General features: G+C 42.4%; 4 long non-coding RNA genes, 1 other non-coding gene and 1 pseudogene across 6 annotated transcripts in view; 2 read left to right on the top strand and 4 right to left on the bottom strand.

Annotated features, from left to right (window-relative positions):
• LOC147262228 (uncharacterized) overlaps nucleotides 1-1,974 on the top strand; it is a 4,118-nt gene extending 2,144 nt beyond the window's left edge. Inside the window, exon 3 of the long non-coding RNA XR_015112522.1 lies at nucleotides 448-1,974. This is a non-coding gene — a long non-coding RNA (uncharacterized LOC147262228). The remainder of the gene's footprint in view (nucleotides 1-447) is intronic.
• A 21,572-nt stretch (nucleotides 1,975-23,546) lies between these two features.
• LOC147262227 (uncharacterized) lies at nucleotides 23,547-25,535 on the bottom strand. The gene is made up of 3 exons (XR_015112521.1): nucleotides 25,399-25,535; nucleotides 24,968-25,060; nucleotides 23,547-23,676 (listed from the first exon to the last, which is right to left on the bottom strand). It is a non-coding gene; the product is annotated as an uncharacterized LOC147262227 (long non-coding RNA).
• A 5,351-nt stretch (nucleotides 25,536-30,886) lies between these two features.
• On the bottom strand, nucleotides 30,887-42,379 carry LOC147262225 (uncharacterized). 2 transcript variants are annotated; one of them, XR_015112350.1, is made up of 5 exons: nucleotides 41,804-42,379; nucleotides 32,657-32,820; nucleotides 32,328-32,353; nucleotides 31,809-31,970; nucleotides 30,887-31,647 (listed from the first exon to the last, which is right to left on the bottom strand). It is a non-coding gene; the product is annotated as an uncharacterized LOC147262225 (long non-coding RNA). The 2 variants fall into 2 exon arrangements; XR_015112349.1 differs by having other exon boundaries at nucleotides 30,887-31,970.
• On the bottom strand, nucleotides 33,894-33,966 carry trnar-acg (transfer RNA arginine (anticodon ACG)). The gene has a single exon. It is a non-coding gene; the product is annotated as a tRNA-Arg (tRNA).
• Nucleotides 42,380-42,526: 147 nt separating the features above from the next.
• LOC147262224 (uncharacterized) lies at nucleotides 42,527-44,541 on the top strand (annotated as a pseudogene).
• A 17,832-nt stretch (nucleotides 44,542-62,373) lies between these two features.
• Nucleotides 62,374-65,248, bottom strand: LOC147262223 (uncharacterized). The gene is made up of 3 exons (XR_015112520.1): nucleotides 64,989-65,248; nucleotides 63,177-63,268; nucleotides 62,374-62,413 (listed from the first exon to the last, which is right to left on the bottom strand). It is a non-coding gene; the product is annotated as an uncharacterized LOC147262223 (long non-coding RNA).
• Between the last annotated feature and the right edge of the window lie 6,841 nt (nucleotides 65,249-72,089).

Raw genomic sequence — 72,089 nt, 5'->3', positions numbered from 1 at the left:
TTTATTTTTTGGACAAGTCAAGTAAATTTTATTTGTATCGCACCGAATCACATCAAAAGTTATTTCATGACACTTTACAAGTAGAGCAGGTCAAGTACCACACTCCTTCGATGAATTTACACCCAACAGTTCTCCATGAGCAAGCATATCCTGCAACAGAAACCTTCCTTTTAACAGGCAGGAACATTGAGTAGATCCAGCAGATAATGGAGAAAGGCAAATAAACAGAAGGAAAGAGAGGGACAGGGATAAAGAGGGAAGGAAACAGAAAGACTGATGGACAAACGGGGACTTAAGCAGGTGGTGCTTCAGGTGGCTGCGCAAGCCTCTTCAAGTCTGCAGCCTCCTCCAGCAGCACCTGGGATCTGGGATGTGGGGAGCCTAGAGGCTGTGGAGAAGAAGATGAGTTTGTAAAATATGGATATGATTTATGTACAACACATACAGGAGGACAGAGGAAAGAGAGGAGGAGAGAGAAGACAGGTGCACCGTGGGAGAACCCCGGCAGTCTAAGCCTATGGCAGCATATCAAGGGCTCCCATTCTACTTTTGGAAACTCTAGGAACCATAAGTAACCCTGCATCCCCTGCATCCTGGGAGTGAAGGGTTCCACTTGGATAATAAGGGACAATGAGCTCTGTCAAATATGAAGGTGCCTGATTGTTGAGGGCTTTGTATGTTAGAAGGAGAATTTTAAATTATATTCTGAATTTGACAGGGATAGAGAAGAGACATGGTCTCCTCTATCAGTTCTAGTCAACATGCAGGCAGCAGCGCTTTTGACAAGCTGGACTTTTTGGTGCAGCCTGACAGGAGGGAATTGCAGTAATCCAGCCTGGAGGTGACAAAAGCATGGACCAGTTTTTCTGCATCTTTTTGAGACAGGATATGTCTGATCTTAGAAATGTCACATGGATGAAAGAAAGCAGTCCTAGAGATTTGCTTAATGTAGGAGTTAAAGGACAGATACAGCACAAACATGAGCCAAGAAGAAGTAAGGGGGCATTGAAGCACCACCCATGATTGAAAACATAACATTCAGTAGTAAATGTTCCATCATTAAGAAATGAAAACAAGAAATTTATCTTTTTTTGTGTTTTTGCCCCAAATAAAAAAAAAACCAACCTCCTAATGATAACATTAAATAAACATTTTAAAGTAATCATATAAGAACATTTTCAGAGCCAAAAGTTGTGATGGTGGTCAAATAAAGCAGTTTCACCTGAAGCTGTAATAATAATAGTAATCTTATAAAGAGCCTGTTCATCATTTTGCCTTGTGCTTCTCCATTTTAATGAGAGTCATATTCCCTCCTCTCTGACATTTATTTGACAATCCATGCTCTGTCTCCTCTTAAATCCATAGAGCACACCCTACTCTGTTGCCCTCACATACTGAGTGATATTAACAGATGTGACTACTCAACTGAGTATGTTTGTGATGTTTCCTTTGATGTTCTGTTTGTGACCATTTTATTCTGGTAAGGACACAATGCAATCAACAATGTATAATGCTACACTCTCAAAAAGGAAAAGTGGCATGTTCCTTGGATTACAGACCTTTACTATTGTTTTAAATAATTGATCTATATTTTTTTTCTTTTTTTTGCTGTGAGGGAAAAACTTGAGTAAATAAGAAATAGCAAGTTAAACATGGCTTGTGAAGCCAGTGAAGCAACTGAAAGCTATAGATTTCAGAATCTGCTCACCTCCTGCTTTGAGACAGAAGACATGATCAGTCTTCTTTGACACAATCTGCTTCCACTTCCACTGCATTACGTTTTTCCCAAGCCATAACACAGTCTCAATCAAGGGGTACCCCATCACCCCTCACCCCCAAGCAACAAGCATTTGTACCTTTTCAGGTACCTCTATTTTCGAGCATACAGCTCTATTCAGACATGTTTTTCAAGAAGCTTACTATAACTTCACCCGTCATACATTCTCAGAAAAACACCTTGGCCTTTTCTCTGCAGTAAATCAGAGAGGTCCGTTATTGCATTTTGTTGTGATTTTAGTTCATGTTTATGCTGAAATTTTTGCTTGGACTGCTCGGGGATATATTAGCATGGACAGGTCCATCATTGGCCAGTCTGACCAAACCCAGGCTGTACTTTAAGAAGGCGAAAGTGTCACACAAGAAGGGAGAGAATTCCACTGTGGGTTAATAGCTAAGACCTAAATTCCACATGCCACATCTGGAAATAGCAGGATTCTGCTTCTTACAAAAAACCTTACCATGGTGGGGCCAAGAGTGTGCATTTATGATTTGTATGTGTAGCAGTTTATAGTCATGATCAAATGGCTAAACAAAATGGGGGCTTCATGAGTCCTACTGCAAGAGTTATTTTACTCGATTGCATTAATTTGGTTTTACAGAGCAGAAATATACAGTCACTTGAACTAGGAAATGTGTCTATCCATAGTGCACCCAAACCCAGTAAGCAACAAGTAAGAATGTCCACCGTCCATGAAGTACATCAATTCCTACATGTTAAATAAATCACCTTTACTTTTCCACTAACTTTTGTCAGTGGGAGCAGTAACACAAAATTTAGGTGCATAGCACTTAAATAGGCACGCAGCCCAACATTTTCTTAAATTCTCTAAAATATATTATAGATTGAAAATTTCAAAGATCCCCTCAAAATAGTGAGCCAATGACAGAACATTGTAACACTGACTATTCACTCTAAAGTAGGCCAAAACAGAAGAAATAGGACGAAATAGCTCAAGGACGACTGAAGGAACAGGATGATAGGTTTGGAAGAAAATATCAGAAAATTATTTTCTTGACAACACGGCTACGATTAAATGCACTGAAACAAAGTTACATTTCTTTTCTATTTCAATTGTTATCAAAAACTCTGAGATTTACAACAGAATTATTCACACTAGAAGAAACCCCACAATGGAATGAACAAGGCCCAAAACAGCCCACCAAACAACAGGAAAGAAAAAAAATGCAAACAATAAACAAGTCAAGTCAGGTCTTTTGTAGTTTGTCAATGTTTACACTTCCTCCTCAATATGTTTTTGAATGTATGTCTACCCAGGTAGTGTATGTTCTTATCTGTATGGAGTGATGTGCCGTTCCAATGAAACGTAGAGCATCCGATGACGTGCCACCCCGCACGTGTGTGCCGTTTGTCCAGCATCCAAGGTCAGGGCTCTGGCTCGCCTTCTGGATCCACTCACACATACACACAAAAAAACAACCTGCATAGAGTAGGGGTAGTATCTCTTTTTGAATAAAATCGTATTCATCATGAAATTATCTATTTTCTATATCTATTCATCTTAACTGTACAGTATTAATTCTCTTTTTATCTCCTTTAACTTAAATAAGTGGACATGAAATTTTCATTAACAAGCATCACATACACATGCACACGAATTATGAAATATATACGACATTGAATCATTTCCTTGGAAAATTGACTTGAATTTCCTTCATGAGATTGACAAGAAAAACCATGAGTGTTTTTAGGTCATACTTAGCTGCATGGCACATGCTACATACTTGTTTCTCCACAAAACACAAAAATTGAAATAATTCACACCCAACCACAAGTTTTATTCATTTTCCATTTCTCACAAATCACAATGCTCGGTGGAGACACATTACATATATAGTAAATCAGCTATAAAAAAATATCGGTAGCATGCTAATCGTTTATAGCACTACTCACTGGAGTTTCCTCTCAACAAAAATCAATATCCTCGTGATCAGAATAGCCAAAGAAACATCCCTCCCGGCACAGAGTCAAAACAAAACAAAACAAAAAAACAACAACTGAACACTCGTATGCGACAAAAAATGTCAGTTCACAGCAATTAAAAACTCACCTGTGTCTCTTGTATCGTCTCTTTTTTTCCTTTCACTCGGTGGGTGTACTGTGTTCACAAAGAAGGAAGATAAAAACACCATTCTTCGCATATTGGGATGCATGCATCCCTACTGGCCAAATTAAAAACAACATCAAATTAATTTAACCCATAGATAGCTAAAGTGAATAGATGTATAATTCTGCACCACGTTTAAATAATGGGTATTAAAGCATAAAAACAGACATTAAGTTAAATGTTTTAAACTTAGTGTTTTTGTAAACATACATCAGAAATAAATTTAGAAATGTAATCACAAGCTATGTGACCTGATTGAACTCAGTTCTTAAATAAATATGATAATTTATTGTTAACAATAAACTATTAACACAATTGGAATTGCTTTTATTTCTTGACATAATATATAAATATGACAAATGATAAAGAAGTTAAACGTCACTTGATTCTATCTGCCTGTCGGTCATGTCATCACCATGCACCAGCAGCCGCGCATATTTCAGAACAACAAAACATAGCATGGGAGATGACAGAGGAGAAGTCAATAACCGGGAAATTATCAAGCCACAATTGCGGTCCAGTGTGTGGCAACACTTTGGCTTTTGCAAAGGCAGAGCTGTTCTAAATAAGTTGTTTGGTGTTCGTAGGATATGTAAAAGCAAATGTAAACCTTACCGTTAAATCAACCTGAAGAGTTGTTGGTTGCACTTTAAATTTGACTTAAAATATTGTACATTTTTATGCTGCATACCAAAAAGAGGAGTTGCAGGTAAACCTACTGTTGAAATGCTGGTTGTGCTTACTGTACTTTAATTAAAAATGTGTTAAATAATGAAAATGAGAGCAGAAGAGTTAAACCTCTTGTTAATTCAACCTGAGATGTATTTGCTCTTTGTTTATATCCATAATTAATTTATGCCTGATTCCCTTACAAGAAACAATAGGAATCTAGGAAACTTCACCTGCACTGCCAAGTATCTAGGTATTTATTTCAAGGCAAGGCAAGGCAATTTTATTTGTAGAGCCCGTTTTCACAAACAGTTTGTCTCAAAGGGCTTCACATGGCATCGTAACAACATCCTCTGCCCTTAGACCCTCACATCGACTGAGGAAAAACTCCATAGAAAACCCTTTTAACAGGGAAAAAATCTGAGAAACCTCAGGGTGAGCAACAGAGGAGGGATCCCTCACCCAGGATGGACAGACGTGCAGTAGATGTTTTTACAGACAAGAAAACAGTTTACAATACAAAATGTGGGAAACATGGAAATGTTAACAACATTTGAAGAAGGAAGCTTCTGGAAGGGGAGGCAGGGAGAGCAAGCCAGCTTGATGGGGGACTGGATGGCAGACTGGTTCATGGAAGGGGAGCGCGGGCCGGTGTAATAGTAGGGAATAAAAGGGGGTGGGGGGGTGGGGGTGGCGATGCAGGTGGCGGTTGGAGCTCTGGTGGATCTGTGGAAACACAGAGAGACTGCGAGACACCAAGGCCAAACTACAAAGTGCAACAAGTAATGGTAATGACAGTTCCAAAAATGTGCGGGGAGGAGAGGAGGAGAGAGGGGGAGAGGAGAGGAGGGAAGGGCTCCATGTAACCTGATGTGTCCCCCAGCAGTCGAAGCCTATAGCAGCATAGCTATCAATGGTTCAGAGCTACCTGAACCAGTCCTAACTGAAGGCTATTTCATGAAGGAAAGTCTTAAGCCTGGACTTAAACGTAGTTAGAGTGTCTGCCTCTCTGACCCATGGAGAGAGCTGGTTCCACAGTAGAGGAGCAGCATGGTGGTGCAGTGGATAGCACTGTTGCCTCAGAGCAAGAAGGTACTGGGTTCGAGCCCCAGCTTGGGCACGGGATCTTTCTGTGTGGAGTTTGCATGTTCTCCCTGTGTCTGTGTGGGTTCTCTCCAGATACTGGAGCTTACTCCACAGTTCTCCCATGCAAATGGGGACTAGGTTAATTGGATACTTGAAATTGACCGTAGGTGTGGCTATCTGTCTATGTATGTTGGCCCTGTGATGTTGGCAACCTGTCCATGGTGTACCTCGCCTGTAGATGCTGGGATAGGCTCCAGCCTTGAATCTTATCGGTAATTCCGAATTGAATTGTTGGTAAAACAAATCGCTACACCCCTATATACTTTAACTTGGCCGGGAACACTGCGTGTTCAATCACTTTTGATGTAGTGATATTGCCTTGAAAATAAAAGAAGCAATAGTTAAGGCTATGAATAAGGCTTCGAGAGCCTTATGGTTAACAATAGACCTAAGTCTATTATCAGTGGTCAGTCAACATCGTTTTATCTTCCGCTTGTACTCTGCATTTTTAAAGTGCTTTGGAATCAGCAGACGAATTTTTTTACTGCAGATAAACTGGCTGATCAAACTGATCTGTCTGCTTTCATTTTTTGCTGATTTGTGTATCTCTCTCACAAACACAGACATGCACATACACAATCAAGGCTGCATGGAGGTTCACTTGCTACTGCACATTATCGACAACAACCAAAAAAACACCATAGGAAATTTTCACGTTGCATTTGTGTACCTCATGTAAACATCTAGTTGTGCTGATGACAAAAATATATGCAAAATATGACTTAATATTCACAGTCTGGAGCCCTGTATTTCATATTTGTACCTCAGACCTGTAGGTCCAGAGGTATACCTGGATAGCTTTTCTCCCATTTAACTTCATGAACTTAGTATAATAAGTTCCTCCTCTAAACCATACATGTCTCCTAGATCTCATTCCAACTAAGCTGCTTAAAGGCTCTTTACCCTAAGTTAGACATGATCAATGTGTCACTGTTATCTGGTTATGGTAAATGGACTCAATTGATATAGCGCTTTACTACCTTCGTAGCATTCAAAGCACTTAACAGTATCATCTCATTCACCCCCCCCCCCCCCCCCCCACACACACACACACACACACTCACTGATGGTGAAGGCTGCCATGCAAGGCACCCAACTCTGGAACCAGAGTTTTTTGCCAACTACTGCCCAATATCAATTCTTCGTTTATTCACAATAACAACATATTAGAGGATTTCCAGTCAGGTTTCAGGGTTCATCATTGCACAGAAACAGCACAAGTTTATGTGACCAATGACATCCTACTGGCATCAGATGAGGTTGTCCCTGTGTTTTTGATACCATTGACCCTCATATCCTATTACAGATCTTGGAACATGTCTTTGGAACTGGAACTGCATTAAACTGGTTTAGGTCATATTTACTAGGTGGATCTCAGTTTGTATTTGCTAATAGTGTTGTCACGATACTGGATTCCACACTTTAATATGATATTTTGAAAAATATTGATATTCAATTCGATTTTCGATACTAAGCCACTACTCAGAATTTTGTGCAAAAATGTTTTTTTATTTAAAGCAAAATAAAGAACCCTATTCTAGAGGTAGAGAAATTTTTTATGTTATTCTTTACACATTAACGGTATGCAAATAAGTTTAATATATGTAACCTACTGTCAATTAGCTTTTGCCACCGCTCGCTAACAAGACAACACATCAAAGTAAACACCAATAGATGTGATAACTCTAGGCAACACATAGTTCAAGTTATACTGTTACCAACTTGTATACCTCTAAATCTATACAGGTCCAGGTGTCTGCCTTGGAGCTACTTTGCTATATTTGTCGTGTTTGCTCCTTTTGTCGGCACAGTTCTGTTGCATCTCTTGCATATTGGCTTGCTGCTGTCCTTTGGCTTTCCTTGTTCATCCGACTCAAATCCACAGAAACTCCAAACAGCACTTCTGCTGTTTTGTTTATTTATTACCACTGGTTGCAAAGGTCCTGCAGATGCCATCTCATGGCAGCTTACACATGTAGAGTGATGACACGAAAAAAAAAAAAAAAAAAAATACAGCCAGCGCTGTTTGTGTGAGCGAGGCAGGAGGGGACGGGCTGCTGCATGATGGCTCGCCCCCAAGGGCAGCGCGTATGTGTGTGTGTGTGGCTGGCGGCGGCACATGTGTAAACCAAGGAGGCAGGTAGAGTATCGATACTGTTGAAAAGGCATTTAGTACCATTTTTACTTTTCAAAATTGATATTTAATCGATAAATCGATATTTTTGACGACACTACTTGCTAACTATTATTCCTTTGAGACCACTACGGTCAGCTATGGTGTTCCACAAGGGTCTGTGCTTGGACCAGTCCATTTCACTCTGTATCTGCTCCCACTAGGTCACCTAATAAGGAAAAACTTGATTCATTTTCAGTTTTATGCAGACAACATGGAGCTGTTCTTATCAATGCATTCATATGAAACAACTCAGGTGACCAAGCTGGAGTCCTGTCTAAAGGAAATAAAAATAATTAATTGTAAGGTAATGTAATAATTAATGTGCTGGGTCAAAAACACCTTAGGAACACCTTTTTAATGAGATATGTACACTGGATAGCATGACCCTCGCCCCCATCACTACTGAAAGGAACTTAGGAGTTCTCTTTTATCAGGATCTGTCCTTTAGTGTGCTTGCAAAATTGTGAGGTGAAATCAAGGTGAATCAAATGTAACATCAATTAACATGACACTTGGTCTGAAATGCAGGTGAGAAAATGCCCCTAATAACTCTTTGAATTCTTACAGGACAATTCACTAAATATACACCATGTGTGCGGGTAATATCATGAATACTATAAACAATAAATATCAGTGCTGCTTGCTTTCTGGTCTCCTTTTTTCATGTTATGAATTGATTCATCTTTTTTCAAATGCCTTTATTTTTCTCTTAATTTGATATGTTGCCCTCCAGAATTATTAACTCTTCATATGTCACAGTAAAAAATGATAAAGCATTCCACAAAATTTGTAAGCAGACAAAATCAGCATTCTTTGATTTGAGGCAAATAGGGTAACCTCTGTCTGGCCACTACTCTGGACCCTTGGGAAGAGCCTCTTTACAACTGTAATCTACATGGTGATGTGGCACCATGGCTCACCAAGTCTGTCTTGGAAAGTTGTGTTTGCTACTGTCTGTGGTCTGGCTTCATACAACTCCTGATTCAGACACTGCCACCGTCACAGGGCAGGTTCTTGACGGGCTAGCTAACTTGCCAGCAGTGAGGCCTGCAGCTGAACTGCCTGAATAAAGCAGGAGTTTCACATTTCAGTGTGGAATCCAGCCCACCACTGCATGGATTTTAAGAAACACTGTGTACTGCTGAATGGTTATTTGAAGTCTCACATGTCAACCTCCTAGCATGGCTAAAGACCGAGAGCTTGATCTTCTGTGGCTGCAGCTTCTGTAAATGAGGGTAAAATATTGCAAAAAATAAAGCCATGAAGAACTTTTTCTTTGATGCTATTTAAATGTCATTACAAAAGAACTTAACATTTTTCCTTTTGCTGCCATGCAACAGAACTTAGCTCTGTAATTCCTCTCAGTATCAGCAGTGGTGACTTTAGTCATCATACTATACAAACACAGCACTTACATCTCATTGAGAAGCTGCAGGGTAAAGTTGAGAGAACGCCTGTCTTTAGTCAACAATGAACAGATGGTGAGTCGCATGTACTGTGTTTGCTGAAGTGACTGTTTTTAGTCCACTAGACAGCAGAACATATCCTTTTTAACATATATGGCTTGTTTGCCATCCTTCCCAGAGTGAGAAACAGGAAAAAAAGATACCTTTCTCCCCTCTGTATGTGTGTTAAACAGCTGAAATCCAGAAAGACTGACTTCTTGTTAGATTAGTAAAAATGATCTCAGTAGCTAGGAAGGGTTTATGTACCATTTCATCAACTAGATAGTTCATATCAGTGTCAACAAATGTTTTGCTTTGTTGATTGAAGTTAAAAGGTAACTTCCTAGTTTTTGCATGAAATCACTATGCCCAATCAAAATAATAAAACAAATTATAATGTCTCATAGAAAAGGAGCATGAGCTTGTTCTGCATTGAAATAACACTCAAGTCAAGTCAATTTTATTTTTATAGTGCCACATCACAACAAAAGTCATCTCATGACACTTTACAAGTAAAGCAGGTCTAGTGCCACACTCCTTCTATGAATTTACACCCAACAATTCTCCATGAGCAAGCACATCCTGCAACAGCGGCAATGAAACCTTCAGCAGTGATGAAAACTTCCTTTTAACAGGCAGTAATGTCGAGTAGATCCAGGCTCAATGGGAACGGCCTTCTGCTTTGACCGGTTGGGGGGAAAGTGAGCAGGAGAGCGGAGCAGAGATAAAGACAGATCATGGAGGAAGACAGATATACAAAAGGAAAAAGAGGGACAGATATAAAGAGAGAGAGAAAGGAAAGATACTGATGGGCAGGAGGGGAAATGAGCAGGTGATGCTATGGGTGGCAGCTTGAGCCTCTTCAGGTCTGTAGCCTCCTCCAGCAGCACCTGGGATCTGGGATGCGGGGAGCCCGAAGGCTCCGGAGAAGAAGACGAGTTAGTTACACATATGAGTATGATTTATATACAACGCATATTGTGGGACGGAGAGGAAAGAGAGGAGGAGAGAGAAGTCCAGTGCACCATGGGAGATCCCCAGCAGTCTAAGCCTATAGCAGCATATCTAAGGGCCAGTCTAAGCAGCCCTAACTGTAAGCCTGATAAAAAAGGAAGGTCTTAAGAGAGGGTGTCTGCATCCTGGACCGAAACTGGGAGATGGTTCCACAAGAGGGGAGCCTGATATCTGAAGGCTTTGACTCCAATTCTACTTTTAAAAAATGTAGAAACCATAAGTAACCCTGCATCCTGGGAGCGAAGGGTTCTAGCTGGGTAGAAAGGGACTATGAGTTCTGTCAAATATGAAGGTGCCTGACTGTTGAGGACTTTGTATGTTCAAAGGAGAATTTTGAGAATTTTTCCATTCTGAATTTGACAGTGAGCCAATGCAGAGAAGCCAGTACAGAAGAGACATGGTCTCCTCTCCTAGTTCTCATTCGCATTTTGGACCAGCTGGAGAGTCTTTAGGGATTTACTGGTGCAGCCTGATAGAAGGGAATTGCAGTTATCCAGCCTGGAAGTGACAAAAGCATGGACTAATTTTTCTGCATCTTTTTGAGACAGGATGTGTCTGATCTTAGCAATGTTATGTAAATGAAAGAAAGCAGTCCTACAGATTTGCTTAATGTGGGAGTTAATTGACAGATCCTGATTGAGGAGAGCTCCTAGGTTCTTTACAGTAGTGCTGGGGGCCAAGGTAATGCCATCCAGGGTACCTATCTCATTAGATAGGGTGTCTATTAAGATTTTTTGGGCCCAGCACAATAACTTCAGTTTTATCTGAGTTTAATAAAAGGAAATTATGGGTCATCCAAGTTTTTATCTCCTTTAGACAGGCCTCCAGTTTAGTCAACTGATTTGTATCATGTGGATGCATTGCAGGATACAGTTGTGTCTTGTCTGCATAATAGTGAAAATTAATCGAGTGTTTCCTAATAATGTGACCTTGAGGAAGCAGGTATAGTGTGAAGAGGACTGGTCCAAGCACAGACCGTTGTAGAACACCATAACTGACTACAGTGGTTTCAGAGGGGTTATCATTAGTTAGTACGAACTGAGATTGACCAAGTAAATATGACCTAAACCAATCTGGAAGCTCTGATCATTAACTGTGAGCCATTTTATTCGCCGCTGGAGTTTTCCTCCTTCATCATGGTAGGAGTTTACATCCCGCCCCACGCCAACGTGAGTGAAGCGCTGCAGACTCTCGCTGAACAATTAAACGGCTTTGAAACAATACACTCGGACTCGCTCTTTATTGTTATGGGGGACTTTAACAGAGCGAAACTTAACCAGGAACTTTCAAAGTACAAACAGCACATCAGCTGTCCCAAATAGGCAGCAACACCCTGGACCACTGCTACACCGCCATTAAAGGAGCATACCACTCTGTTCCCCGGGAAGCTTTGGGACACTCTGATCACTGTCTGGTACATCTCATCCCCACTTACAGGCAGAAACTAAAATCTGCAAAGCCTGTGGTGAAAACTGTGAGGAAATGGACCAGTGAGGTAAAGCAGGAGCAACAGGCCTGCTTTGACTGCACAGATTGGAGTGTTTTTGAAGCTGCCACTGAGAACCTGGATGACCTGACAGAGACTGTGACAGCCTACATCAGTTTCTGTGAGGACATGTGTGTGCCAACCAAAACATTTCAGACTTTTAATAACTGTAAGCCATGGTTCACCACCAGACTGCGTCAGCTCCGACTGGCCAAGGAGGAGGCCTATAGAAGTGGGGACAGGGTCCTGTACAGGCAGGCCAGAAATACACTGAACAAGGAGATAAGAGTGGCTAAGAGGAGCTACTCCGAAAAGCTGAAAAAACAGTTTTCAGCAAACGACCCTGCTTCAGTGTGGAGGGGCCTGCGAAACATCATGAACAACAGGAGACCCTCCCCCCCGCGTCGAGGCAAACAAAGACCTGGCAAACAACCGCAACACCTTTTACTGCAGATTTGAGAGGAACAACTTCGCACCTCTCACCCACTCCAGCCCACCTCTCATCCAGACCATCAGTACTGCAGTGACCCCCGCCACACCTCCAGCTGCTCCCCAACCTGCCCCCCTTGTCACACTCAGAGTGTGTGAAGATGAGCTGAGGCGGCTGTTCCAGAAACTGACAATCAAGAAAGCACCAGGCCCAGACAGAGTGTCACCATCCTGTCTGAAAGCCTGTGCTGATCAGCTGGCTCCAGTCTTCACCAGGATCTTCAACAGCTCCCTGGAGAAGTGTGAAGTCCCCGCCATCTTCAAACACTCCACCATCATCCCGGTCCCAAAGAACCCCTCCAGCACTGGACTGAACGACTACAGACCGGTGGCCCTGACGTCTGTGGTCATGAAGTCTGGTGTTGAGCCATCTAAGGACTGTTACAAGACCCCTGCTGGACCCCCTGCAGTTTGCCTACCGGGCAAACAGGTCGGTGGATGATGCCGTCAATCTGGGACTGCCCCACATCCTGCAGCATCTTGACAGCCCAGGGAGTTATGCAAGGATCCTGTTTGTGGACTTAAGCTCGGCATTCAACACGATCATCCCTGAACTCCATCCATCCATCCATTGTCTTCCGCTTATGCCTACACATTAAGGGTCGCGGGGGGGCTGGAGCCTATCCCAGCATCTACGGGCGAGAGGCGGGGTACACCCTGGAGAGGTCGCCAGTCCATCGCAGGGCCAACATAGAGAGACAAACAACCATTCACACTCACATTCATACCTACGGTCAATTTAGAGAATTCAATCAGCCTAGTCCCCAATGGCATGTTTTTGGATGGTGGGAAGAAGCCGGAGTACCCGGAGAGAACCCACGCAGACATGGGGAGAACATGCAAACTCCACACAGAAAGATCCCGCACCTGAGCCAGGACTCGAACCCGGAACCTTCTTGCTGTGAGGCAACAGTGCTAACCACTGCACCACCGTGCAGCCCATCCCTGAACTCCTGTCCTCCAAACTCTCCCACGTCAACGTGCCTCCGTCCATCTGTCAGCTTCCTGACAGACAGGAGTCAGCAGGTGAGGCTGGGGGATTTCACCTCAACAACCCGGAGTGTCAGCACTGGCGCCCCCCAGGGGTGTGTCCTGTCCCCCCTGCTCTTCTCCCTATATACCAACGACTGCACCTCAAAGCACCCAGCTGTTAAACTCTTGAAGTACGCAGACGACACAACGGTCAACGGCCTGATCCAGGACGGAGACGAGTCTGCATACCGGCAGGAGGTTGAGCGGCTGAACTCTTGAAGTACGCAGACGACACAATGGTCAATGCCCTGATCCAGGACGGAGACGAGTCTGCATACCGGCAGGAGGTTGAGCGGCTGGTGTTCTGGTGCAGTCAGAACAACTTGGAGCTGAACACGCTCAAGACTGTGGAGATGACAGTGGACTTCAGAAGACAGCCCTAGCCACTGCTCCCCCTCACCATCAGCAACAGCTCTGTGTCAGCCGTTGAGTCCTTCAGGTTCCTGGGAACTACAATCTCTCAGAACCTGAAGTGGGAGACAAACATCCACTGCATCCTGAAGAAGGCTCAGCAGAGGATGTACTTCCTGCGACAGCTGAAGAGACAAGGTCTGCCTCAGGAGCTGATCCAGTTCTACACCGCTGTCATCGAGTCTGTCCTGTGCACCTCCATCACCGTGTGGTTCACAGGAGCCACACAGCAAGACAAGAACAGACTGCAGCGCACAGTTAAGACTGCCGAAAGACTCACTTGGAGCCCCCCTGCCCTCCATTCAGGAACTGTACTCCTCCAGAGTCAGGAAGAGGACAAGGAACATCATCAGAGACCCTTCTCACCCTGGACACAAACTGTTCTCACTTCTCCCCTCTGGCAGGCGCTACAGAGCCCTGCGCACAAAAACCACAAGACTGAAAAACAGTTTCTTTCCCAATGCCATTACTCTCTTGAACAGTTTTTCTGTTAACCTGCTGCACTTTTGAGTGGTCACACACTCAAGTTCAACTGGATACCCACTTAAGTCTGCACTACATTGTGTACCTTGCACCAATTGTGTTTTTGCACTGACCATATTTTGTACATATCTTCTTTATATAGGTGTATATACTTTCTATTATTTATGTTTATTTTATGTTTCTTCTGCGAATTTCATCAGTGACACCAACGGCCGGAGTCAAATTCCCTGTATGTTGTGAACATATTTGGCTAATAAAACTGATTCTGATTCTGATTAAGTGCATTTCCTTTAATGCCTATGACATGTCCCAGTCTCTGTTGAAGGATATAGTGGTCAATAGTGTACTTTGTGTTGTAGTGTACAGCTAATGAAAAGGTGCACTGAGATCTTATAGGACCAGCACAAAGACCAGTCCCTCATCTGATGCTAGTAGGAGGTCATTGGTAACTTTAACCAGTGCTGTTCTGTGAATCCTGAAACCTGACTGAAATCTTCTAATAAACTATTGCTGTGGAGAAAGTCATAGAGTTATTTAGCAACTGCTTTTCCAGGATTTTGGAGAGAAAAGGAAGATTTCTCTCATAAATACCATTCATAGCAAGTTCTTTGGATGATCCACGATAATGCAGGCCTTATTTTGAATAAAGGCAAGCTATTTTTGATTTGCCATTTTCCAACTTTGGCAGCTTTACAACTCAAATACCTTCCAGGTCCAAGGTATGACGGTGATGCCATGTTTCAAAATATCATATATCTCAATTCCTAAAGCCAACTACTACTTAAAACTTGACTCTGTGGGTAATATCTGTCTACTGTTCCCCTTAATTTTTTTTTTTAACAGAGCAGCTTTTTGAAACACAGCATCACGTAGGAAATTATCAAATTCATCTAACCAGCCTGACCCCACTGCAGATTTCCATTGCTGCCATTAGCTGAAACCCATTTGAGCATTAATGTTGGAGTAGTTTTTAACTGTATAATGTAAAAAAGGGCCATACTCACACAGAGGTCATGTTGTTGCAGACACTGACGTTTATGCTGCTGTGTATTAGGAGATGAGCATGACGTCCATGTGGATGGATGACTGTACTGAGGGCCACAGTGTTTGTGTTCAGACAGCAGGCAAAAATGATTTGTTAATCAAAGCTGCTTTGTGTGGCTAATTGGGTTTCCGTATAATTACGAGCAAAGGGTTCATATTTCCAAATGGTTTGCTGTGCTTTAATAGTATGATCAAGTGCTACTCGGAAATGGTAAGAGCTCCAACCCCCTTCATATTGCCTGTGGACCTTGGAATATGGTTAATTGTTCTAACCTCCTGCAAGAAAAAATGTTACGTTTTCAAGAGCTATGAGTAGGTTTGATGCCAGTTTACATGAAAATAAGAAATGCACCTGTTCCATTGGTCAAGTTGTGTAGCTCAAGTAATGTTAGGCTTTTGGCTAGCTAGATAAAATTACCTAACTGTCAATAACTGACAGAGTACAGTAACTGACAGAGATCTGTTGAAATATTGATCTCCACAACTTTATTTCATACATGGTTGATGATGTTATGGGTTACTTTTCTGTTTTCTGTATTCTGGCAGTAGAAAAGAGACTTTCTTTGGGCAACCATGTAGCCTGTTTGTTAACTTTGTGCGAACGCTCTTTGCCTGAAAGCAGGATGTTTGCAGCAACATAAACACACCATAATTCAGGTGTTTCAGTGGCCTTCAAATAAACAGAGTTTTTATGGTTAGTTGCCTGTCTCATATGGAACATATTTAATTATAAAGTAAATTAAAGCTGCAAGCAGCATTGTTAGGGCCTATGGCCGCGTCGTTGACACCAGCCTGAATCCAACGGTGTATTGGTCAAATCTGTCGGCCTTGTAGTTTAAGAGTTAGAAGCCTGAGTCTGATGCAGAGAGTGAGAGCAGAGCTGAGAGCTGGCCCTTTAAGAACCCCTCCCCCGCTGCACTGTCTCTGATCTGTGCCAGAGTGGAGAGCAGAGGAGGATGAACAGAATTGTAGTGTCGTCCATCGTCGTCATCTTCCGCTTAGTCCTTACTAGTAAGGGTTGCGGGGGGGGGGGGGGGGGGGGGGCTGGAGCCTATCCCAGCATCTACAGGTGAGAGGTGGGGTACACCCTGGACAGGTCGCAAGTCCATCGCAGGGCCAACACGCAGAGACGAACAACCATTCACACTCACATTCTTAGAGAATCCAATCAGCCTAGTCCCCAAATTGCATGTCTTTGGAAGGTGGGAGGAAGCCGGGAGTACCCAGAGAGAACCCATGCAGGCACGGGGAGAACATGCAAACTCCACACAGAAAGATCCCGCACCCGAGCCAGGACTCGAACCCGGAACCTTCTTGCTGTGAGGCAACAGTGCTAACCACTGCACCACCGTGCAGCCCAGAATTGTAGTGTGTAAAAGTGAAATAAGTCGGCATACGTTGGTCAAAAGTGGCACATAATATCATATTTTTGTAGGGATTTTTGTCAGGAATGCAGTGGTGTGTTTGGTAAAGCTGTGGATGTATGGTGTAGACGTGAGAAGCGTTTGTTTGACAGTATGTACTCTGAGAGGACACCGTCTCCCCATAGGCTTCCGTTGAAAGCGTGAAACGTGTCTCCCCCACTTTGACGGCTTATAAAATCGAAACCGAGTGAATCATATAAAAACCTTCAAAGATTTTTGAAGAGCAGAGTGGGGTAATTAATGTGTGTAAGTTGTGGGACATTCGTGGGAGGAGTTATAGCGCTCCAAATTATCTTAAAATTATCTTTTAGTTGTGTGGCTCCCTATGCTATAGACTTTTTTGTTGTTTTTTTGTGAGATTAGTGAATGTTTAGCCAGGCCGGACAAGTGTGCCAAATTTCAGCGAATTTAATGCATGTTCAGGCGGTGAAATTAGATTATGCGCGTTATGCGCATAATTCGCATATTGCGCGCGCTCATTGACAGCAAGAACAGTCTAGTACCAGGTTTTGAGTGGGTGTGTATGTGAAAACTGGCTCTGGGCCGTCTGGCCGAGCTGCCTCATGGGTGTTGGGGGGGCTGGGACACTGTTTAGTGTGTGTTATGAGTGTTTTTAGTGCTGCTAATGTGTTGCTTTGCCCAGCAAACATCATAGGGTCTTACCTTCAGGCACAGGCCATAACTACACATTGTCCATTGTCTTCCGCTTATTCCTACATTAAGGGTCGCGGGGGAGCTGGAGCCTATCCCAGCGTCAACAGGCGAGAAGCGGAGTACACCCTGGACAGTTTGTGCAACTACACAATAAAAGTGTATTTGTGTTAAAAGGAAGGGTTTCATCGCCGCTGTTGTAGGATGTGCTTGCTCATGGAGAATCATTGGAAGTAAATTCTTTGAAGGAGTGTGGTGCTAGACCTGCTTTACTTGGAGAGTGTCACGGGATATCTTTTGTTGTGATTTGGCGCGAAACAAATAAAACTGACTTGACTATATTGGCTGGTATCGGCATTTCGCAGATATGTTGTACCGGTTTATATAATTTTTGATATGGGGCAATATGAACAAACTGCAGAACCCTCCAAGTATTGTTTTATTGTATTGTACAAGTCGGTATAAAAGTTGGTATACTAGAAGGTGCTATATAAATGCAGTCAATTTAAATGCAGTCTATTAATCAACACACACACACACATACACACACACACACACACACACACACACACACACACACACATATATACATACATATATAAACACACACATATATACAGTATATATGTGTGTGTGTATATATGTATATATATATATATATGAAATGTGGGAGCTGCAGACATTTGTTATTCATTTAAGGACATTATTTTAATCACAGTTAATGAATAAATGAGAATAACACACCTTTAGATCAAATTTTCACACATTTTTCTTGTTTCCTTAGATTTGACCTCATCGACCAGCTTTTTGACCTGAGGGAGGATACAACCTTGGCCACAGGAGGCCAGAATAACAAGACAGTTCCCTACTCAGGTCCAAGTCAACCCCCAAAATGGTCTGGTTTCCTGAGACAACTGCTGGTCTTAAAAACAAGGCAAACTCCTCCTAGCCTGGCCTGGACACAACCCACTGAAGATTTGGGGACTTTGCGGAGAGCACTGAGGGCTCGTCGTCATGCTAACTCTGGATTGCGAAGGGGTCACCACTACCCCCATCACGCCCAGCTGATGCGAGTTGGTTGTGTCCTTGGAACCTGTCAAGTACAGAACCTCAGCCACAGGCTCTATCAGCTTATTGGCCAGAGTGGAAGAGAAGACACTTCCCCCATCAACCCCAGAAGCCCCCATAGTTATGGATGAGTTAGGTGCAACACCAAATGTTCACAGCAAGTCTATCAATCCCTCTGGTTATTTATCACTTAATGTATTAGTCTTTGTTTCAGAGGTTGGTGTACTCCATAAAATGCTAATCTATGTCACAAGGACTAGTAAGGACTACAGCTCCTAAAATGACTGATATGCTCCTATACTTTCTCTACTGTGATGAGCAGACTCAAAGTGGAGTTCAAATTCAAGATGACCCCCCCCCCCCCCCAACCACCGCCACCCTGGGAACTTTGCTTTTTAAAAGACAGAATGGTCTTGTAAAGTCAAACCCAGTGGCCTCAGTTTTATATCCTAATCCTTCTAATGATAAATGAAGGCTTGTCTTCAACACCAATGCAGACTGACCTTGCCAGTAATTATTATCCCTTGGCTCATAGATCAAACACTCAAACCCTTGATGGGGATTTCAAATTGCACTCAGTGCCAGAGTCCTGTCAGTTCCAATCTGTCCACAAGGTATAATAATGATGAACCTTTTTACCTCTTTTTTAACCCAACTTTTTTACTTCTTATACCCTTTTGCAACTCCTGTGCCCTTTTGAATTGCATGTTTCATGTCAATATGATATCTCTGAACAGTCCTCAAGTTTTCAGCTGATATCCAACTGGGAATTTCTTCTTCTTCTTTGGTCCAAGAATGTCAGTCACTCTATTTGAACCCAGCCACAGTACTTGAATTGCAAAATATTTTAAGAGCATTCTGAGTGAAGGTTGAACCACATAAACAGCACTTTGTAAAGGAAAGACGAGGGTCAGCGTCCAGGGCCACGAAAGATATCTGAACAGAAAGTGAGTTCACAAAGGATCAGTTTTAGAGTTGTATTATAGTTATTGCCACAGTAGGTGGCAAACTGAAACTTGGAGCCATGGATCAGTGCTCAAGTAGTTTTCCTTCTCAGTGGGAAGTATGAAATATTTATACTATCAAGTGATTTATAAATTGTTCTTGTAATGCAGAACTTTGGGTTGACAGCAGTGTAAAAAACCTGACCTGCAGTAATCCCACAGTAGGGTTTGCCGCCAGTCAGTACACTCAACACAGATGCATAAATACAAATTGCATATCTGGCTTTACTAAAGGCATATTCATAGTTTACATGGGGTCATCCAGCTTTGCATTTATTAGATTACAGTGATTTTATAATTAGAAAGAGAAACCTTGAGGGTGAACTCATATAGGTCACATGTTGAATGCTTAAAGGGTTTAAATAAGCCCAGACAGACTAAAAAAACAAATGGTACACATTGCTGGATTTTAATGAGAGACCACAGTGACCAAAATGTTTGGTGTGTGAATGCCCAGTTTCAAATATGTATTAAAAAGTAAACAAACAAACAAAAAGCATAGTGTAATCAAAAGTACATGCTCAAACTTTTTTTTGTCTTTTTTTATGTCCACCTCTGAAATGTGGGTGGAGGGGGGGGGGGGGGGGTGAATGACAGATGGGGGATAACTGAGGTCAGGCTGTCTGCACAAAGCTTTGTAACATTTTACAAATACATGCACAGATCACTATAAGAAATATAATTATGATGTATATTACTTACATAGATATAAAAACCCATTCCAAGTCATGCCTCATTTGAATATGTATAGAGAGGTTGAAGTTTAATTTGCTATATACATATTCTATTATTTTTCTCAGTCATCTTGAGTTTTATTATTCTAGCCATCTTCTTTTTGTTTCCTGTTCTTTTACAACCATGAAAATTTGGTATTTTTCAGAAAAAATCACATATACCTGAGAATACTTGACAAATTGAATGATTAGATATGAATCCACATCATGTAATAAAAAAAAATAATAGTAAAAAATAATTGTTTTCCCTTTTTTTAATGTTTTGTCATGCTCCTGAATTGCCTCTGTGCTCATGGAGCCCTGGAGCTCACAGGGTGATAATCAATCGTTCATTAGTCTTAAATCTAATCTGTTCAAAGAAAAGCTGAGGTGAAACATGCTATTCTCTCTGCTGTAATGGGGCGAATCATTGTCTTGTGACAGATCATTAAAAGGCTTTTAAAATGCTGAAACACCCTGATGAACTTCTTTCTAGAATGTGCTCTTTCACATATTTGAGCCACCATTGGCAGCCTATCAGAATTCTTATCTCATGTGTGATCTGTTCTTTGGACCATTGTGCTCCCTATCTTTTACGCAGTATTTTTTTGTGACATTGGACATTGCATCATGTTGAGTTGTGTGTTTAACTGTGCACAACCGCTAATACCTCCCCTTTAGTGTCAAGAGAAATGCTGAGAGCTTTCATGGTTCTCGATAATAAAACATACAGGAAAGAATGCAGAACTGTAAAATGTTAGTTTTTTTTAAGAAACAGAAAATCCAGGAGGAAGGTTTGTTTTGACTGATTTTCTGTTCAAAAGTCACATGAACTCTCTTAGAGTCACGGGAAAGCACTTTAATGCGGATATGTGTGTCGATACTTTCTCACAACTTGAATTTCACTCACTGTAATGCAACTCTTCAATGATAGACAAGGTGATGATAGACAATTCAATGATATTGCATTTGAGATTGTCTGCAAATGTTTTAAGATGTAGGTGCACTCCATGTTGCCACAAAATGACTGTTAATTTCACATGTACCTGTAAAGAAATAGGCATATTCAGCCAAACTATTTCTAAAGAATTATTTAAGTTATCTTTGTATGTTACCAAAAACTATTTATCTCCTCAGACATGACCTTATTTTGGAAGATTTGACAATGTCATTCTCTGAAAAATAAAGAACTATACTGTCGCATGATGTATAGAGTGATTTGTATGTGTGTGTATATGTGTGTGTGCGTTCATGTTCTTGTACTTACTACTTACGGAGGACCAGCAAAAGTTTTTAACCAATGGAGTGAGGACATAGTCCTATATATCTTTTTTTTTTTTTTTGAAAGGTCCTCGCCTGTGTTCAAAAATGGTTTAGGTCCCCTTTCATTTCACACACTTTTGAACTCTTGCGTGAGGGGGTTATTCTGGTAGTGCATCAAAATTATTCCAACACTGGGATAATGTTTGCTCAGTAGGTAGTGTTGAAGTACGCCGACTTCACCGGGTCCGTTGATGAGAAGAGATCAACCGGAGTCGTCTGCTTGAGACAAATCAACACTTTATTTCACACAACAAAGCAGACACAGATATATCTGGAGACTCCACTACATGCACCTTGAGAGTGCAGCAGAGAGTCTGAATAAGATATTAACAGACAGTGAATATATGCTTGAAGCCACACCTTTTTTGCATATGTAATTTTACACTCATGCAAATCACACTTCTTGATTGGTACTTCAGCCTCCTGCACAGTCAGGTCGTCTTGTCCTGTTGTTTTTGTCATTCAGCCTTGACAGTTGGGTGCAACTAGCAGCTTGCACAACTTAATACAAACAATCACGTCATGTACTTATACACAATAAACTCCTGATATGGTGGTGACATATGAACAGAACATGATCAAAAGGTCACTTTCTCACAGTAGCTCTATTCATTTTTAAGTATAAATCCTTAAGTAACCAATCACTTTACAGCAGAAAAAACATATGCTTTGTTTGTGCAAATAAACAAAAATGCTTAATACTACTGTAACACCCGTCCCATGTAGCTAGTTGGATATTTCAAATGTTGTAGTACTATGGGTGGGGTCCTGGGTACATATATCTGGGTTTCAAAGTGAAATGAACTTATCAGTTTTTTTTAATGACTAGCAGAAATATGAAATGTCTATTTATATGGCGGTGCCTCCACTTAGCAGGAAAATACATTAAGTTTTTAAAGATATTAAGATTCTAACTCCCACTAAGAATTGTTTAACCTACACTACTTAACAAAGTTATGTCAACAGGTCCCACAAAACAGTGTTGTTTAAATAGGAAAAGCAAATTACTATTAATGTGAAGAACACATATTAAGTAAATGTAACTTAACTTCTTACCTTAAAGCTACATGACATTATTATATTGGATAAACACAACAATATTGTGTTGGGTTTACTGATAATCATATTAAGTTAACACTAAAATGGGGTGAGTTCAATTAACTTAACAAAAATGAACACTATTAACGTGGTAGGTTTGTGTTAATGCAACACCCTAGTTGTACTGGCTAAATCGAAAAGTTAAATAAATACAATTTAAGTTGCTTAATTTCACTTAAGCCTTTATTTTACTCTGGAAACAGTAAACAGTGGGACTATTACATATGATGTGTACAATTGTGTATGTAACATTATACACACATTCGCATTTACTGAAACTGAAAATATACTTGTGAAATAAAATAAAGAGTGTATATATATATATATATATATATATATGTATATATTTATTTATTTATTACCATGTTACTCTTTTAGTCCCACATCTTTACATCTTTTAAATTTCACATTTGTTGAACCGTCTAAGTTTTATAGATAACTTCAAAATATTTGGTTAACTACAAGCTGGTCAACCTGGAGGTTATGTTTACTGAAAATATCAAAAGTTATGCTGTGTGATATAGGCAGCGCTGCTGAGGTCAAAATGAAATGTAACTCCTCAAGCAAGCTATCAAATGCTGAACATCTTAATTTTACCTTCATAAATTCCAACTCTTTCACTTTTGCAAAAATATCAAACATGATTACAGATGAAAAAAAAACAAACAAAACAATGTCTTGAAAGAAGACAATTGAGTACAGCATCAGTCCACAGTACCAAGTCAGAACAAACCGAGATCCAATCCAAGTCCACTTCTCGTCTATAGTCTTAGTAGCAATTTACTCATGCAGTTTGTTTTTGAGGACTTGCACCTTTGTGGAGAGCTTGTTCCTATCCAATCCCATCACCACTTTTTGAAGAAACTCAAAAGTGTATAGCAGGTCCTTGGGATAGCTTAAGTTTAAACAGTAGATCACGCCAAACAGGGTTGCGCAGCCATTTGCCACATCTATCAGGTCTAGCAGCACCGTACATCCTTCAACAATGACTCCAACATCCTCCAGTGAATCTGCTGGCTCTGCTCCCTCCTGTTTCACAGCGTAGACGCCCAACACCACTTTCTCCATTTCTCTCGCTGCACTTTCATCAACATCCTCAAAATGGCAGGAAGAAAAATATTATTAATGTACTGTATATTTTCCATTAATATTTGCCAGTTTATTCAAAGAATAGGACTGGCACTTGTTTGTTGAACAATTAATCTAATTTATCCTATTAGGAAGTACTAGTTTGGGCCACAGAGCTCTGTTGCACCATGGTTTGCAGAAACAGCTTCAAAAATGAATAATTTAAAGAATATACAGTAGCAGCCACTTCAAATTTCCCACGCCTTCTGGCTGCCAGCCAAAGACCTTCCAACTTCCAGCTAACCACCATCCCCTCACCTTTCTGGGGGTGTGCCCAGATTCCACTGTAACGCGATCATCTATTCAATTACATTGTATCACCATGAGCTGGAGCTTACCTCACAGAAACACACAAACCAACAGAACCAAGAACATCGGAGCCCTGATTTTCAGTGGTGGAATGTAACTAGCTACTACAATCATCTACAACAGGGCTGAAACGTTTCCTCAAGTAATTAGAGTACTAAAATTCCTTGAGGTAATCTTTTTTGTCTTGAGGCCTTGTGTAAATCTGAACAACTGTACAGGAGGACTGTAATGAGTAAGACTCGCAGAATACTGACGGACTCTGAAAATAACTTAAAATAATGACTTAGGGCATGAAAATAATTACTTCTGTCATTTTGAAAAAAAAAAACTCACTATTTTGAAAGACAACGTCAATATGACGCCTAATTATTTTAGTCTCCAAGTTAGGCTATTTTTGAAGAGGAAATCTGGCACAGAGCCAGCCCCCGCTGTGTTACGGCAAGCTTGTGAGGGGGAACATTATGAATGTCTCACCTTAATATCATGATTTTGTAAACACCAAATCACTTCTTATAATGAATTTCGTTAGTTTTTACTGTGAAGTTTGGAAAATGTCGACAATGACGATGTGTTTTTGAATGTTTGCATCAATAGTGGTGATCTGTAGGGCAATGCGGGGGTTGAATATATGAGTATGTATAGGAGTTTCATGGTGGTTGTTTACAGAAGTGATTCCTATTATTAGCCTGCAGTGTCTTTTCTAAATTCTATCCTTGTGACCACATACTGTATATATTTAAAATGTGTCCTTTAAATGTCTGTTCTATCTTTGGAAAATCTGATGCTCAATCATCATAATTACACATAACAAGATAATTTGAGTGCCATCTAGATAGGTTTCAGGATATTAACATTACAACAGTGTCTAAAAAGTTGTATTTTCTATATCAATTAGCTATACTAAAAGCTCTGGTTGATTAACATGTCTGTATAATGTGTTATAACTCACCATGTACGTCTTCACAAGGTTGTCAGGATCTTCATTTAGGTAGACGCATAATGCTTTAAGTATGCATTCCCGTCAAACTTCCATGCTTGGATTCTGTAGGAGACAAAACAGAAACAGAAATTTTTACAAACCCTTTATTAAAATAACTTATTGTTTAATTTTTTAAACTTTTAATATTAAACTGACATAAGCAGAGAAAACTGAATGATGAAATAGAATTAACAGAATTAGAAATTATGTTAATTATGCTCATGAGTTCATTCTTTCATTATAATATACTTGATTACGATATGGCTCTAAAGCACATCTGAACTTGACTGAAAGCGAAAGACCTACGGTAACAAGAGTTAAAGAGTTACACAGTGACACCAAACTGCTTTTTTATGTTAAGAATTCAACTCCAAGTCAGGGCTTAAGTGAAAAACACATACCTGGTCCATGGTAACCATGATCAGTTCAATTCTCCCTCCTGGTGTCCCTCCCTTCTTTTTGAAAACCTTCATCAGTTGGCTAGAATAATGATCCAGTTGGGCCATAAATGTTGAAACCAGGGGGACTGTGGTAATGCGGGTGAACTCTGTGTTTACCTGCAACAAATTGACACAGAAACTCACATGAAAAAAAGGAGGAGCTTATTGTCTAATAATTGTAAAACCATTTAAAAAAAAACATGCAAATTACCTGATTCTCAGAAAACAGGCCCGGCCATCTGTTTTTAAACTCTACTAATGCAGGGCCGATCTTCAATTACTTCTCGTCTTCTATGGGCGAAGGTTTTCTCCATTTTACTGTTGATTAGCTGGTGGTTGTTCTTCTTCTTCACCTCAAATGTAAGTGCTTCCCTTTCCTTTTCAAGGCTTTCTTTGGTTTCACCTGCTGGGTAATCAGGACAGAAGTTGACTTCTGCTTTCTTTGGCTTCTTTACCTGGTTTGGACCTTGACCCGTGGCACATTGATTTCCTTTGACAGTGTTTATGCTCAACTCTGGGCAGCCAGTGTTCCTCAGTCTTGTGCGGTAGTTTACCATTTTATACTTTCGACTAATTTTCCATCCATAGAAGCCGGTCACTGATCCTTGCTCCTTTAAACAAGGATACTTGGTTATAAGGGCCTCGGCGACATCATCAAACATCAAACTGAACTTGAAGGATAAACTTTGTCGTTGACAATTTCTGATGCCAAACCATCAAGTATGTCTGACTTGAGTTTGGGACTTGGACTCAAAAGAGTACCACTGTTCTGGAAGGCTTGGTTCACCCTTTCCAACTGAATCTGTACCTCATAATTAAACTCAGGTATCTGGAAATTTTGGGGCCATGGCTGTGACCTAAGGGAAGACCCTGAAGATGTAGATTGAAAAAAAAATGTTCTGGCTATTAATGAATTAAATGGAAAAGATGAAAAATGAAAAAAAAAATCATCCCCAACATTGCAACCCTCAGAGAAGAACTTGAAAAGCAAATCAGTTTAACACAAAAATTTAAACAAACACAAAAAATTAAGTAACTGTAGGGTGGTGATGTTAAATTCGGTCAGGAGGTTTATTATTTAGGGTAAAGTAATGATAACCGACCGGTACACCACTCCTGTGCGCCTGCCCCACAGCTGTTGCTGTAAGCCCTGTGTCAGAACATGATCAACTTTTCTGGTAGTAGAGAAGTAGGCCTACGTTAAGTCTCTTTTTTTCTTTGCGAATTTCCTCGCGAGGAGGAGGAGGAGGTGGGGGGTTAGCACGAAACGCTGTCTGTCTATCTGTTTTCAGTTAGCAATGACCGTTTTCCAAACTCTTTCAAACTGTAAGACCGAGGGAAATCAAAACTGAAAACACGTATCGACGGTTGACACAAAGTACAATTTCACGGTATATTATCAAGGAAGGGCTGCACGGTGGTGCAGTGGTTAGCACTGTGGCCTCACAGCAAGAAGGTTCCGAGTTCGAGTCCCGGCTCAGGCGCGGGATCTTTCTGTGTGGAGTTTGCATGTTCTCCCCGTGCCTGCGTGGGTTCTCTCCGGGTACTCCGGCTTCCTCCCACCATCCAAAGACATGCAATTGGGGACGAGGCTGATTGGATTCTCTAAATTGACCGTAGGTATGAATGTGAGTGTGACTGGTTGTTCGTCTCTGTATGTTGGCCCTGCGATGGACTGGCGACCTGTCCAGGGTGTACCTCGCCTCTCGCCCGTAGATGCTGGGATAGGCACCAGCCCCCCCTAGTAAGGACTAAGCGGAAGACGACGATTATCAAGGAAATGTTTGTACTTACCAATATTTTCAAGAAGACGGCTTCCAGCTGCGCACATGGCGGGTGAGTGGTGTCGGTTGCTTTGCTCCGTGGTTACTGCGCATGTCTGAGAATGCGTCAAAGCGTATCTTTTCTTTTCTATCTTTTCAACTAAGTTGAACAATATGAACAACATCACGATTTCATTTCTTAGAGTGTATTACTGTTTTACTCCAAACACACCTTTATCAAATGCAAGTATGACACACACACTACACTTTAAATCCAAATTGTGAATTTAGTTAACTCAAATGTAAATAATAATATCAATCACAACAATTCATGATAGTACAGAATGTTGAATGGACCTTAATGAATTTCCCTTTAAGATTTATAGCTTTTCTCAGAAATGATTTTTCTTGTTGATTTACCAATTGTTACACCTTTTATTTTACCTAAAGGGCCCACACTCACACGCACACTGCAACAAAATCACATAACATTCCTTCTCAATAAGAAAACAAAAAAAAAACGTTGCAGGCCTGAGTCGTTGCTTGGGAGCGTGGAGATCTAAAACAAATGGCCGCTTCACTTGTATGAGAGAGAGACACCTTATCGAATGAGATAGGTACCCTGGAAGGAATTACCTTGGCCCCCAGCATGACCGTAAGGAACCTAGGAGTTCTCTATGATCAGGATCTGTCCTTTAATCCCCATATTAAGCAAATTTCTAGGACCGCTTTCTTTCATTTATGAAACATTGCTAAGATCAGACACATCCTGTCTCAAAAGGATGCAGAAAAACTAGTCCATGCCTTTGTCACTTCCAGTCTGGATTACTGAAATTACCTCCTATCAGGCTGCACCAGTAGGTCCCTGAAGACTCTCCAGCTGGTCCAAAATGCTGCTACCCGCCTGTTGACGAGAAGTAGTAGAAGAGACCATGTCTCTCCTGTACTGGCCTCTCTGCATTGGCTCCCTATCAAATTCAGAATAGAATTCAAAATTCTCCTTCTAACATACAAAGTCCTCAACAGTCAGGCACCTTCATATTTGACAGAGCTCATAGTCCCCTATTATCCAGCGAGAACCCTTCGCTCCCAGGATGCAGGGTTACTGGTGGTTCCTAGAGTTTCTAAAAGTAGACTGGGAGCCAGAGCCTTCAGCTATCAGGCTCCCCTCCTGTGGAACCGGCTCCCAGTTTCGGTCCGGGATGCAGGCACCCTCTCGACCTTTAAGAGCAGACTTAAGACCTTCCTTTTTGATCAGGCTTGGGCTGCTAAGGCTGGCCCTTAGATATGCTGCTATAGGCTTAGACTGCCGGGGATCTCCCATGGTGCACTGGGCTTCTCTCTACTCCTCTCTGTCCTCCTATATTTGTCATACATAAATCATACTCTTACATATTACTAACTCATCTTCTTCTCAGTAGCCAGTAGCCTTTGGGCTCCCCTCATCCCAGATCCCAGGTGCTGCTGGAGGAGGCTGCAGACCTGAAGAGGCTCAAGCTGCTACCCGTAGCTCCACCCGCTCACGTCTACCTCTGTAGACCTACCTACCTCTGTCCATCAGTGTCTTCCCTTTCTCTCTCTCTTTATCTCTGTCCCACTCTTTCCTTCTGCATATCTGTCTTCCTCCATTATCTGTCTTTGTCTCTGCCCTGCTCTCCTGTTCTCTTTCCCCCCAACCGGTCAAAGCAGAAGGCCGTCCCCATTGAGCCTGGGTCTGCTCGACGTTCCTGCCTGTTAAAAGGAAGGTTTTCGTCGCCGCTGTTGCAGAATGTGCTTGCTCATGGAGAATTGTTGGGTGTAAATTCATTGAAGGAGCATGGTACTTGACCTGCTCTACCTGTAAAGTGTCATGAGATAACTTCTGTTGTGATTTGGCGCTATACAAATAAAATTGACTTGACTTGACTAGTTTTCTTCACTGTGCCACCATGATAAGTTTCCTCTTGAGAAGTTCTTGTCCAAGGTCATAGCTGGTAAAAGAATTGTCACAAGTGATATTGTGACCCTGCAGTCCAGTCGTCATATCCAGGACCACACTGGACATGGCCGCCTTTGTTTGTTTTGTTGTTATGCAGGTAGATGGAAAAACGAGGCAAAATGAGAATCCCCTGAAGCTCCCATGACTGGGAGAGGAGCTGCTGTTAGTGGGTTGCTGACAGTGCACTTCTGACTTCAGGTTTGGCTCTAATTGTTGCTTTATCATCTTATCTTGATCACTGGGTCCAGACAGACCCTCACTCTTTTATCATTCAGTGAAAAACATTTCTTTGTTTTATTTGTTGAACTACAGGTTCCTGACAGTCAGAAAGCCTTGATGCAACAAACAAATTGATGTGCTGCTTTGATGCATTTAAAACATCCAAACAGGTCACACAGGAGGAAGGTGAAATTATGTGACCATCATTATAACAGCTGTTGACCTTGTTTGAACTATTTGATGGTGCCAAATATTGCCAGCTTGCTAACATTTACTAGCTAACATTGCTAGCTAGCTAATATTATTTTCTAACTTAAGGCCTAAATTTGGGATTAATTGTGAAAATTGTTCACCTCACCTTTGTAAGCACAAGGTTTTGTATTGATGATGTCATTTCTAAATGCCTTTCTGATTCTTTACATTAATAAAATGTTAGCGAGCCTGCTCTTGCAGTGTTCCATCAGCTGCAGGTTTGACCACAGGTAGCTTAGCTAACTGTTAACTAATGAACTTTTAGTCCAGACAAAGAATGTGGGTTGATAGTTATTCATCCAAAGTCTTTGGTTTCAGATGGAGCCTCAACTGAGACTCCTAGTTCAGAGGATGGTTTTTTTTTCTATCAGGTTTCCACCTTTCTGAAATGAAAATCAGGGACGCCCACAACGGCTCCTGGGGGCCATGACCACCAGGGGCCTGACTCCCATGAGGTGGGTGCCCACAGCAGTGGTGTGTGTTATTTTGTAGGTGTTTTTAGTCAAGGGGTGATCAAGAAAGCAATTCCTCCTACTTAAAGCTTGAAATGCTTTATTACCAATAAATACATTCTTTATTGTGCAACACTGAACTGCACAATGAACTTTTAAAATACAAACTCAATAAGTGCAGAACTTTATGTGACTTAAGTTCATAACACATCAACAGGTTTCCCTCCCTTCTTTTTCCAAGTCTACTTCTTGTTCCTCCTTGCAGCTCTGGGGAACTCTTGGTCTCTCAAAGCCCTGTTGTAAAACTCTGAACAGGACAGCTCAAAGTTGAGAGTGATCACTCCTTTGAGCTCCATGGAGCTCCTGTTCCTGCAGTCACTCCATTTGTGGGCCATTCTTGAAAATACCCTTGCCACATATCCACACTGTAAACCCGAATAAGTTAGCAGAACTCAAAAAAAGTGAGGCAATCAGTTGCCACATTGTTTTTGAGTTCATAAACTCAAACATTTGAGTATATCAAAGCTTACATATTTGGAGTTGATATTGGATCTACTTTTAAATTACTCATAAATTGAATTACTGATCAGGCCAACTCAAACACTGTTAGTAAATGGGACTCAAATAATTCATTCATCTTTCTCATTGGAATAACTCCAGATAACTGAATAATTTGAAGAATGAAAACTCAGGATTTCATGTTCAATTAACTTAACATTTATTAATTTTTCTTTCAATCTTCTGATTACACACGACTCAAAAACATTGACTTGCTTAAACTCAAAATCATTTACCTTCACACTTACAGTAAAATATTTGTGGCAACTGATTGCCTTAAGCATATCAAGTACTCTAGACTCAAAAGTAGTAGTGGAAACTATTCAAACTGTTAACACAGCATTACCCTTTGAGTTTAGACAATGATTTACCCACACGTGTGCCTTGTAGCACAAAATGAAAAATAAATAATATAATATTATAATATATTTATAATATTTGAAAGTAAACAATTACAAAGGCAGAATTTGGGCCATCTGGTTGTCAACTTGCAGTGCAGCAATGTAAACAATTTTGAAAACCATACATCCACAAGGAACAGTGTGTAGCCTTCCTTTGGCTTTCAGGTTAAAATCTAGTAACTTCAGGATGCACTTGAAAAGAAATTCAAACTCAAAAGCAAAATTCTCACTATCCCAACATCCCATCCTGGTGATAATTAAGTCTCTGTAACACTGTTTGCTACTCGGTAGGTAATTACTTCACTTCAGTAAAACAGCCTGAAACTTTGAGGCCAGATTCTTTCCCCAAACTACATCTAGTAGAAACAAAATGTCATTGTGTAAACACTTTGCATGTCAGTTCAACAACAATAAAATGTAAATTACATTCACAACTTTGTGCCATTTGGCTGAAAACAAGTTGAATACTGTAGAGCAGCAGTTTGAACATCAACAGTTGAACAATAGTCCCCATGGACCATGTCATGGGTTGGTGTGGATTAGGCTCTGACAGGGTGAGCCCTCAGATCCACAGCTCCTTTTTGGATCTAGAGGTACACATGGAAGATGAGTTCATTTTTGAGAGTCTGGAGCTTTGGTGACAGCTTAGAGTTTCCAGACCAAGCAAGATTTTCTGTTTGAACTCAAACATCTTTGTCAGTCCTTTCTGATAGGAAAGATGTAGAGCATAAATCAGGCCGAACATTACCAGAAAGGCATCAGCAAGCCTGGGGAAGTCGACCACCACATCAGCCTCTAGGATGAGGGAGAGTTTCGATGGGTGGTGGTGAACTGGGCTGGTGGCATCGTCACTCACGGTTGGAAGGAGGACCACTGACGCATCCCCCAGGTCTGGCTCATCCATATCATCCTGTAAAAATGAAAGGGCCAATAAAGATATGAAAAACCAAAGAAAAAATATAATATTTAGTATTTTTGGAAAGAACAGAGTTTTGACTGAAAGAGCTGTGAAGAAAAATCTGAAAAAAAATCTTGATCTCATATGTTTTTAGAGCAGTTGTTTTGAGTGGAGAAAATGTCCTTAAGGGTCTCAAAGGATGGATTTTGAAAGATCAAGATAAACATCTTGCCAAATGTTTGCAGTTGAACACTGGCCCATTTACAGAAATGTTAATGTGTGTTTTCTTGATACATCAGTAAATGAAATGAAAATATGAACAGGTTATTTACAGTACAATAGGCTGGATATTTCTAAACTGGGACTTACCACACATGTTCTGAAAAATCCTGACACTTTCTCACGCAGATACACAGGAAGGGCATGAATAGAGAAAATGAAAATGAGAATAGTGATACGACTTGTATGGACATCATGTCATTCCTAAGAAGATTAAAACAGTGGAAATACTGGGACAAGTTTACTAATCAAACCCAATGCCAGTCAACGCATTATATTAGCTACCACAATAATATCTGCACATAATTCCACCAATAACCTGCTGACTTACCTGGTGCATTTGTGAAATTCAAACACTTATTTGAACCTTTAAATTCTCAACATTACACAAAGACTACACCTGTGAAATGTAGAATCACCTGTGTATCATGGACTTTGAGAATGTCAGCCAAGGCGTCTGCAGTTTTGCCCGTTCTGGAAGCTTTCTTCCTAAATAAGGCCATTAAACGAGGAGTGTGGCCATCAAGTTCGGCACAGAAAGTATTGGGAAGGTTCTGGTTAGTAATTGAAACTCTGCAGACACCTGCATTGTGGAAAGGAAAAAAAAAAGCACACATGAAGGAGAGCCTGCATCTTTAGAAATAAAGAAGCTGCATTGAGTTTGAGCTGATTTTTCAGTCTGAAGTATCTCACTGCTCATCATCCTGCATTTGTGTGCTCTGAACTGGACGCTCTTCATCTGAATCAATAGTGAACCCAGAGCTGGTAGTATGGATATTCTGAGTATGCTCAGAGACAATGTCACTAGAAAAGTCTGAAGCAAGACTCCCTTGGTGCACTCTACTTTTATGGGAGTTAAATGAAGAGGATACATTTGTGCTATAGTCACAACCTCTGTATGGGCATCCACTGTCTCATGCTTTTTTTAAGTGTGATCTTATGTGACTGAGGAGTCCAGACTCTGAAAATGGTTGCTCAAATGTGCATAAAGGACACTTGAAAGTCAGAGGGTCCTTACTTTCCCTTGCACTGCTGTTTTGTTCTTGAGTGTGATATCTTGACACATGAGTACTCAGTGCACTAAGTGTCTGAAATGTGCACATACAATCAACATGGAGGCATGGGAGTGGGCTACTTTTCGAAAAGTAGCTGTGCTGCAATCTACAGTGTTTAAATAGACATGTTCTAGTGGTTAAAAAAAAAAAGCTGAACATAACTAAGAATGCCAAGTCATGTTTGTTGCAGCAACCTGAAAACAGACAAAAAACTATCTTACAGGACACCTGTTATGAAGTTAAAACCTCTATCAGAACTGAAGTCCTGTGGCTCGTCCCATTCTGAAGCAGGCAGTTGCTCCCAGCCAGCCAACACTGTCACTCTCTTGTGTAGGAGTGAAGAACAAAATCAAAATAAAGAATCATCACTCTTTCATTGGGGCTCCTTTCTCTGAAACAGAAATTCAACAGCTTCGCTCATTTATTTTACAGGAAATGTTGATGACACACTGGGACTTTTTGTTCTCATGCCAGCTTAACATGTGAGAGGTAGCAGGATCCATGCATGTGTTCATGTTTACAGCAGACAAGGAGGAAACCTTGGAGGACTTCAGTGACTTATCAGTGGTTCTCACTTCATCTTCTCAGTATAAAGTTAAAGCGAGCTGGCCAGGAGTTGAACCTAGAATCTTCTGATCCGTAATCAGATGTGTTATCCATTGCACCACCAGCCCTGTGAAGAAGCTGCTATGTTCATGTGGGCTTGGTTTTACAGAAAATCCCAACAACGTGGTGGCATTTTCAGGGGACACAATGGTGCAGTGGTCAGCACTGTGGCCTCACAACAAGAAGGTTCAGCTCTCCTCTGTATTTGGTTGCTAGGAACCTGAATCAGTCCTCAGTGGAGCGGTGCTGCTGAGGCTGAGTGAGGCTTGAGTGAGGGACTGAGCAGGAGCAAACAGGTTCAAGCAGGTTCAGGCAAACTCCACTCAGTCCACCAACATCAAAGCAGAGGAACTGAATTCATCTAACAAAATGGATTCATATCATCTCCACTTGGAATGCTCTGGAACAACAAGTACACTTAAAATGGCCGACTTATGACAACAGAAGGTACTTTGAAGTAGAGTTGATTTATTTAAGTCAGTGACAGTCATTTTTTTCAAGAATTTAGTTCAGGTAACTTCATTGTTTTACTAAGATGAGCTTTAATGTTATAACATTGAAACAAGACCTTGCTACATTTATGGATCCATCACAAATATGAGCCTTCCCAGTCTGTCAGGTGGTAGAATTCAGTCATCACCAATAAAAGGAGAGTCAGAGTTTAGAAATCAAAGACAGACATTAAAGTATCTCTTATTAAAAAAATTAAAGTGTTATATCTTCGAAAATATACTGCAGTGTATGAAATATTATAATTCCATGGATGGAAACCTAGTTCTTATATTCTTTAATATACTGCAATAGTAATGGACCCTCTATGACACTGTAGTGATGAATCTATCAAGGAGTAAAAATTATTATAATCAAAGAATTTTTAAGTCAAGTTTGAGATCCTTTGACCCTCTCTGTCTCTCTCTCTCAGGAGCTTTTAAATGAATATTTTAATAAAACAGAACAGGAGACTGAAGAGTGATGGCTAAAACCCACAGGCTGAATGGGACATCTTTTAAAAACATTGAAACACTGAGCAAAACCATAGAAGCGGTCCTGTCTAGCATGAAAGAGGAGCAGATTTTAAAACTCCTCATCATTTCCACCTCCAGGAGTGAAGCCTCCCGGGACCCAAGAGGCTCCAGCTGGCAGAGCTCTCACTCATTTCTCCACCACCTTGCTAACCTGAGCTGTAGCATCTGAGAACAAAACAGTGACCCCCTTCATTCCAGAGCCGACTCCACAAACTCTGAGCCCCCACTTTACCCAAAGCCAGCCGGCCTCCTCAACACTGCATGACACACGACGACTAAATTGAAGACTGAAGTGTCTCATCAAGAGATCTGTCACATGCGTCTGCTGTGGAGAGTCAATCTGTCCGTCCACATTCAGATCATTCATGCAACGACTCTGCTACGATCAAACTACTCAGGATGAAACAGACCAATGTTGACATCAAGTAACAACTCACCAGCTGATCAACAGAGTCCTAAGCACCAGTAGAGCCTGCTCATCATCCCTGGGTGGGCTCGAACCACCAGCCTCTAAGTTTACAGCCAAGCGCGCTGACTGATTGCTCCACAGAGACTGTGAGTCACCTGCTTTTCATGAAGAGTTTTTAGGCTAAATTCAGTGTGTGAGGTCCACACTGCACATTTGAGGGAACATGAACGACAGATGAGAGTCTGACTGTCATGGCCAAAGCCTTCACCACTAGAACTGAAACAGCCCCCACCATCTTAACCCCCCCAGACCAAACAGGCTTCATCAGAAACAGACACACTTCCTAGAACATCCAGAGATCCATCCATCCATCGTCATCTTCCGCTTATTCCTACACATTAAGGGTCGCGGGGGGGGCTGGAGCCTATCCAGCGTCAACGGGCAAGAGGCGGGGTACACCCTGGACAGGTCACCAGTCCATCGCACAATCGAACAACCATTCACTCTCACATTCATACCTACAGTCAATTTAGAGTATTCAATCAGCCTAGTCCCCAATTGCATGTTTTTGGACTGTGGGAGGAAGCCGGAGTACCCGGAGAGAACCCACACAGACACAGGGAGAACATGCAAACTCCACACAGAAAGATCCCGTGCCCGAGCCGGGACTCGAACCCGGAACCTTCTTGCTGGGAGGCCACAGTGCTAACCACTGCACCACCGTGCAGCCCGATCCAGAGATCATTCAATCTAATTAATAGAACATGACAAACCAACAAGAACATGTGATTGTAGGATCAGATGCTGAAAAACATTTCTAGGTTTGTCTTTTCTGGTCCGAATGAAAGAGTAGATTTTCTTTGTCATGTGATGTGGATGAGAGTGAAACTGGAATTTCCTGATTCAACAGGATTTGAGTTTGTTGGGATTTTTTCAAACACACCAACCAAATCTCTGAGTGGTGCAGATGTCTGCTGACTCCTCAGAGCAGACTGGAGCGCTCAGCGTCACACTCACCTGTGGGAGCCACAGCACAGCCACCGTGTGTGATGGAGTTTCATTTTAGGCTCCAAGATGCTGGATTTAATTGGTGTTTTGTGTGTTTTTTGGCCTTCTGGCACCGATGAATCAATGAACCATTGTTCCATGAGGTAGCTGGTGTCAGGTCACTCCCTGTTTCTACAAGACCTCCTGCTTCAGAGCCAAACTGGGAAAAATGTAAAACTCAAATTCCTGTTCTTGTCACAATTCTGCTCTCCTAAATCAAGGCCTGTTCAATAAATGGTAGAGCAGAGAGGTGCAGAGTGTAGCGGTGCACCAGCGAGATGAGACTGGACAACTTATCTGCTACAACTGTGGCGAACCTGGGCACATAAGTTGTGAGTGCACGAAAAGCCAGAAAAAGCGCCGTACATCAAGTGCTTTCTCGTCTGAGGTCTCCGGCGCAGGGCCTGAGGGTCAGTCAGAAGGAGCAGTTAGTACTGCCACAGTGGGCCCCATTAAACCAGCATCAGTTCTTGCCACTGAACACAGTGCTACACCAGGGGGTGCCTTCGGTGACTGTTTCACGGTCGATGTCAGCATCGGAGGGGTGAAGACGTGCTGTTTGTTGGACACCGGGTCAGAGGTCACTACAACGTCAGAGAACCACTTCAGGAAGCACTTTATGGAGAAGGAGTTATCCCCCGCCGAATGGGTGAAGCTGACGGCCGCAAATGGGCTAGCTATTCCCGTCCTTGGTTGCCTTTACACTGATGTTGAATGCCTTGGCAAGAAGCTAACTGACAAATGTGTGTTAGCTCTACGGGACAACAGTGCCCCTGGGAAAGAACAAAGTAAAGTGCCCGGAATATTGGGAATGAATATCCTAGCCAATCTACGTAGCCTTTTCAATGACATACAAGGGCTGAAGATGTTGAACCGACATGAACAACCAGCTGGAGTGAACCGTCTGCGCCGTGTTTTCGCAGAGATGGCAAAGGATGTAGGCCCCAGTGGTAGGATAGGCTATGTCAAAGTATCCGGGCGGCAAGCAGTTGCGGTGCCACAGGGAAGTGAACATCAAGTCCACACTGTACACAGCAGCTCAGAATGAAGAGTCTCTCTCAACCTTAGCTGTCCCTGTTCGGAATTCAATTTTGAGGTCCATTATAAGCTGGGAAAATCCAATCAGAATGCAGATGTGCTGTCCCGTCTACCAGTCTCCACGGAACCAGAGATGGAGGATAAAACTTCCTGGTCATCCAAGAAGACGAAGTGAAGGCAAGCTTGTGGCCTGCCAATGGAGACCAGTTTAAGGATTCGAGGAAGGTTCAGGCTCGTCGGGCATCTGTACGTGACAAGGTGTGCGGTTATAGTTGGGAAGAACTTCAAAGTCTGCAAATGCAAGACCGGGATGTTGGGCCCATGCTGGAGTCTGTGAAGGTGGGCCGGAAACCCAGCAAGCAACACTTGCAGGATATGAACTCGACTCAACGTAAAGTATGTGGGCAGTTGGGAGCGGTTGAAGACAGCAAGGAGTGCTGGTCCGAAATCTACAAGATCCATGTGACGGGGTAAAAATCTGTCAGCTGGGGCCCCAGTCCCTACAGCAGCCCATCTATGAGGCCTATCACGACCATGGCGGCCATTTCAGTGCAAAAGGCACTCTAGCTAAGCTGAGAAGGGGCTACTATTGGCCGACAATGTCCCAGGATGTCCAGGCATGGGTTCAAAAGTGTAAAAGATGTGCCTTAGCCAGAGACGTATTCCCAAAGGCACAAGCCCCAATGGTCTGCAGCAATGTTCCTGTCCCAATGGAAGTCCTAGCTATGGACTACACACTATTAGAACCATCTGCAGGGGGGTATGAAAACGTTCTGGTTCTCACCGACATGTTTACACGGTTTACTGTGGCCATACCCACCAAAGACCAGACCGCACGGACTACGGCCACTGCGCTTGTGAAGCACTGGTTCACTTATTATGGGTGCCTTGCGCGACTACATAGCGACCAAGGTCGCAATTTTGCTAAAAGCCAAACAACGCCCTATCACCCCCAGGGCAACTCTCAGTGCGAAAGGTTTAATCGCACGATGCACGAGATGCTGCGAGCACTCCCGCCAGACAAGAAAAAGAATTGGAAGGAGTACTTGCCCGAAGTGGTGATGGTTTATAACAGTCACATTCATTCATCTACGGGCTACTCTCCATTCTACTTGGTCTTCGGCAGAGATGCTTGACAACCCCGAGACATTGTGGGTGAAATGGACATGGATGGCAGCGGCGCAGAGAACCTGGATGATTGGGTACTCAAGCATCATAAGAGACTGCGGATAGCTGCCGAGGCTGCGAGAGCTGCAACCCAAGGTGTTTCTAAGCGCTGTAAACGGCTGTGCGATCGGCGGGCACGTGGAGCACTCATTCGGCCAGGGGACAGGGTTCTGCTGAGGAACCACAAACCCCGTGGCAGGAACAAAATCCAGGATCGATGGGAGCCAGACCCCTACCTTGTCGTTGCCCAGAACCATCCTGATATGCCCGTGTTTACTGTGAAGCCTGAGGCTGGTGGCCCTACTAAGGTGGTACACAGGGATCAAATGAAACCGTGCGTATTTGAAACTACTTTACCAGTTACTGTTACACCCAAAGGAAGGCCCCCATACCATGATTCCGAGTCTGATCATTATGACGTGGTATACATTCCCCGTAGCAGTTCCCCCGCTCGACACTCACATCACCTCGACACCCACTTTAGCTCTCACGACACCTCAGACACTGATGGGCAAGGTGTTAGCGACAGGCAGAGCGAAGCAGACGAACTTTCTGGGGAGGGGGGGTCACATGAATGGAGCCCCATGTTGACATTCATCTTAAAATCTCTTAGCGTGTTGTCTCTCTTAAACCAGCTGTGGCAGCTTTCATTGTGTGATTTATTTTAAAATACAAATATGGAACAGAACCATTGTAATAAGATGTCAGGACATTTGAAGGAATGTAAATCTCCTGTTGAAATGTTGCAGTGTGCAGCTGAGGCTCTCTGGCACTGGCACAAGGAGCTACAATGGCAGAACCTGGACCCTCCTGGAGGAGAAACACAGGTGAGTGCCTTCTTGGCTCCAGATTGATGGAAATAAAGTGTCTGAGGCTGTTAGCAGCCATTAAGTTGATCTGGTTGGGCACTGGTATTTTTTCTTGATGCAGCTCATTTCCAGCTCTTAACAAGAACTCAGGAGTGATTCAGGAGAAGAGTTTCAGAACAGCCAAGGTTGGGGACTGGAATTTTAAAATTTCCCCTGGAACCAGGCAACCTTGGGAGGTAAAACCTCAAATCATAGCCATGCAGATGCAGCAGCAGAAAGAAGCTGTCATTTACCCTGACAGTCAGAGCATCAAGTCAAGAAAACATCAACCATCTTGTCATTCCAAACCTTCACCTGTCAGATTCAGCTACTTATTACTGTGGGACTTTAAATTTGAACACAATGGAATTTGGACAAGGAGTTTTCCTTCAAGTCCAAACATCATCGTCCAGCCTCCAACCAGAGGTCCATCAGTTATCATGGGAGCCACATGTGGAGTCTGGATTCTTTTCTATAATGTAACGGCAATGACAGTCCTGCTAAGTGACATCACTGACATGACTGGATGAATTCAGTCACATGACTGGATGACTTCAGTCTTCAGACTGTGGATGACAGTGTAGATGCCAATGCAGAGGTTGGGGAAATAGTCTCTGAGAATCCAACTTCAACCCACGCCCTCCTTGTTTTTCAAAAACCCAAACAGCGACCATCATCATTTCCTTCAAGTCCAGTGAAAAACATTTCTTTGTTTTATTTGTTGAACTAGAGGTTCCTGACAGCCAGAAAGCCTTGATGCAATAAACAAATTGATGTGCTGCTTTGATGCATTTAAAACCTCCAAACAGGTCACACAGGAGGAAGGTGAAATCATGTGACCATCATTATAACAGCTGTTGACCTTGTTTGAACTATTTGATGGTGCTAAATATTGCCGGCTTGCTAACGTTAACTAGCTAACGCTGCTAGCTAGCTAATATTATTTTCTAACTTCAGGCCTAAATTTGGGATTGATTGTGAAAATTGTTCACCTCACCTTTGTCAGCACAAGGTTTTGTATTGATGATGTCATTGTAACTGCCTTTCTGATTCTAAAATATAAATGCATCCAAGAATAAAAATGTAAAACTGCCCCTCCATAGAAATATCATGTTTAATATACTGCAATATTCTTTTCCAGTATACTACACTAAATTTTTGTTTTATAAGAGAGACTTTAATGTCTGTCTTTGATTTCTAAACTCTGACTCTCCTGTTATTGGTGATGACTGAATTCTACCACCTGACAGACTCGGAAGGCTCATATTTGTGATGGGATCCATAAATGTAGGAAGGTCTTGTTTCAGTGAATTGGCGTGAAATAACTTTTTATTTTGTTTGTGGTTGTCATGGGGACTCGGCTGCTTCTGGTGGTGCTGTTGTCACTTCCCGTGACTGCGGGGGGAAAGAGTAAATTTTATATCATTATGTTGAATAAAGGTGTGTCTGAGAGAGCTTCAACAGACAAACTGTCCAGTTTAACAACAAATACTAGTCAGTCTTAATATTGCTGCCGTGACCCGGATTCAAACCAGGGTTGCTGCAGCCACAACACAGAGTACTAACCTCCACGGCGTCCTGGAGGCTGAGGTTTGAGCTTCTATGTCTTTGTCTCATTGAGAGATCAAAGACAATTTGTGTCCACAAAGAAATCATTGAGAAATCTAGGTGAGATCAAAGAGAACTGTCTCCAGCTCAGCCAGGACAAAACTGAGGTCTTAATTATTAGTCCTGAAGCTCAGAGAGAAACTGAATGCAAGACGACAAACACCTGCAGCATTTTTTTCAGCTCCACACAAACCCAACATTCACTGACTCCTGCATCATCTGGGCATCAAGAGCAGCTCAGACCTGCTACAGCTCAGCAGACCTCAGCCATTTTTAGGATGTCTCAATTATTCACCTTCACATGATTTTCATTCAAAAACAATAGAATTGTCAAATACCACAAAAGTTTTCAGCTTGCTGGTAAACAGTATTTCAACTTCCATTCCACTGTGTAATGGCAGTGACTGATGTGTACTATATGCAGTACTTATCAAGTACAGCCCTGACTGATACTTTATCTCCAATGATAGGAAGGATAATAATGTTGAAATGGACCAAGCAGGAATAGAATCTCAAGTCATGTCAACTTTACTGAGCAGCACACAGTTAATTTCAGGAAACACAAGACATTTTTACCACATATCAATGAAGTAGTCAGCAAAATAAATATGAGACTAAACAGTAGTTGAAGGAGAGCAGAGCTGGAAATAAGACATTACTGGGAGGGGAATAAATCTAAAACATGCAAAACACAGACACAGCTTTCTGTCATTTTCTGTCTCAAATACTTAACAAGTTTCAACTTGGTCCAAAACCTGCTCACCTCTCTGGGTGTCAAGTGTGTCTGCACCATTTGACCAAACTTGGGGGGGAATCCGGTTCCTTTTGGTAAGGCCAGAAAGAGGTGTGCACTCCTGATTGAGGAGAGTGAGGGGGTTTGTCAGAGCGGGAGGGGTTTTGAGGTCCGACAGGGTGAAGCCAGGAGAGATTGAAGTAAAAGGGGAAAAACTTATCTGGAAAGTTCCAGTGTGAAGGAAGTTCTCCAACCCAGAAATGACCAGGGCCGTCCAAGTAGGAATGGTCCACCTGCTCCTGGGATTCCACCGTTTCTTGGGTCCTGTGGTCCACCTCCAGAGCTATTCGCTGTTCTATGAGTTTACACAGCTTTCCACTCTTATTTTCCTCCCTTTTCCTCTTGCTCTCACTTCCTCTGGAGATCGGACCTTCACTCTCCCTTCACTCTCCCTTCACTGCCTCCTTTGTTCTAATTTCCCTCCTTTTTTAGCTCACAGGTGGAGCCTAATTCATCTCCACTTCCTCCTTCCCAAGTGCGATTAATGATGTCACTTCCTCTGTCACACATACTCCCCTCTGCTACAACTCAGTGGTCCAGAACCATTATGAAGCCTGACCATGAATGTGAGCCAAGCTCTTGGAACAGGCCTGCTGCCACCACAACTAAGATCCTGCAGGTCACTAGAAACTCCAATGTCCAGCTGACAAGTGGACTTTTTTCTGATCTATGGTGGTGCTGAGTTTAGCAAACATCTCCAACAAGAAGGTGAAGGAGGCCATTGTACTGATACTCAGTGTGTTAGAGCATGTGGCCCGTATGTGACGCCCGTGAGGCGTGTGGGTTATGTTGTAGAGGCCCAAAGAAGGGTGTGTTATGTTTATGTGAAAGAAAAAAGCACGAGTAAAGAAGTGTGCACAACTGACCTGAAGTCTCTGGAGTCTATTCTTATTAACATTAACACTTCTACATTGTGTCAGAAGTGGCGAACCTACTGTGAGTATAAAGTAGGTACTAGGCAGTGGTCGCTGAGTGAAAAAGAATTCCGAGATAGTCCAGTAAAGACATGCATTGTTTACTTCGCCGACGCGGCAGTTAAGCTAACTTACAAGACACCGCATACGGCGTGCAGCGGACGCGCACCGGAGCCCGGACTGAGACGGGAAAATGATGGATCAAATATTCTCCATAGCTCCTCCCGGTAACTTCAACTTTGAGGAGCCCAGCTCATGGTCGCAATGGATAAGACGGTTCGAGAGGTTCAGACTTGCGTCGGGACTGAATGGGAAAGAAGAGGATTATCAAGTCAACTCTCTCCAGTATGTAATGGGCGACAAAAGCGACGACATTCTCAGTACATTACCACTGACGGACCAACAGAAGACAGCCTATACAGAGGTGACAACAGCCTTTGGTTAACATTTTGTTGGTAAGCACAATGTCATATATGAACGTGCTAAGTTTAATAGCAGACAGCAACAACAAGGCGAGTCAGCAGAGAACTTTATCACAGATTTGCATAAACTTGCGGAACATTGCAAGTTTGGCGCCTTAAAGGAGGAAATGATAAGAGACTGTATAGTGGTCTGGATAAGAGACTCCAGGCTGTCAGAGAGGCTTCAGTTAGACGCAGACCTGATGCTGGCAAAAACAATAACTCAGGTCAGGCAGCAGGAAGAAATAAGGAAACAACAGCAACTGCTACGAGGGACTCATGCAGAAATCAAAGGTGCTAATGTGGATGCCATAAACGCAAACAGAGGGAGATCACGGTATGGACAAGCTCCCCCACGCAGGCCAGAGCAGTCTACGTCCAAGCCAAGCACTGTAAACAAGACATACTATGATGACAAGTGCAAAAGATGCGGCAAAACGCCACGACACCAATGGAAACAGTGCCCAGCCAAAGAGGCCAAGTGTCGTAAGTGCAAAAAAAAGGGACATTTTGCAGCGGTCTGCAGATCATCTCAAAAGGTGGAAGCTATAGTGGACAGTGATGCAGAGGACGATATAGCTTTCATGGGGACAGTTGAAACAGACGGAAATGAAGAGAAATGGTTAAAAGAAATCAGCCTCAATGGAGAGAAGGTAACATTTAAGCTGGACTCGGGGGCCTCAGTTACAGCTATTCCATCTTCCATGTATTCCAGAGCACGGGATGGCAGGCTGATGACACCGCCTAAGAAGATTAAAGGCCCCACAAGCGTTGAGACCAGCCTGGCCAAACCTCAGAGCTTTCAGGGAAAAAGACAAGGAACTAAAAGCAAAGCAGAGAAAGACATTCAACCTGAGACATAAGACAAAGGAGTTGCCCGCTCTGGTTCCAGGACAGAGAGTGTGGATTAGAACAGCACAGACCACAGCTACTGTCCAGGGACCAGGTCAAACACCAAGGTCTTACAATGTGGAAACAGACCAAGGGAGCTTAAGAAGAAACAGGGCTCACTTGACATTGCTCCCTGAGAGAAGTCTGTCCTGCGCTGATGAGTCATTGACTGACCCGAGGCAAAAAGATTCGGGTGGAACAGTGACCAGGTTGGGAAGAGTTTCCCGCCCTCCTGATAGACTTAACTTGTGGAAAAAAAAAATTCTAGTTAAATAGGTATGAGCCTGACAGTTTGTTGTTTTTAAAACAGAAGGTGATATGTTGTTCACTAATGTTACTGCAGGTGAGTTGAAAATGCCCAGTTATGAATACCTGATTAAGATGGAGGTAACTATCATTTTGGAGTTATTTTATTTTGGCTCAGTTTGAACAGTTAAAGTACAGAAACAAGGGTTACAAGCTAAAAGGGGGGGGGGGGGATGTACTGATACTCAGCGTGTTAGAGCATGTGGCCCGTAGGTGGCGCCTGTGAGGCGTGTGGGTTATGTTGTAGAGGCCAGAAGAAGGCCGTGTTATGTTTATGTGAAAGAAAAAAGCACGAGTAAAGAAGTGTGCACAACTGACCTGAAGTCTCTGGACTCTATTCTTATTAACATTAACACTTCTACAGCCATCAACTCCTCCAAGCTCAACAACTAGGTCAAAGCAGATCTTCACCCTCCATCTCAGATGTTTTCTACTCACAGAGATGAGGGACCAGTTCAAACCAGCTACCTGGAGCTCCCTTAAGCCACCCCCCCCCCCCCACACACACAGCCTGTCTTTGGTTTAAATGGTCTGTCACGTTCTCTCACGTAGGAAGATTTCTCTGACTCCATTGTGAAAAAAGAGATTCTTCATCTGACACCTGAGTCTTGATCCACTGATTCTTCTGAGCCACCTTTTTCTGCTCCAACAAGGCTGACATGGATCAGGTGGGTCCATGTCATCCAATCAGTAGGTTTCTCTTCTCAATTAATTTTCTACATCCCAGTTTAGATTGATTCTTCTCAGCCTAATGAAGGAGCATCTGATCAGGTGTTTGGCTGCTTGTTAGTTGTAATTCCATATATTTTAATCTCAGATGTTATAGAATTGATAAGAACATCTTAAAGACCTTTATCAAACACTTGAAACTCACCAGTCTGTTGAGGCCCAACTGGCCTTTGGTAGTGAGGTGGCGGATGTATGTGTATGAAATGAGGCTCGTGTTGCTGTGAGGAGCCACTAGAGGGAGACACCTGTTGTTCCTCCCAGCTGACAATGAGGCTTCTCAGCTGCATTTGAAGCTGTCCTTTATTTGTCACAACTGTCTTGACCTCAGGAGCCAAACTCACCAACAACACTTCATCCTGGTCATGTGGTCTGTTTGTCAGGAGATTCCAAATCCAAAGTTGTTGACACACAAGAGAAGAAAACACGTCAAAGTTTGTTCATTTTTATGAATCAAACTGAAAATGAACAGAAGAGTGACAATGAAAATGGATTCAAAAATAATAAATAATCATAAATAATGCATAAATACTCAGAATTTACTGGCATCTGTCGGGTTGGGACTCGGCGAGAGCAGTTGCACTCCTCCTCTCTCCTCCTCTTCTTTGATGTCTGACTATCATTCTTTGTCTCAACTTCTATCCAACGCAGCTGTGAGCTCTCTACCTAAAACTAATCATGGAATTGATCAGCTGGTCTCTCAACGCTATTGACACCATATTTTCGACAAGGATATCAGGATCAGAGGAACCTGCCTGTCCGCATGGAACCGACCCTGCGGGCTATGTTCTCGATTCCTGGGGGAGATGGCGTACCGTGTGCTTGATGCCTCTCTCCGTGGAGGACATCGAGGACCTCTACTTATTTGGGTTCATGGTTGTGGGGCTTCTCCTCCTCGGACTTGGAGGTGCCCTCACATACTGCAAAATTGGCAAGACGACGGCTGCCACCAGATCTGGATCTCCACAACTGACCGTCATTTACAACGCAATTATTGAGGCTGGCAAAGCGGGGTAACAACAGACTCTTGAACTGAAACGCAACATGGAAACCATCTCGGAGCAGTTGGCCGCTTTGCAAAGAGGAGAATGATGTTGAAGACCAGTAAATTTTAACTTACAATTTGGATTGGACTGAAAGAGAAGACGGATTGGAATGTGTGCTCCTTTGCCCAAACCCAAACACAGCTTCCTTATCGGCTACTGAAGGTCATCTGCCCACTGTTTATCCTCCAGGAGAACTCCTTCTGCCTTGGTGACGCAAATGGCACGTACTATCCCCCCCTCCGCCGTGTGTTCCTGACCCCCGCTTCTGCCCTCTCCACCTCCCTTGGGGTGGCAGCGCCTGTTGGCTGCAGCCTGCCCCGCCCGAGCTTGGTGGCGCGGACCTGCTGCGACGCCTCACTCTCACGTGCCTCCATTGGGTCAACGGACTGCTCAAGTTTAGCGTACATACACAACAAATGTATATGTGCTGTTGTTAAATTCTGAAATGTACCATTATTACTTTCAATGTGTAATAATTGTGATCGCTTGAGATAGTTGGATCAGTTGTGTAATGAATTTCACCTTGGGCTCGATCCCTTGGTGACAAATAAAACACTCTTGACTCTTGACTCATTTGACTGCATTTTGTGGTTAATAAGTAGATTAAAGAGTAAGATATATACTATATACATGTGATATACGTACGTGGCTTTGGACAAAAGCGTCTGCTCAATGAATTTGTAGGATTGTAGAATTATATAAATGTATAATATAATTATAGAAATGCTCTCTATCACCACCCCCCAACGTCTGTGCCAGGGTCTCTGGCCAGTGGTCAATGGGCTTATATCACCTGCCCAGGATGGGTCAAGCTTGCTTGTCTTTGTAATTCTGCACATATTAGAGACCTGGAAACATTGCTGGCAGGACTCCAACCTGAGCAGGGAGACCCCAATGGATTTCTAGTCCATCGCCCTCACCACTCAGCCACAGCAACCACATTCACACACCCCTTTGTAGAAGATTGAAATTCAACATTTAATCTTCATGTCAGCACAGTCATGCATTTTTAATTTCTCACAAAGACAAACTTTGTATGTGTGTGTGAGTGTGTGTGTGTGTGTCAGTGTTTTGAGTGAGGAGTAAAGAAGATGACCTTTTGACTCCATTTTCATTGTTGTTCTTCGATTAGTTTTTCAGTTTCACTCATAAAAATGAACCAGCTTTGACAGGTTTACTAACCACGCACCACATTTGGTGCATTAAAGCAACAAATAATAACATCATCATGATTCAGGTTAGGGGAAGATGGCCTGGAGGCAGAGGGTTAGGGTTAGGGTCGAGCAGAGTTGCTGGTTCAGTTCTCACTTCACCTGCTGACCATGTTGAAGTGTCCTTGAGCAAGATACTGAGCCCCTCATTGCTCCTGATGACCAACATCCAAGACCAACAAGCTTTTGATTGTCTCTGATTCTCTGAGGCAAAATCCAACACAAGGAAACAGAAAATCTTGAGGTTGTCTCACATTTTTTTCAAGAAAAACTCTGCATTGGACAGAGATAGGATGCTTGTTTCTTTGATGGGGGCTTCACCTCCACTGTTTTCCAAATTTAAATGCTGGCTGATGCTGTTGAAACCCTGGACCAGACCAGATACCTTCAGACCTTCAGTCTAATGCTATTCCATTATTGGATGAAAAAGTCTGGTACTCTAATCTTCTTAAACATGTACTTGTTCAATTAGGACAAGAGAATCTGAGCTTGGATATCATTTTGAGGTAAAGGATGAATTAAACTTGTAAACATCAGCTGGTGTTCACTCTGATGATGTATCGATGGTCTGTATTCTGCCTTCTGTAGCACGATGCTGCTGGGAAGAAGCCTGATTGTCAGAGTTGTGTTCAGTGGCTCCTGCTGGGTCCATTTCTGACAAATAGGCTCCAAAGAGTTCAGCTGTTTAAAAGGCTCAGAAAAAAAGCAGCACATCGTTGCAGTCAGCAGACAAGGTGGCCGAGTGGTTCAGGGGGACTACTAATCCATTGTGCTCTGCACGCATGGGTTCGTATCCCATCCTCGTTGTAGGTGACTTTGGTTTCTGCTCCTAGATTATGGAATGACTGATGCCTTTATCCAAACCCTGATTTTCAGCTGCAAGGAATAACAGGTGTCTCCCTGGAGTGGCTCCTCACAGCAACACAAGCCTCATTTCATTCACATGCATCCACCACCTCACTGCCAAAGGCCAGTTGGGCCTTGACAGACTGGTGAGTTTCAAGTGTTTGACAAAGGTCTTTAAGATGTTCTTATTAAATCTATAATATCTGAGATTAAAATCAATGTAATTACAACTAACAAGCAGCCAAACACCTGATCAGATGCTCCTTCATTAGGCTGAGAAGAATCAATCTAAACTGGGATGAAGAAAATTATTTAAGAGGAGAAAACTTTTGTTTGATCAGATAATGCTATGGGTTTAGAAATGTTCAAATGAACTAAAACAATGTTAACAGTTAAACGAACCCAATGTGGGAGGGATTCTTTCTGCCTCAGGAGTAAAGACTAATCCCACAGCTCATGTGAAACATCAGGTCCTCTATGATAGGTGGGGATCCAACCAGAGACTTTTAGATCCACACCAATCTTCCCTGACGTCATAGAAACTGGAACATTTGAACAAATAAATTCAAATTCAACTCAGCAGCAACTCTAGAACAGTCAGAGCACTTGCTAATTCCCCTGTTAGCTCCAGATCAGACAATGCAGGCCCACCGTCACGCTTGGTTGTACGACCGTCACCAGTTGCAGCTTCTCTGGTTCAACAAACTCTGGGGACTCAAGCCACAAGTCAGCACCGCTGCACTTGGGTTCACACAGATAGGTTTGATTTAAAAAAAGCATTTTAAGGACATTTCTGGCGAGAAATATACATTTTATTTCCATAATATTCGCTGTTCAATAAAAATAATATGAAATGGATTTTAGTGCCCCAGGAATTACAAACATCTGCTTCCAGGGAAGTCGACCCCCCCGTTCTTCTGTGAGAAAATCCGGAGGTTATCGCTCACTCCGAGGAAAAAAAACAAATATTTTTAATACTGTATCTTTTGATTAATAATACAATCTACAAATTTGTTTAAATTTCTGGATGTTTATTGTGCCTACAAAGTACATTTGTAACCATTATAAATCAAACAATCAGCATTAAGAATATAAACAATGATTAAAACTAATAGGTGCGGTCTGTTGACGTCACATCCGTCACAGAGGCTAACGCATGCACTCAGAGGTGGCCTTTTAGTTCCATCATTTCACGCGATATTTACAGATTTATTATTGAGTGGAACAAACCATATTGATGTCTGGGTTAATCAAGGATATAATAAAAGAAATCCAAACTATTTGGCAAGTTAAATTTATCCTAACTGTTCTTCATATATTGTGCTGGTAATGTCATGTAATTTCTTTTCAAATGTAATTTTTTTTCGTTCCGATATGTGTATTTTTACTGCTCCAACAAAGCTGTTCCTCTTCTGGGTTAAATCAGTCATTCAGGCAATCAATAACTTAATGTCTCTGATGCATGTACAGTGTGTACTGCATTACAACAGATGCGATCCTTATGGAGGACAGAACAACATATTAAAATTTCAACTTCCTAGGTTAAAAGTGAAAAACTATCCCCTTGTGAAACTGGGCAAAATCAGGGTCTGTGACTTCTGCACTCAGTGCAAAACGTATCAGTTCTACGATAAAGGCCTAAAAATTGTGAAATGGGTACGTTTTTTTTTTCCCCCACGAGACTGGGTTGTTGATCGAGTCTCATGTCAAAACGTAAAAAGGATACGTTTGTCCACAGTGCAAAACGTATCAGTTCTACGATAAAAGCCTAAAAATTGTGAAATGGGTACGTTGTTTTTTTCTCCACGAGACTGGGTTGTTGATCAAGTCTCATGTCAAAACGTAAAAAGGCTACGTTTGTCCACAGTGCAAAACGTATCAGTTCTATGACAAAGGCCTAAAAATTGTGAAATGGGTACGTTTTTTTCCCCCACGAGACTGGGTTGTTGATCGAGTCTCATGTCAAAACGTAAAAAGGCTACATTTGTCCACAGTGCAAAACGTATCAGTTCTACGATAAAGGCCTAAAAATTGTGAAATGGGTACGTTTTTTTTCCACTATTCTTTTCTATTGGAGCGCTGGTAGGTCATGTGACTCTTTCATGAGGGCCTGTCAAAACAAAAAACATGGTGGCCGCTCCTGTCATTTTTCGGAGGAAAGGGCCTTATTCCAAGAGAGTTTTAATTTAATAAAGCATTCTAATGACATTTCTAGCAAGAAATGTACATTTCATTTTCATAATATTCGCTCAGTTCTTGTGTATAATCTTTGGTTTGTTCGTTATTACGATGAATCTTTCACCTTTCGGTTTCTGCTGTTGCTATGTTGGTTGCAAGTTTTTTGCAGTTGTTATGATTAAAACCACGGAAACCTAAATGGCGTTTATGTTATTGTATTTTGTCGTTACATTGCGTCGTTATCTGAGTTGATAATATGTTTGTGAGATTGTTGACTAATACAAATAATATAAAACAAATTGCCCCAGGAATTACCATCAAAATATAAAATAGCTACGCTTGTTTGTTGTTGTTTTTGTGATTGTTGACTACAGCTGTTCAATAAAAATAATTCCATATATCCGCTTCCGTGGAAGTCGGCCCCGTTCCTCTGTGAGAAAATCTGGAAGTTATCGCGCGCTCCGAGGAAAAAACCCCCAAATATTTTTAATGCTGTATCTTTTGATTAATAAGACAATCTACAAATTCGTTTAATTTCTGGATGTTTATTCTACCTACAAAGTACATTTGTAACCATTATAGATCTAACAATCAGCATTAAGAATATAAACAATGATTCAAACTAATGGGAGTGGTCTGCTGACGTCACATCCGTCACAGAGGCTAACTCATGCACTCAGAGGTGGCCTTTTAGTTCTACCATTTCACGCTATATTTACAGATTTATTATTGAGTGAAACAAACCACACTTATGTCTGGGTTAATCAAGGATATAATTAAAGAAATCCAAACTATTTGGCAAGTTAAATTTATCCTTACTGTTCTTCATATATTGTGCTGGTAATGTCATGTAATTTCTTTTCAAATGTAACATTTTTCGTTCCGATATGTATATTTTTGCTGCTCCAACAAAGCTGTTCCTTTTCATGGGTAAATCAATCATTCAGGCAATCAATAACTGAATGTCTCTGATGCTGTACAGTAGGTATTGCAGTACAAAAACACCTTGATCCTTCCTTTTCAAATGTTTTTATTGTGTTTCCCTTATCAGGTGTTCAAAATGATTACAATAAAAATAAATAATTTATATTAAGCTTTGTTTCAAACAATAATAATTGATCAGGAAATGAGGCCTGATGGGCTGAAATAGCAGGCTTTGTGGTGTTCAGTGACACCTGCTATAAAAAGGAGTCAAGGCGGTCTTAAAGATGTGAAAATGTTCCCAAAGATCCCTCTTCATGTTTGTCGTGGAACAAGATTGGTGTCAGGCCTTTTTTCAAAGGAGCTCCAAAAGGCTCACTTAACCCTTTGAGGCCTGACTGAGACATGAGGCCAATTGACCCTTTGACCCTGTTGCTCTTTTGCTCTCATTTGGCCTCTACAATGGATACAGACCTGAAACTTGTCCTGCGAGGCCTCTAAAATGTATAAAATCATAATCTGGTGGAATAATTCTATAACCCCCTCCCAAACAGGAAGTAGCTTCAGGAAGGAGGTGGGGCTTCAAAATTTTAGATATTGGTTTCTGGCAGAGGTGTGAACTCATTCCAGAAATCTCATCTCATTTGGAGCAACTTTGACCAAGTTATGATGCTTAATTGATAGACTTTACTGGACTTTGCCATGCCCAAGTCCTTTCGGCTGTCCTTAAAATGGCTGCGCCCATTAGTTTGAATCTTTGTTTATATACTTAGTGCTGATTGTTAGATCTATAATGGTTACAAATGTACTTTATAGGTACAATAAACATCCAGAAATTAAATGAATTTGTCGATTGTCTTATTAATCAAAAGATAAAGTATTAAAAATATTTGTTCTTTTTTCCTCGGAGTGAGCGATAACTTCCGGATTTTCTCACTAAAATCCATTTCAAATTATTTTTTTTCAGATCTTTCATGCAGCGACTCTGCTATGATCAAACCACTCAGGATGAAACAGACCAATGTTGACATCAAGTAGCAACTCACCAGCTGATCAACAGAGTCCTAAGCACCAGCAGAGCCTGTTCATCGTCCCTGGGTGGGCTTGAACCACCAGCCTCTCAGTTAAAAGCCAAGTGTGCTGACTGATTGAGCCACAGAGACTCTGAGTCACTTGCTTTTCATGAAGAGATTTCAGTGTGTGAGGTCCACACTGCACATTTGAGGGAACATGAAGGACAGATGAGAGTCTGACTGTCATGGCGAAAGCCTTCACCACTAGAACTGAAACAGCCCCCACCATACCAAACATCATTGTCCAGCCTCCAACCAAAGGTCCATCAGTGATCATGGGAGCCACATGTGGAGTCTGAATTCTTTTCTATAATGTGACAGAAATGACAGTCCTGCCAAGTGACATCACTAACATGAATGGATGACTTCAGTCACATGACTGAAGTCATCCATTCATGTGACTGAAGTGCTATGGTTCTTCTGATGAAGGGCGGCATGATGTTTGCTGTCTCAGGCTCCACCAAATATCCTCTTTAGGATGCCACAATGTGGCCTGCTCCATCTTCCCTCCATCGGAGACACAAGGGTTTCTCCTGGTGCCGACCCTATCATCCTTCTACCGAATGGTGCGGCGATGGATCCTCAGAGGATGCTGGGATCCTTCTTCACATCAGTGCCACAGTTTTTCGTGTAGGGAACAACAGGAGCTTTTTAGTCATGTTTTGCTCAGTGTTTCCTGCACAGAGCATCAGGATCTGTGACGGCATATTGTGATAGTGGGTCATCATCTTGTGTGATAGTGGATTAATTTATCTGCTATTTCAACACATTCAAGTTCATTATCCCTACATGTCAAAATACATTTGGTGTGGAGTTTTAGTTTCTAGCCTCAATCATAATGTGTGCATTTATTCTTCATTAACATTTCTCAGCTTTGTAAGTTTATTATATTTTTTCTTCCTCTGTTTTCTATTCCATTGTTGTTGATGATTCTATTGCAGGTTTGAGTTCCCTGTTGACTGAAGCAGAAACAGGAACAAAAATCTTGAGGTTGTCAGAGCTCCAAGTTGGGACGCTGATATTAAAGTAGGAGATGAACACATCCAGTTTAGACATCCCTCTCAGAACCTGCTACTTTACCTCTTCAGAATATAGCAGCATAGCATAGCTTCATCTCACCAGTTAGTGGCCCACTTTGATGCCGGGGATATGAGGTTAAAGGTTCTTTACAGCTCTGAATTAAAGGTTTATAAAGTGTTTACAATGCCATAAATAACACAAGCATTCAGTAATCCTTGGAAAAAGGAGACTCACCATCAAGTTGGACAAGTTGAAGAACAAAAGGACTTCTCCACTATCACATTTATCCTCACTCGTTCATACTTGGGGGACCTCTGTACTAAATGGAGAGTTAAGGAAATGGGCTTGTTGTGGCCCTGTGGCCCACAGACCTCCTGTACAGTCACCAAGCGCTGGCAGACACAATCGTAATGGAACCAATTATTTTAAAATGACAGTAACAAGTAATAAATAAGGCATTACAGCTTTGAAGGAACTTACCCAACACTGGTTTGTGAGTGGGTGTTGTCCTGTATTGGCAGGAAAAACTCCTTGAAATATCATGCAAGTTTTTCTTAAAAAGAAATGTGTAAAACATTCAGTAACATCCAGGCCCAAAGACAAGAGAAGGCAAAGCTCCAGGAGTCTTTGATCTCTGAATTCTGAGCATTGATCTCCTGCTTCAGTCTTTGATCTCTGACTGATTCTAAACTAATCAAAAGATCACATCAGCATATTGGTCCAGTCTACAGATGGTGATTTTACCAAGTGCACTACAGCAGTCCTTGTTGCTGTCTGCTGTTGTGTCACAGCAAAGTAAGGAAACAGCCTGACAGTCCTCAGGAGGAAATTCAACATCCACCAAAGATGGAAGTGAATCTAGACCTTCTCATGTTTGCTGTCCTTGATGAACTTGGGCGGTACTCTGGTGCTGGGTTGAGGTCATGGCGATGATCTGGGAGCAGTCCTGATGTCAAATGGACAAAATGCGTCAACATGAAATAAAATTGGGAACCTATTTGAAGCCTTATTTTGTGTTTGATGGACATTTTTTTGAATCTCGAATGACTTGTTTTAACTGAACCTACTGGATCCTGTGGTGTCTGATGAGGAGACAACTTGGGTACAAAGTTGAAGAAGAGGGTTTTTGGAGGGGAGATGATTTTTTTTTGCAGTGTTGTAAATCAAAATAACTATGACTACATGAAAGAATTTTCTCAAAATGTCCTGACTAAGATGGATTCCAAACCAAATCAGCTTTCACAAGGGAAAGCCTGCATGTCAACACACACACACACACACACACACACACGCGCGCGTGTTTCCAGTCATGTCATTGTGGGGTCATTTCATCAAGGCTCAAAAACGGGGGAGGGTAACTTTACACACTCGTACGTTTCCAGTCTGACCTGAGTGGGACCCTTCTGTGTGGTTCTGACTCAAGGTGTTTTTATGACACTGTGGCAACACCTGGCATTAACTTTTCTGGATGCATCTTTTTAATCAGACTATGCCATGTTTATATGCTACTACTTGGAATCTGCAAGATGGTGCTGTAGGTAACAGCAGCCACTCCGAACGCTCTGAGCACTGTTTTGTTTCTACTGTTCTTTTGGTTTCCTTTTCTCACCTCTACTTCCTTGAGAAGTTCATATTCGTATATCCTATGGATACGACAATTTTACAGACAAGAGCCAACACTCTCGCTTATTCTAGAGAGGAGTTACTGGCTCTTAAAAACTTCAAACACGGACACAGACACAACATCCCAGTGGAGCTGCGGAGACGCTACAGAGGCTGCAAGGCTGGAGCTAAGCTAAAGGCGCAGCTGGCAAGAAACCGGAGGCGCTTCAAACCATCGCTTCCCTCCGTGATTATGGGCAACGTCAATTCACTACCGAATAAGATGGACGAGTTTGTCGCTCTGGAAAACCAGCGGATCTACCGTGAGTGCAGCTTGTTCATCCAAACAGAGACATGGCTAACCGATATTATACCGGATGTTAACATGGACCTGTGAGGTTTCACTGCGGTGAGAGCAGACAGGGACATGAGGGCATGTGGGAAAAGCAAAGGTGGAGGACTTATTATCTACACCAACAACCGTTGGTGTAACCCTGGCCATACTCAGTGAAGGTGGTTTTGTGTTGACCTAATCTGGAGCTGCTAGCCGTTAGCATGAGGCCATGATCTCCCTCTGTGTGTACATCCCTCCGACGGCAGACGCGGCCGCTGCACGTGAAAGGATCCACAATGTTACTGCACGGCTGAAGACCCAACATCCTGAGGCCTTCATGATAATTTCTGGAGACTTCAATCATGTCACCCTGGACTCTACCCTGGCTGCTTTCCATCAGGTTGTTGACTGTCCCACAAGGAAGAACAAGACGATTGACCTACTGTATATCAACGTTAAGGAGGCATACAGAGTCACCGCCCTCCCCCCACTGGGCAAGTCGGACCACAACCTGGTGCACGCACAGCCCCAGTACACCCCCCTGGTCAAAAGACAGGCAGTCTCCACCCGCACCATCAGGAGATGGACTCCTGCAGCAGAGGAGGCCCTGAGAGACTGCTACAACACCACAGACTGGGATGTACTGCTGGGTGCACATGATGAGGACATAGATGGGATGACTCACTGTCTCACAGACTACCTCAACTTCTGTGCAGACGTGGTTGCCCCCACCAAGACTGTTCGGTGTTATCCAAATAACAAACCATTGGATAACACAGGAAGTCAAGGATGTCCTCAACAGGAAGAAGGCGGCCTTCAGGACAAAGGACAAGGAGGAGACATGAACACTTTTTTTTGTTACTGACCCCAAAAAACTGTAAAGCATCAAAAGCTCAAATATCAGGTCAGATTCATAATTTTGACTTATTCTTTGCACAAACACTGTAAGTCAGAATTTTACCAATTTCAGCATTTTTACTTATTTCTAAAGTCCTTGCACTGCTGATTGAGTGCAGACAACACATTTTAGAACTTCTTACTTAAAGGAACATGATTTAAACATGTAACAGACCTAACAGGTGTCAATGGCATAGTTTCAAACTTTGTTCTTGAGAGCTGTGATTTGATTCTTAATGTAAAACTTAATGCCCAACCAATTTCTGTTTTTAAGTGCTACTTTCTCCAGTTCAAGGCACTTATCACAATCATGTTTCCCTGGAACACGGCATGAAGTGATGAAGGACATCATGTGCTTCTCGACAGCAAGGATCTCCTGTTTCTCCCACATCCTCCTCTTGAAAGGTTGATGACCTGTACAGCAGTTAACACAAACAAAGAATGTGACATTCAAGATTACATGTTTGATATTATTAATTACTGCTAATAACCACACCTGCTCTGTGTGCACAACAATAATAATATTAAAATCCCTAAAACCCTGACCTTTTTCCCTTTTTGGCAGTGACTTGGAATGACCAGCTTGTGGAGGTGTCATGGTGCTGTGGTGCTGCATCACTATGACTCACATCTGGCTCTGTTGTCACATTCTCCTCCCTCTCATTTGATGTGACCTGACTTTCTGAAATCCAGAAGAAAATAAATTACAAAACAATAACAATTATGAAGTATTAGTCATCCCACAGTAAATTAGAGCCATCCTGAGTCAAAAGTATCAGTATCAGGGCCAATCACGTATTTTTTAAATGGATTTACATCAGCTACAATAAAGCCAATCTGAATCTCATCATTTCTTAACTGTACTTTACTGTGTTTCTTTACTGTACTGTTTTGTCTACCTCAGTCTGCTACTGTTCCAACCATGCTCTTCGTTACACAGCAATACTGTACAGTATAACATTTCACTGCAAGTGAAAACTGTGTGTTGGCAGTGTGTGAATATGACAATTTTTTTGGGCTATACACGACCAGCCAAAAGTTTGGACACACTATCCCATTCACTTGAATGAGAAAGTGTGTCCAAACTTTTGACTGGTAGTGTACCTGTGTAATTGATTTCTGACACTCAGCCAAAGATTGCACGTGAAGTAGCTCCACTCTGAAACACCACTGTACAATCAGAGTGGACTGAGTGTTTCTGTAATTCCAACAAGGTGTGAGACACATAAGCTATAGTTAATCATGTCATGTCAATTTCAAGAGTGGCATTCCCCAAGTAAACACTCATTAATATATCAGTAATTTGAACATATCTTCAGTATTTTAATCAAATAGCTCGTGAAAAATAATGTGTGTTAGATTTAGCATCTACAGCTGTTCAGATACATATTTAATCAATATTTCGGTCACATCCATATAGTAAATTGTGGTTATCCTTAAATGCATAAGCATAGTCTGATTTAGGATCATATGAAAATAAAATAAAAATACTTACCTTGTGAGTCTGATTCACATGCCACCTCAGGGTCTCTGTCCAGGTTGCTGTCCAGGTGCACATTCTCTGTGGAGTGTTAGAAGAGGGGAGGGAGGGAAATGACTGTTACTGAAAGCAGAATGCAATTCATTTGATCCTCACATGCTCCAAAAATGCCCAAGAAAAACATGTATGAGACATAACTATTGTTTAATCACATTAGATAAGCAGACATTCTTTTATGTAGAAATATGTGTAGATATAGCTAAATAATAAGTACCTTCAGGATCAATGCTGATGTCATCCAGCGTCTTGCCTTTGAATTCTGCAAGGCGTCCCTGGTCAAGGGCCATGAGAACTTTGCTAATTTGAGCAAGTTGGAGGGTGCCCTCAGTAAGTCTGTAGAACTGCCGGTGCACTCTAATATCATGGCCAAGAAAATCAGCTAACTGATCCAGCTCTGTATTACTGAGGTTGAGAACTTGTGACAGGGTTCCCGTTTGTTTACGTAGTTTTGTAGACCTGAGACTTTCAGGATTTTTTGCACCACAGATCCTGGAGAAGTGTCGAAGGCAATCAGACCCACGGTAGCAGGACAAAGTGGATGGTCTTGCAAATAAGTATATGTTCTCCTGAGGAACCCCACATTCTTGCCGTTTGCTGACAAGCAGATCCAATGCTTGCTGCATTGCTGGGGTCAAAAGCACAGGAACCTTTCTTTCCCTTTTTCCTCTTATCTCTATCCCCCTGAAATTCTGACAGAGTTTCTTCTCTAGATCTGAGAGGGCAGCATTCACATCTTCATATGGGTCTGGTGGATTTTGAGATAAATAAGCAGAAAGGGGAATTTTTGATGCTTCCCCAGCTCTTTGTCGGTTGAACAAAATGACTTGTGTCAAAATGACCTTTGCCAGATGTGTCCATGTCTGGGGGGGTGTTTCTGTGGACAATTTACTGTAAAGATCTTGTTGTTGCACATTTAAATAGGAATGGAGAGTCTGGACATCCTTTGTGAATGGAAGTAACAGAGGAGTATTCCACTTGGACTCCTGGAGTGTTCTCAGTGATGCAGCTGATATCAGTTCATTCCATCTGGCTTCATACACTTTGCGGAACGTCCGAGCATCTTTTGCTGCTGTAGTTGTTCTGTACATTTGCACGACTTTCAACAAGCATTGAAATCTTTGTCAAGCTGTGTCCAATTTTGAGTTCCAGGCTTGGGCACTTGTATGCACTGGTTTCACTGTCATAACCTGCCAGGTGTTTCACTGCTTGCACAACATGCATAAAACTGGCAGGTTTGATGTGATCTTGAATGCTCTTCAATGGTGTGGGTTTCCTTGAGCATATCAGAAGCCTTCCCAGCTCTCTCAATTTCTGACGAATGTATTCATGTTTGCCAGCATCATATCCGAGCCTGTTATACAGATGCTCACCATACTCCATGATACAGACATCAGATTTGACAACAGCATATACTTCATCTTGATTCATGTTGTTAAGCAGCTTCCAGAACTCTACCTTGACACCAGGTGGTGGAGGTGCAGCAAATGCACAGAGGGCCTGGACACGTGTTTTGCCAGGTTTATGTGGAACACAAGGCTTGAACTTGCAGGTCTTCATGTGCCGCCAAAGGATTTTCTTTGTGAAGAAGCCCTGACAATATACACAATGCATGAAATTCTGTGTTTGAGAATCCTGTTTTGGTTGCCTGCGAGGAACAAGATTTCCAACACAAGCATTCAATACATCAACATTATGTGCAAAGTTCCCCCCTATTTCTCAAATGTTCCATATGCATTCGTCTTTCTTTGGAGCCTTTTGGGAAAGACAGAGCCAATGTGACCTCTGGCTTATTGTGATGGGCACGCTCAAAATGCCTTGCCATTTTTATAAAACCCAACTTACAGTACAAGCAATACTGCTTTTTGTTGTACATTCTTGACCCATTCTCATTTTTGCAGACAGCAGGTATGGAAAGCAAACCGTCATCCACTTCATCTTCTGCGAGGATGGAAGAGGCTCTGTCAGGAAGATTTTGCTCCAGATCAGGATTTTCTAACAGGGCTCTAATGTCTCCCCCTACACACTGTTTTGTTGAGTGACCAGTACTTTTTCGTGTTGCGGGGCAGGATACACTGCTTAAACTTTGCCTTTTGCGTGGCATGCCAGAGCTGCTTTCTTTTCTTGAGGGTGAGTGTCCTCTATTAAACATTTGCTTTGAAGAAGCATTGTTCAGTTCTGTCAGTGAGAGACATCCATCTCCAACGTCAGCCATCCTCCCTAAGTTTGGAAATCTGAGCATGCTGTCTTCCTGATTGACTGGGCCAATAACTTCGCTTGTGTCTGTACTTTCAGAAGAATCCTCACTACTCTTAGGAATATATTCCTCTCTACTGTCATCTGAAGTGAGGTCAAAAAGCTCATCTGAATCTAAATCAATCTTTCTGTTCATCTTCAGAAAAGAAAAAGTAAATTCAATTAAAGTCAGCACATAATTAAACACTTTCCACAGGCACATAACTCAAGATGCAAACTATCAGTAATTAAATTTTATGCACGTTTTAATCTCTTCTCTACATTGTGTGTTGCTTACTTGTATGCTTTTGGTCCTCCTCAACCCTGGAATGTAATCTCTGTCCTGGTCGGTGAGGCTAGGTCCAGACTCAAACTCAGAAGTCGGACATGTCTAGAGTGTCCAAAAGACATGTAATTTGCATTTGTACCAATGTACAAAAAGAAAGAACGTGAACAAACCACCATACATGTAAATGCTCAAAAATGTATTAACATTACTTTACCTGGCAGCTTCCATTCAACTGGGAAGGACTTGTGCATGGACTCTGAGATTCGTCAGAATCTGTGTAATCTACAAGTGTAACTTTGTCAGTTGCAGGAAGAAGTTCTGGTTCATCTGAACCCTATAAGAAAAAAAAAGTGAAGAAATTATATATATGACAACACAATACACAAACATATACATCTGTATAAAAACTGACGTTAAAAACTAATCAAGACATTGTCATATTGTTCAAAAAACGAACATGTACTTTACAATGGTGGCATTAAAGTAATTTGAATATATAGCAAAGAAAGACATGACAAAAACTTTTCGTGAATATTGCTATTCGAGGTGGAAAATACAGATTTGTAGATAATTACTCATATGACTGTAAAATCCATTTCAGCAGCCATCACTTTAGTGTCCTGTTTACAAAAGCATTTGGGTTAACTGGCGGTACTGAATACACTTGAAAAATTTCCTGTATCTGACTTAAAATCTAAATTACTTTTGATAGGTTCAAGTTGGCTGTGATTCTATCTTACATAGGTTGCCTGCTGTAGGAATACTGTAATGATTACAGTTGAAAAAAAGTAGAGGTGAAGTCTGACAGGACTGAATTTATGTGTGACCAACAGCTGGTATGATGGGGACTATCATTAAATCTGTATGACATCATTTACCTACGATGGTCCCAACAAATAAGAGAAACCAGACAAGTGTGTGACGGTCCCCATTAAAGCACAAAAACCAGAGTGTGCTTGGCAACATACTTGACATCAGAGCTGTAAAGATCTAAAGTAAAACCAAAGTGTATTCACAAGAGTAGCGCTTGCACACATTTGACTAAAACTAGAAACAAAAGAAGGGTTTAAAAACAACAGATTATTACCATCATCTGGGAGACTGAAGATCTCTGAGCAGTGTGCTCTGCTGTTCTGGAGACTTCAGTGTCCAAAGACTCAGTAATAGAAGATTGTCCTTCGGCCTGAAATGATAATTCATCATCATTATGGAGAAGCACAGCAACAGAAACAAATTAGTTTAAGAGACAAAATGGGAAGGAAAAAGATCTGTGATATTTATGTTTGAATCTTCCTTTACCTTTATCTGATTCCAAATTGTCTTTTCTCTGATTCCAGTCACAAGAGTGTAGCCTGTTATAGCACTGTAGTCACCATTACAGTTGGTAGCAAATACATGTGAAGTACTGCAGGGGTGAACTGACCTGTGACCAAGATCTGCAGTGAATAGTAGAGAGCAAACTAAGCCTGTGTTCAAGGTCATGTGTCAGACATTGTACATTATTAAGTTTATGAATGGAAGAGTCTGATTAGTGTCTGTAGTGTAGTGACTGTATGATTTACCTACGATGGTCCCAACAATTAGAGAAACCAGACAAGTGTGTGACGGTCCCCATTAAATCACAAAAACCAGAGTGTGCTTGGCAACGTACTTGACATCAGAGCTATAAAGATCTAAAGTAAAACCAAAGAGTATTCACAAGTGTAACTCTTGCACACATTTGACTAAAACTAGAAACACCAGACATTGTACATTATTAATATGTTGTAGTATTAAATAAATGAATGGAAGTTGTGTTAGTGTCAATCTGTAAAACTATAAAACATTCACATTCATTAACCTTTCTTTACATGAATGACAATTTTTCACACTCACATTCAGTGACTCATTTATGACAAACCTGTTTCCTCCATGGCCAATCAGTTCCACCATAGTCATACGATATCTCTTCTCCTGCATTAATGTACCTTACAGCAAATAGACAGAGGTGTGGTTTGCCCTCTGTTATGACCCTCTTCATTTTGCAGTTTGGATGCTCGTGGTCATCATTAACGAGTCGTCCAAGGCTGTCATCTTCTTGAGCTGCATAAACACTTTAGAAAGGTAGCAAATAACAGATTAGGCCTCAAAAAATTTAATCACTGATTGTAATTTAATACCAGTTCTTAAAAAGAGAGCTTCAGATACACAAGACAGGCCACTTACTAATGGCTATAAATGCTAACTAGTTGACCATTTAGATGTCATACATTTTTTCAGGATATGAAAAACTTAATTGTTCAAAAATGTAAAATTTAATGTAAAAGCCTAACCACCATGTTTTTTTCTTGCCAGTAGAAGTCAAACATGAAAACAACACATCTACTGTGATATGCCCTCCTCTGCCTTAGAGATTCTTCAGAATGTATTAGTTCCCATCTGTACTCCACCACAAAATCTCCTTTTCTGAAATGGACCTTGGCAAACACATCTCGCCCGAGTGCACAAGCAGATATTGTTGAAAGCTTTACAGTTATGTTATTTTTTTGTATCCCTATTAGCTGCATAAACAGGGGATCTAAGACATCAATAATCACCGTGAACAGATATCATTAATAAAAGGTTATAACTACAATAGCACCCCAAATATAATAATTTCAAGCTTTGGTTTGTGCATCTGCATCCAGTCAGGCCACCAGACCAGAGCTAATGTCCTTGATGGATAGATAGATCCTTTTTCATCCCCAAATTCAAAATGCACTGCTAATTTCTGTGCAACTTTCCATGTCTTCTCTTTACTAAACAAGGGTACAATTAAGAGGTAAGTATAAACACATGCACACACACTGTACTTTTAAAAGAGTTAATGTATCGTACTTCCAAGGCTGCTGTCTTGTCAAGGGCCTTGACAGCATGTTGTATTGCATCCTGTAATGGTGGTTTCCTGCATCTCCTTGACATTGCAAATCCTATAATAAAATAAAATGCTTCGATATTATTAGACAGCCTCATAAATCTTTTAATAAAAATTCTTTGTTAGCTTTAACAACCAAATGTAGACCACCAGAATGTAACACTTTACTATACGAGGTTCAAACTTAAAACAATGCAATCAGAAAATGAACCACTCCATATACCAAATCCATCCATCCATTGTCATCTTCCGCTTATTCCTTACTAGTAAGGGTCGCGGGGGGGCTGGAGCCTATCCCAGCATCTATGGGCGAGAGGCGGGGTACACCCTGGACAGGTCGCCAGTCCATCGCAGGGCCAACATACAGAGACGAACAACCATTCACACTTACATTCATACCTACGGTCAATTTAGAGAAACCAATTAGCCTAGTCCCCAAATTGTATGTCTTTGGACGGTGGGAGGAAGCCGGAGTACCCGGAGAGAACCCACTCAGGCACGGGGAGAACATGCAGACTCCACACAGAAAGAACCCGGAACCTTCTTGCTGTGAGGCCACAGTGCTAACCACTGTACCACCGTGCAGCCCCTATACCAAATCTAAATTTGGGAAAAAAAAAAATGGCAGCATGCTGAGCCACTCCACACCGCACCTGTCCCTCACTCAACAATAACAAATCAGCCTAAATTTGGGTTAAAAAAGTCTAAACCAGTGATTCTCAAACTCAGTTTTTGAGTACTACTGCCCTGCATGTTTTAGATGTCTTCAACAAATCTGATTCAAATTAATGGATTGTTATCAGGCTTGAACCATATATCTCTCATTCAGTTTTGCTTTCTCTCAACACCTGCTCCCTCTCCTGCTCCTGTTGTTAGCTAGCTCTGCTATCAGCTCACTCGCGTACACTCTTTCCCAAATATTCAGTGTGTTGCGCTCTCTCTTCCAAATTCAGCATGTCGTATCCTGACAGACTTGCAGATACCTAAATCAGACCCAGGACTGCTGGCAATGGCTATTTCTGGTGGGTTCACCCGCATTTAAAAACCCTACATATATATGCTAATTTTGGTGTAAAAAAGGGTATAAGACATGCAGGGCAGTGACACTCGAGGACCGAGTTTGAGAAACACTGGTCCAAACAACCTCATAACAGTTTACACACTACCTAATTGAGAAATGATGCACTCCCTTTACAAAGGGCTTCATAATATTAAACTGGGTGCTTCACTTTCCACTTTCAAACTTATACCACTAACATGAGGCATAGCCCTCATGTTGGCATGTTAAACTTGAAAAAGAATATAAAAAATCTTCATTGTGTCACATTTATCATGCTGCTTTATGCTTTCCCGATTCAAAATAAAATGAAACCAACTTTTTTTTAGCCAGACACGTGCCTGCTGTTCCTAATAACTTTGAGCTGATTAGCCAATTAGCTTAGCTAGCTAACGTTGTTAGCTTAGTTAGCTAGCTGGCATTATGGTTCATGAGTAAAGAATATGTGGTCCGTGCACAAACTTTCTTGTCTTTTGACTTTTTAAAAACAGAAACACTCCTGTTATTTGTAAGAAATTGTAACATTTATTTTAATATTTTTATGTTAACCAAAGCTCTCTAGCTACCTCACGTTCAGGTAAATGTGAGCTTTTATGGTTACCTGGTAAAAAAAAACAAAAACGTTCCTTCAGTTTACCACATTTAGACCACATTTACATCATATAAAATCAGCTCAGTACACTGAAATAAATCCTTATGTTGTGCCGGCAAAACTTACCTTTTTATTAACGCTGCTCTCACTGCTGTGCTGATATTGAAAGGTGAGACTGACGCTTCTCCTTTCTCCTCCGTATTTCCAGCCAAGGAGCGCTTGTTTCATATCATGAGCACGTCTTGTAAGGGTAGTTATACTGTTATAGATAAAACTTAACAACTCCACCCACCGGGCTTGTCACTAAAACCGTATCAAGGTAATCCAATCTGTTCATTCAATACAAACGAAACTTTATATCCATAAAGAGTTTTCCTCAACTTTTCTTTATTATATATTCATATTCCTCATTAATATGGAGTATGACACATTATACCCCTGACTTGGAAGTTAGGATAGTTAAGCACTAGTTTGTCTTATAAGCTTGTTTGCACAGGACAGCATGTCACTGCGTTGCTATGGTGCGACTTCGTCTGCAGTCAGAAGGAGCGGAGTCAGATAATACTGGTGTGTGCAGTGACCACTTTATCAAAGGTAACGTAATTTATATGGATATGTTTATGTAGCTAACTGTTTCCTTACATTGTAACGTTAAAGTTATATAATCTAAGCTAGCACAGTATGGGCTTTCTTCCATCTCGTCCATTCGGCTTTTCTTGCTAACCACCATCCGGCCCCAATAGCACAGTAAGCTAAAATCCATTAAAATATTCTGATTAGGGAAGGTAATCTCATGGATAAATTAAGTAAAATAAAATATAGTTGTGTAAAAACAATAAAACTTTCCAATTAGGGTAGACAATTTGATAAATATATGAAATGATTAATGATTAACAAATAACTAGTAGTAAATACTTAGTGCATATACAATAAATCTATGTTTAACCAGTATTCAGAGCGAATAATCTGTCTCTGACTGCATGTCCCTGTCTGGTGTCCGTACAACGCCACAAAGACAAGTATATGTGCTTGCACATGTGCAGGAGAGCCAAGTGTGTGTGAGTTGTGTGCTTGTGCATTACCAACTCCTACCACTAGGTGCCGGTACAAAGTTGGTTTCTGTGCATTGTAGGGATGCCCCTGAAAATTTGACAGGGCATCCCTGTGACCTTCTTTTCACTGAATTCAAGGTTTTTTTGTCAGGACCAGGTTTTTGGTTCCCACAAAAATTTTGGTCCCCACGCTGTGACTGTGCATTCAGGTTTTGAGCCCCACAATGTGATAAAGACACACACACACACACACACACACACACACACACACACACACACACACACACACACACACACACACATAACTTTGTGTCTCAGACTGGTCTTTGGTCCTTGTGAGGATGAGGAGTCCTTATCAGTTTCTATAGAGAAATGGTCTACAATAGAATAAAAAAAGATAAGACAAGAAATGCATGTCTCACACACACACACACACACACACACACACACACACACACACACACACACACACACACTACATTTACACATTGCACATCTACTTCAAGGTAAGTTGCACTTCTTTTTTACTTACTTCACTTCTGAAGTTAATGTCTCTCCCATTTGTGAGTACAACTAGCAACACTCTCACGCTTTGTCTGTGAACGTTTAATTAATATGCATTTCTGTTTTGTAGATGCCCCATTCCAAGTCCCACCAGCGTGCCCAGGCGGCCAAGCAGACCATGGCGCAGCGGCAGCCTTGGACCCCTGGGTCACCTATCCCCGAGTCTGTTGCTCGTATGTATTAACTCCGATTATAATACCTTGCTCCTTCCACTTAAACACTTGCCACAAAAACAACATGACAGCCATGGCCTCACATTCTTCAACATAGGCTCCATCCTAACAGGGCGCAGTACCGGACACCGCCATCACGTGCAGAGATGGCAAACTTCCCTCCTAACCGACCGCACTGTGAAGTTTGTCACTCCTGCAAAGTCTCCCGGCCAGAAGGTACTACTCGTTCTCATTCTACATCATTGCATGCATTTACACACTCAGTTGGTGTCTGTTCTAAACAAATGTTTCTGTACCAGATGGTGTTCGTCCTTGGAGACTCCCACCTGCGCGCCATCGTCGACGGATTTGTAAGTATGCCGCAGGATTGTCTTTCTTTTGGCTTTCTTTCTGTTCCAGGTGGAGCCGCTGCTGACCTCAGGACCGTGGTCATGCATGCTGCCCTCCACTGGACCCCAGACTTGCCGTGTGTGGGTGCCCCCAGCAACAACCTCACAGTGAGCAAGACTATTGGTGAGGCAGCGGTGGACTTCAGAGCTCTCCTGACCACAGTCAGCAGCCTCTGGCCGAAGGTGAGCTTCTTTTTGTCAAATACTGTTACTGTCATGTCTTTCCTCCTACACTGCCACACTTGTTACATACATCATTATTTACATTCACACATGACATTTCTTTCATTTCTCCCCTGTAGGTGTTTGTGCTAGACTTCCCTCCACTCTTAAGCAGCCTTGCAGGACCTGCTACGTCAGGAATACCACCGTGTCACAGCGCGCATGGGTATGTTAAACTCTTCCACATCTCCTTGTCCAATGAATTTCATACTTAAAAGTTCTACTATCTAATGCACATTGCACAATAATAATAGATATTTATGCTTTCCATATCTCTCAGGTATCCCATACGTGTGTATGGCGGAGCCAGTCCATTGGTTGGAGCTGTGGTGCCATGACGGTGTAAGTACAACATAATGTCGTCAGCTACATATGTAAAATGCTTTACCTTCCCTCTTCTTCCACGCTGTTACCCTATGCCATTAAAGTCTACTTTGTTTTCCTGTCTTTCAGGTTCACCTCAGCGACTCCGATGGCATAGATAGATAGATGGATAGATCTTTATAGATCTTTATTTTGTCATTGTAACATGTACAACGAAATTAAAAGTGCCGACCAATCAGTGCAACAATCATAAAAACTAAAAAGAGCTAAGAGAACTAAAAGCATAAAAACATAAAACATAAAAACCTGAAGAGCTAAAAGGACTGATATTGCACAGGACCCTTATTACATTTACATAGCAGCGTTTAGTGCGACTACCGCAGTGGGGTAAAAGCTATTCCTGAGTCTGCTGGTCCTTGTCTTGAGTGATCTGTACCGTCTGCATGACGGCAACAGTTCAAACAGGGAGTGACCGGGGTGGGAAGTGTCCTTTATAATGTTCTGTGTTTTTTTGGATGAGCGGGATCTGTACAGCTCATCCAGGGGGGTAAGGGGGCACCCAACAATCTTCTGTGCGGTGTTAATGACCCTCTGGAGCTTTTTCCTCTGTTCTGCTGTGCAGCTTGTGTACCACACACATATACAGTACGTCAGTATGCTCTCAATGGAGCACCGATAGAAGGTCACCAGCAGTCTCTGAGTGATGTTGTTCCCCCTGAGCACCCTCAGGAAGTACAGTCTCTGTTGGGCCTTCTTGAGCAGCTCAGAGGTGTTCATACCCCAAGTCAAGCCCTCCTCAATGTGAACTCCCAGGAAACGGAAAGAGGCCACTCTCTCCACACACTCCCCATTTATGATCAGAGGTGCAATGTCTGACCTGTTCCTCCTGAAGTCTATGACCAGTTCCTGGGTCTTCGATGTGTTCAGAAGCAAGTTGTTCTCTCTGCACCACTCTGACAGCTGCACCACCTCGTCCCTGTAGGCAGACTCATTCCCTTTGGAGATGAGCCCTACTATTGTGGTGTCGTCAGCAAACTTGACCAAGGTGTTGCTGTGGTGGACGGGGGTGCAGTTGTGTGTGTAGAGGGTGTAAAGCAGCGGGCTCAGCACACAACCCTGTGGGGAGCCAATACTGAGGCTGAGGGAGGTGGATGTGTGACGACCCACTCTCACTCTCTGGCTGCGTCTGGACAGGAAGCTCTTAATCCACATGCAGGTGTTGTGTGGGAATCCCAAGTCCCCCAGTACGTCCACCAGTCTGTTGGGAAGGATGGTATTAAAAGCAGAGCTAAAATCCACAAAGAGCATCCTCACATAGCTCTCTGGCTGCTTGAGGTGGGAAAGTGCAGCATGGAGGGCTGTGGCTACGGCGTCCTCTGTGGACCTGTTTGCCCTGTAGGCAAACTGGTGGGGGTCAAAGCCTCGGGGCAGGAGTGATGTGATGTGCCCCCGGACTAGCTTCTCAAAACACTTCATTACCACTGGGGTAAGAGCGACAGGTCGGTAGTCATTTAGACTGGAGATGTGGCGTTTTTTGGGAAGGGGGACTATAGTGGAGGATTTGAGACAAGATGGGACAGCAGACTGGGCAAGGGACTGGTTGAAGATCCTGGTGAGGACCCCCCGCCAGCTGGTCCGCACAGTCCTTCAGAACACGCCCTGTGACGCCGTCGGGACCCGCTGCCTTCCTTGTGTTGATGGCCCGCAGCGTGCGCCTCACCTCATGTTCCCCGACTGTGAAGGTGAAGCTGTTGTGGACCGAGGGGTGTGACGTGGCTGCCTCTGGTGGCTCTGCCTCGAAACGGGCAAAGAAGTTGTTTAACTCCTCTGCTAGCGAGGTGTCACCTTCAACAGCTCCGATGGTTGTCCTGAAGTTGGTGAGATGTTGGACTCCCTGCCACACCTGCCTGCTGTTATTGCTGTCCAGCTGGTCCTCTATCTTCCTCCTGTAGTTGGACTTGGCCTCTCTGATGCCTCTTGTCAGGTTTGTTCGGGCTATGTTGTACTGAGCCCTGTCACCAGACCTAAAAGTGGTGTTCCTCACTCTCAGCAACTGCCGGACCTCCCGAGTCATCCAGGGCTTCTGGTTGGGATAGACCCGAATGCGTTTGTCCACTGTGACATTGTCTGTGCAGTTCTTGATGTAACACAGAACACTGTCAGTGAACACATCCAGGTCGTGATGTTCGAAAACATCCCAGTTTGTCCTATTAAAGCAGTCCTGCAGCTGCAGTGAGGCATCATCAGGCCAGGTTTTTACAGTTTTTATGATGGTGGGAGCGGTTTTCCTGAGGGGGGCATATGCGGGAATTAAAAGCAGGGACATATGGTCAGACTTGCCCAGTTGCGGTTGTTGTATTGCCCTGTAGCCAAGCTTGATGTTAGTGTAGACCTTGTCCAGTGTGTTATCTCCCCTAGTAGCACATTTCACATGCTGATGGAATTTGGGGAGGGCAGCTTTTAAGTCTGCATGGTTAAAGTCCTCTGCAACGATGAACACAGCGTCGGGATATTTGCTCATTTGGCTGCTAACGCTGCTATGCAACTGTCCAATAGCCACCTTAGCATTGGCTTCCGGTGGTATGTAAACAAGAGTCGTCATGACAACAGTAAACTCTGGGGAGGTAGAACGGCCTGCATTTAACAGTCATAAACTCCAGATTTGGGCAGCAATGAGTGTCGACAGTCACTGTGTTGGTACACCAGTTGTTATTGACGTACATACAGAGTCCTCCTCCTGTTTTCATACCGGAGTTCTCTGTTCTGTCGTGACGCTGCGCTGTGTAGCCTGTTAGCTCGACCGCGGAATCCGGTATGAGTGGATGAAGCCAAGTTTCCGTGAGCAGCAGCATACAGCAGTCCTTCACAGTCTTGTCCGCTGAAGTCCGAAGCCTTAGTAGATCCATCTTGTTAGCGTGGGATCTGACGTTAGAGAGATACAGGCTGGGGAGCGGTGGTTTCAGCGGCTGCCTCCTTAGCCTGGCTAGCACGCCGGCTCTGGTGCCCCGCTTCTGCTTCCTCTCTCTGCGCCGCCTACGCCTCCTCCCATATATATATATATATAAATATATATATATATATATATATATATATATATATAAATATATATAGTAAACCAAAGGGAGCCGTGGCTCCTCGCCATCTCTGGTGGTATGTTGTGTTCGCGGTGAAACTCGGCCGTAACACTCCGAGTGTCGCAAGCTCCAATCCTGAGAAGATCCTGCCGGCTATAGGTGTCAGCTCGACAAAAAGTACTAAAAAAAACAAAAAACAAACTCACAAAAAGCCATTCAAAACACCGATTACTCAAGCACTTAGCCGTTGCAACTACGTGCGCCGCCATATCCGCCATCAGCATATTAAGGCAGATGCCGGTTGTGGTGGACCTGCTGTGGAAAGCCAGGTTCCATCAGCTCGACCCCCCTCCACCACAGCCCATGTGTCACCCCGCACATTGCCACGTGTGAGGGTTTCTCCCAGGGTGATCGTGACGGGACACGTCCCTGTGCCTCGTCATCATGACCCCCGGGACTGGACCATCATTGGACGGGCATGCACGGTAATGTATTTCACTACTATATTATCCAAGTGCACATTCCTTAAAGCTTCTTGTTGTTAACAACATCTAATATATGTCCTCCTTCCCCTCTTTGCTTTCTATTTGAAAGACTGGTACACCTCCGGCCTGACAGTCTCCCATCCCTTCCAACCCGGTGTGGTTCAGCAGTGACATGCTGGATGCCATGGAGAAAGTTTCACCTTCCTCTGGCTCTGGCTGCACTGCTGCTCCACCAGCTGGCCAGGTAACTATACCACCCATTACATGTACTGGTTCAAGCCTACATGCATATCAGATGTTCTAAAAAAAATTCTCTCCCTCCTTCAGCCTTCCCTTGGGAACAGGAAGCGCCATTGCCAACGTGTTGCCTCAAAGAGCAAAGGAGGAAAGCGACAGGTTGGTATTTTGACCTTTTCGTCCAATAACTGCAAGACAACTTATGCCTGCATTGTGACTTATACGTATAAATACACTTGCTTCGTGCTTACTATCCTTTTATTTATTTAGGTGCTGGCAACACCACCGGCCCATCTGACCGTGTCCGCCTCCAAGCCCAGTCCAGCAGCGCAGCAGGTTGGCCTTGATTTAATTACATATAGTTTACTTCTTGTGGCTCATTCAAATCACCAACATTTCCTCTCCTACTTCATTTACATTTAACATTCTCTTTTCATCTTCTATCAGGTGGAGGTGGCAGCCAAGGCATGCGTGGGGGAGTCTGCGGTGCCACTGACTGCTGCCATGGTGCCAGAGGTTCCGAGGAGGGAGGTTGCCGCAGCTTGCCCTGCCTTGCTGATGGAATCGACTGTCCAGGAGCCACCTCAGACAACGCACACACCCACTAAAGCTAAGTCAGACTTTTCTATGTAGCATGATGTTAAAGCGCCAAATGCAGATTCCAACAGCAATGATGTGGCACTGGTAGCTCCCAATAGCAGAGGAAT

The sequence above is a fragment of the Aulostomus chinensis genome, chromosome 4 (genome assembly GCF_037954235.1).
Source record: "Aulostomus chinensis isolate RoL2024-O1b breed Wild chromosome 4, RoL_Achi_v1.0, whole genome shotgun sequence".
Taxonomy (NCBI): Eukaryota; Metazoa; Chordata; class Actinopteri; order Syngnathiformes; family Aulostomidae; genus Aulostomus; species Aulostomus chinensis.
The sequence above is the reverse complement of the archived record's forward strand: the minus strand, read 5'-3'. Positions and strand labels throughout refer to the sequence as shown.